Source organism: Schistocerca cancellata, chromosome 5 (genome assembly GCF_023864275.1).
Source record: "Schistocerca cancellata isolate TAMUIC-IGC-003103 chromosome 5, iqSchCanc2.1, whole genome shotgun sequence".
NCBI classification, from domain to species: domain Eukaryota; kingdom Metazoa; phylum Arthropoda; class Insecta; order Orthoptera; family Acrididae; genus Schistocerca; species Schistocerca cancellata.
In genome coordinates, this window is record NC_064630.1 from 809,991,456 (window position 1) to 810,063,544 (window position 72,089).

The 72,089-nt window shown below is 41.7% G+C and overlaps 1 protein-coding gene across 1 annotated transcript; it reads right to left on the reverse strand.

Annotated features, from left to right (window-relative positions):
- Nucleotides 1-2,766: 2,766 nt before the first annotated feature.
- LOC126187812 (proteasome subunit beta type-1) lies at nt 2,767-43,209 on the reverse strand. The gene is made up of 4 exons (XM_049929099.1): nt 43,024-43,209; nt 42,623-42,812; nt 23,592-23,828; nt 2,767-3,045 (listed from the first exon to the last, which is right to left on the reverse strand). The coding sequence occupies exons 1-4, from the start codon at nt 43,098-43,100 to the stop codon at nt 2,860-2,862; spliced, it is 690 nt and encodes a 229-aa protein (XP_049785056.1). The 5' UTR covers nt 43,101-43,209; the 3' UTR covers nt 2,767-2,859.
- Between the last annotated feature and the right edge of the window lie 28,880 nt (nt 43,210-72,089).

Sequence of the window (72,089 nt, forward strand, 5' to 3'; positions counted from 1 at the left end):
AGACACCCGGCCCTGTTTTTCAACTACTGTTCTACTACATGGACTTGCTTAGACTGTCACTAAAAGGTTTCTTCAGTTGAGAGTGTTATTTGCCCCAACTATATCACTTCTTTTCCACTTTTGCTGAACCACTGCTAGGCTATGCTCCCCGTGTAAAAGTACTCATCCCACCTGTTGTGTTGAGCTCTTGGATGGAGAGTGCAGCTCTTTATACATACATAGAATATTCCAAAATGTATAAACATAAGAAATTCTGAAGACATTCCAGAACTGATAAATACTAAATGGAAATTAGTTAAATGTTAGACATGTCCAGAAAATACATACCATTTTGCAAAAAAGGCATATAAAAATATTTTTCTAATCAAAAATTTATTTTTACAAGAAAGAGTATTTATTAAAACTATTTTTAGACATATTTCATAGCAGGAAACCAACTTTTCTAAGCTCTCTTAATAGAAAGATGCTGCCAATGAAGACATCCACTGCGAAACGATGTGCCCCCCCTTTTTGCGTCATCATCACTGTCAAAGTGGCTTCTTCCAGAAACATATTCAAGTTCAAGAACAAGTGATAATCATAAGGTTCGAGATTAGGGCTGTACAGCAAGTGATCTAATTACTCCCAACCAAATTGCTGAATAAGGTTTTGAGTGACACCAGCAGAATGGGGACGTGCGTTGTCATGGAGCAACACAATGCCTTGACCGAAGATTCCACAACTTTTGCTTTTTATGGGACACTGAAGTTTTCTCAAGGTTTCACTATATCACACCGCACTGACGGTTTCACCTCTGGGAAGGAACTTAACAAGCATAATGCCCTTCCTGTCTCAAAACACAATGCACATTTTTTTGTACTGAAAACACAGTTTTGAATTTTTTTGTTTTGGGTGATTGTGAGTGCCCCCTCCATCATCTGTTTTGATTCTGGAGCAACACAACATGTTTCATCACTCGTCACAATTCTTTTTAATACTTCATCTCCCTCGTCATTGTATCAAGTAAGAAATTTCAAAGATTGCGAAGTCACTTCATTTTGGGGATGTGTGTAAGTATTTTCAGAACCCAACATAAATACAATTTGTAACAATTTCATGCAAAACAGGTTTTGAAATTGTGGACCATCTGTTTCCAAAAATTCTCACTTTCTCAACAGTCCATAAGTCATTACATTTTGACCATAAAGTTCTACAAGCTGACAATGAATTTCAGCTGGCTTGACATTCTTCGCTTTCAAAAACAACATTAGAAAATGCACTTCACAGTTGGTAGGCTCAGTGACTCGTCTCAAACATTTTGAACAATGTAAACACAACACCGGGGTGGCATCAGTGAAAGGATAATGAATCACACAAGTGCACATATGTGGAACTATGAAATGTGACTTACTTTCCGGCCACACCTTGTAATTGCTGGTGGCCGGGTTTGAACCAGCGACCCACAGCACAACGGCCAGCAATGATAGCTGCTATCCCACAGACTACATGTGGCACACCTTGCAGCAATATTTACAATATGACAACAGAGCTTAACTGTGTGTTATTTGCCATTTAATGAGTGAAAGTGCATTTCCTGTAACAGTTAAAGGAACTCAATATAGACTACCATCCTCACTCATTCATTTCCAAAAAGTAGAGTAATATCTATTTCCATACTAATGGCATTTTATGAGCTCAGCAATAATAGGAATTATCAAGTAGTGTCAAAGTTTATTTTATGCAAAGTTTTTTTCCCCAACAGAATTAATTCAGTAACTATTTTCTCTACAATGTACACTTGTTGGATGTGCTCCATCAGACGAAACTTTTAGTTCTCAGTATGCTGACTTTCCTAAAAAGGTGTTGAGTTGAACACGCTATAAAATCTATCACATAGCACACTAGCGATTAACAGGCTTGTGTGGCAAGCAAGCCTGGCACTTGTACGAGATACAGTTCACAACAACCAACAAATGTTGAAAAGCCCTTCAAAGGAGAATCTTTATCTTTACATGTTGGTTACACACTCTGCAGTTTCTTGGTAATGGGCTGACAATACAAAACTGTAACAAGCAGAATCCATGCATCTGAAAACTCACTCTTGCCACAAAGCAAAAACTAATTGCTCGCACAAATGGCAAAGTCAAGAAGTAGGGGGCCATACAGCAATTAATTTCACCAATTATCATCTGAATTACAGTGAAGACCCTTGTTGAAGGACTAAATCTTGTACCTACAACAAAAATGCATCAACAGCAGTGTACATCGGCACCACAGAGCACATAGCAGCTGTGGTCCCAATGGAAGTAAACAAAGTGCCAGTACTTACATCCAACAACTGTAAGCAAGGACGAGCAGCACAGAGAAATCTGCAGGAGGACAAACAACCTAATTATGGAAAATGACAAGGCAATGCTACGGTCTTATTGTCACATGTGGACTACAATAAGATGTGGCATATATACATTTCTACTGTGTTACCTGATGAACCATAACTTGGCTAGGTAGGAGATATTTTTAATACAGAATTCGAAAAGCAATGTAAATTACTGAATTACTTCAGCAATTTATATGTCTGTGAAATACAGTTTCACGCCTTGGATTAATCCCTGAATAGTGCCTTGGAGCACATTTGTCTGGTTGATGTAAACTTTTAGTGAGAAGAAAATCAACACAGGGTAAATAGCAAGGGCATTCTTTAGCATTAATACTTTCACTACATCTTTTCTTCAAAAATGAGAAGTTGTTCATTCTTTAAATCATGCCTCAAAACATGCTGCACATTAATTCTGAAGTTTTTAATTTTCAGACATTGAAATAACAAAGTTTATCACTGTTACAATTAAAACATTAAAATATATATGAAAAAAAACTCAATGCTCAGTCTTGACGCAATTTAAATTTATCAACACTAACACCATCTTTAGTTATTACATTAATCAGAATGCTGTCTCCTGTGTATATGTCTCTCTCAGCAGCAGAAATAAACCCATCCTTAATTATTGCCAATGCCTTCTCTGCTGGAACAGGTTCTTTGGGTACATTTTCCATGTTTTTGTAACCAATCTGGAAAAAAGAATGTTTGGCGTTAAAAGCTACATTTTTATCACACTGTTTCATATTAAGTGTAGTAACATGGGCTATTCATATAATTACTACAAAGTTCCAGCTGATTACAAATAATGGGAGTACAAATAGCCACTCCCCTTACAGCTCAGATGTTGACAGGCACTAAACCAAGTATGAGGTCGTATCTCAGCCATTTGACAATGTACTTTCTCAAACTTGACTAATTATATCCACACACAAGCACGGCTACGTCATCCTGGCCAGCTACAATCTCTCAGTGCTGCAGCACAGTGAGAAAGTTATCATTTACTTGCCTGTGTGTTTTTGTTAGTAATCTCTGAGGAGGAGAAAAAAATGATCTGAAAACGTAGCAACAATTTAATCTTTTTTATGAGCCTCTCAAACACCCAATGACTTTACTATATAATAAGAATACTTATTCGTTCAACACCATCCAGTTTAAACAGCATTTCAGGTACCTTGCCAATGGTACACTGAATTTCTTAATTGGCAGTTACTTCCATGTCCAATGGATCTTAGCTATGGTCTCCTGTTATAATGTGGAATGAGTCGGTTAAAGCGTGCAAATTATGTCTCTCGCTGGCTTATGCAGAATTTATCACTATCACAATCAGTGATGGCAGCTCGCAACAAATGGAGTCAAAATTCACTAAACAACTTGCTACAATCACGTTTAATGCTCACATTAGCTGTGGCATTCACAGCAGAGCGCTCATTGGCTGTTGGAGAATAAGCGACGCAGGTGTGCAGAACAAGCATAAACACAACTGCCATCGTTCGTGACCCCCAACTATAGAAACATATTACGCCTCGTGCATTTTGCAATTTGCCTCCTAGCTCCATTTTATACTGCATTGTATACGATGATATACACTTTATGTGATAAACACAAACACACACACACACACACACACACACACACACACACACACACACACACACACACACACACACAATATTTATTACACAGTCAGAGATTCTTAAATGGAATACAGAAAACTGTCAAGCAGATATGATTTCAGTTTGTGTTTGAAGTTAATTTCAATATCTATTAGATTCTTCACATCACTAACAAAGAGCTCAAAGATTTTAAGGCTGAGTACCTCACACCCTTTTGTGTCACACTAAAGCCATCCTCAAAGTGGACATGTTTCTCAATGTGAAGCACAATGGATGAGATTCCCATTGTGGTTAGTCTACACTTCGAAACAAGCCGGTATATGACACGGAACATTCACCTCATTATGCCTTTGTTACTGCACCGCTCTCCACCAACAGCTGTCGACTATATATTACTCGCACCGATTTTTGTAAATGAGCTGTACGATCTGTGAGCCAAATTGCTGAGCTAGTTCTGTTAAAAAGCACTTTTGTCCCTTGCTCATTTACCAACAATGTTTCTGTGTCTATAGTATACATAAATAAGAACTTCTATAACTTCTATATTCATGAACATGATAAAACGCAAAAATAGTTACATGACCAGCCAGCAAGGATATAAGCTTTCAAACTGCCATTACAAATAATGCTGTACATATTTACAGTAGTCGTCTAACTGATAAAAATTATTTTATCTTTCCTATTTTTAGTACAACTTAAGATCATTGTTATTACATCATCCAAAGGTAGGTGTGTGTGTGTGTGTGTGTGTGTGTGTGTGTGTGTGTTTGCATAACATCATTCACGGTGGAGGAGGGCACACCAAGAGGTCGTGGAGGTGGGCAGGCATAGAGAGAGAGAGAGAGAGAGAGAGAGAGAGAGAGAGAGAGAGAGAGAGAGAGAGAGAGGGGGGGGGGGGGGGGGGAGGTAGGGGGGGGGACATTGGATAGAAATGAAATTTATTAGACGTAATGATACAGATTAAAGATTCACTTGATCCCAAAATCAAGACCAATAAACAAATACAATGAATAGAAGTAAACAAACACGGTGCAACATCAATAATGTGTTGGACGACATTCTGTTGCAATACACACTGCAACACAGTCCAGCATCGAGTTGATTAGATGCTTGAAGGTGATCTGAGCAGATTAGCCCATAAATCTTGAACAGCCACCTCCAGATCACAGAGTGTAACATGGTGGGATCTGGCGTTTCAGCTTGTCCCACAAATGCTCTAGACAGTCGGGGAGCAGGTCGGCCATGGAAGCGTCACAACATGACATAGGAAGTCTTTAACTCTTGCTGTAAGTTGACAAGCATTATCTTGGTCCTCACCATGTTGCTATGACAGATAAAAAGTAAAACGCGGTTGACAGCCCACACGTTGTTTGCTAAAACGGCTGATAAGTCAGATGGCAAACACAAACAAGAATCTAGGGGATTAAAAAAAGGACATTTCGTGAGGAAATGGTGGACTGTCAAAGGTTGAGTGCAGTGAGTACAAAGTGGTGGGGCAGCACCACTTAACAAATGGTGATGGCTAAAAAGACAGTGACTGATGTGCAACCTAGCCAAAAAGATCTCATGGCAAGTGGACAGAGAGGAGGTCATCCAAGCTGCTGGGAGAGGCTTAATAACCCGGAGCTTGTTCCTGTGAATGAAGGACCAGTGCTGATGCCAAAGAGAGACCATCTGCCGACAGATGGCAACACAGAGATCATCAGATGGAATGTAAGACTTAGCAGGCAGATGTATGAGGGCTGCAGCCTAGGCAGCAGCATCAGCTGCCTCATTTCCTGTCAGATCAACATGACCAGAAACCCACATCACAGTGGTTCCATCAAGAGTGAGCAAGTGACAGTGTTTCTGGACCTTTTGCACTAACAGATGGATGGTGTACAGCAAACACAGGCTTTGAAAGGCACTGAGAGAGGCAGAGTAGATGATGCAATTGAAAAGCCTGTGTCACCAGATGTACTGCGTGGCATGATACGGGCAAAGACTCTGCTCTAAATACTGAGCAGTGTTCGGCTTCTGCCGATACCAGAAAATGTTGGTGCCAATGATGAAGGCACACCTGACACCATGGTCAATGCAAGAGCCATCAGTGTACACGAAAGTACTACGGCGAAGATGAGTGTGAAGGTCATTAAACTGAACGTGATAGGGGAGGCTGGAGTAGTGTGCTTAGGAAGCAAATGAAGGCCAAGGTCGACACAGGCCGCCACTCGAAGCCAAGGTGGTGAAGGGTTCACACCCACCGAGAAAGTGGCAGGTAGCGTGAAATTCAGCTGTTGGAGCAAGAGCCGAAAGCGAGCTTCAATAGGTAACAGAAGAGGGATGAGCCCCATACCAGCGATCAAAGGATTCATCGAAAAAGGAGGCATAGGATGAGTAGCCACGCATAGCAGACAAATGGCATGCATATCTACTGAGGGGAAAGAGTAGGACAGCAGTAGTTTGGCAGCTTCTGCATACAGACTTTAAACCTTGCTAGTTAAATAGCGCCAGTGGCCAAACAGATAGCACAATGGTGGATAGTATTAAGTAGGCGTAAGAGGGACGGACGGACGTCCAGATGCGAACAAAACACCAATAGTCTAGTTTCGAAAGGACAAGGGACTAGTACGAACTGAGGAGGGTTACGAGATCTGCTCCCGAGGAAATACCACTCAAGACACGTAGGACATTGAGGGACCGCATACAGGGCTGCCAGACACGTGCGAGGACCAAGAAAGTTTCCTATGAAGCACGAGCTCCAGGAATTGGGTAGTTTCAACAAATGGAAGAGCAACATGCCCAGGATGTAAAGAAGATGCAAGAAACCATTGCGCTGTCAGAAGTTCATACACACAGTTTTGTCAGTGGAAAAACAAAAGCCATTGTCGATGCTTCATGAGTAAAGACAATGGAGACAACACTGAAGACGCCGCTCAGTGAGACAGGTGCATGGAGAACTACAATGGATGGCAAAATTGGCAACGAAAAAGGAGCAGGCGATGCCCGGTGGGAGACAGGGCATTATAGGGTTAATGGTGATAACAAAGAGGACAACACTCAGGACAGAATCCTGCGGCACACTGTTTTCCTGAATAAAGCTTCTGACAAGGCAGAATCCATACAAACCTTGCAAACTCGATCTTTTAAAAATTCCTTAAGGAAACGGGGCAGGCGGCCATGGAAGCCACACATGTAGAGAGTACGACAGATACTAGACCCCCAGCAGCTATCGTAGTATTTCTCCAAATCGAAAAACACTGCCATAGTCTGGGATTTCCACACAAAACCATTCATGACATGGGTAGATAAAGTGACGAGATGGTCAACTGCAGAATGGTGCACTTTAAATCCACTCTGTGCAGCAGTTAGTAAACTGCGAGACAAGAGACACTATACCAGCCCAGCATGAATCAGACGTTCCATCACATTGCGAACACAGCGGGTGAGAGAAATCGTGTGGTAGCTAGAAGTAAGGTGTTTGTCCTTACCGGCCTTAAGTATGCGCACGACAGTGGCTTCATGCCAGCATCTGGGACACGTGCCCTCTGCTCAGATGTGATAATACGAGGGTTGTTTTTTAAGTAAGGGCCATTTTTACTTTTAAAAAAAGATACAAATACTTTTGTAAAAAAAACTTTTATTTTCTGATTCTACACACTTTTACCTATTTTCTACATAGTTGCCTTGTTTATTTAAGCGCTTGTCATACCGTACAACTAAGTTTTTAATTCCCTCTTCAAAGAATTCGGCCGCCTGCTCCGAAAGCCAAGAGTTCACGGCCGCTTTCACTTCATCGTCGTCATTGAAGCGCTGCCCGCCAAGATGGTGTTTCAGGTACCGGAAAAGGTGAAAATCGCTAGGAGCAAGGTCGGGGCTGTATGGTGCATGGTCCAAAACTTCCCAGCCAAAAGAATCAATCAAATCCCGAGTCTTTTGAGAGGTGTGAGGCCTAGCGTTATTGTGCAAGAGCAAAACTCCTTTTGTCAGCATGCCGCGCCTTTTGTTTTGAATTGCTCTGCGGAGCTTCCTTAGAGTTGCACAGTAGGCATCTGAGTTGATTGTCGTTCCTCGTGGCATAAAGTCCACTAGCAAAACACCGCGCCGGTCCCAGAACACAGTTGCCATAATCTTGCGCTTTGACAGCGTCTGTTTGGCTTTGACCTTGACGGGTGAGGTTGTGTGTCGCCATTCCATCGATTGTCGCTTGCTTTCGGAAGTGATATGGGATACCCATGTTTCATCTCCAGTGACAATTTGACTCAACATGTCATCCCCTTCTTCCTCGTAACGAATAAAAAAGTCCAATGAAGTGTCAAATCTCTTCCCTTTGTGATCCTCTGTGAGGAGTCTGGGTACCCACCGAGAACACAGTTTCTTAAAGTTTAGGTTTTCAGACACAATTTTGTACAAAACCGATCTTTAAACTTGTGGAAATTCCAAAGAAAGAGTGGAAATTGTGAATCTTCTGTCCTCACGAATCTTTGTTTCGACTGCAGCCACCATATCATCAGTGATCACAGAGGGCCGGCCTGAGCGTTCTTCGTCATGGACGTTTTGACGGCCATTTTTAAACTCTCTAACCCATTGACGCACTTTACCTTCACTCATTGCATTCAAGCCATAAACTTCTGTTAACTGACGATAAATTTCTGCAGTTGATAGGCTTCTCGCGGTCAAAAAACGTATCACTGACCGTATCTCACACGTGGCAGGCGATTCAATAATCGTAAACATTATAAAGTAGCACAGCGATGCGTACACGTCAGCTACAGAGCTGCAACTTGCATCAGTGTGAATGGGCAGGATGCCGGCAAGTGGCGCAGTGGCTTGTTGCGGCGTCCGCGCGAACTACGGGACTATACACGCGAACGGCCCTAACTTAAAAAACAACCCTCGTACGTATGAACCAGGAAGTGTTTGCTCGCAAGAGAAAGGTGCTGCAACATCTGAATGTGAACACTGTCTGGCCCTGGGGCAGAGGTAGGTAGGTAGGTTGGTTTAAAAGGAAGGGAAGGGACCAAACTACAAGGTCATCGGTCCCTTGTTCCTAATAAAACAATGCCACAAGAGTGAGAATAAGACAGACGAGACATATAACACAAAACTGAAAGAAAGGAAAAACCGTAAGATCGAAGGAAAGGCAACGAACACTAAAAGGAACCAAAGAGGACAAGAAAACAACAGACACACTAGAAACAGAAGAGAGTAAAACAAGTAAGCAGATTCACCCTCAAGAACAAAGCATAAAACTAAGTCAGCCAATGAGGTGTTGTCAGATAAAATGAGTGGCAACGAGTCCAGTAAACCAAGATTTCATCACTGGACAGTCAAAGTGGGACAGTGCACCAGAATATGGGCCACTATCAACAGGGTACCGCACCAACACTGAGGCGGATCTTCACGGTGCAAGAGGTAACTGTGGGTCCCCCTAGCATGGCCAATGCGGAGCCAGCGGAGGACAACTGATTCCCTGCGATAGGCCCGCATGGAAGACTTCCACACATTCATAGTCTCCTTAATGACACACAGTTTGTTGTGCATACTGTTATGCCATTCTGTCTCCCAAAGCCTAAAAACCCTGCAGCTTAAGTCAGAACACAGGCAAGGTTCAGATATGCCCATCTCCAAAAGCGGTTTCTGCACAGCCTGTCGACAAGTACGTTACCGGGGGTGCTGACATGTCCTGTGGTCCACACAAATACCACTGAACGACGGGACCGTTCCAGGGCATAGATGGACGCCTGGATGGACACTACCAGAGGATGGTGAGGGTAGCACTGGTTGATAGCTTGTAGGCTGCTCAAGGAGTTAGTAAACAGAAGAAACAATTCCTTGGTACATGAATGGATATACTGAAGTGCACGAGATATGGCTACCAGCTCTGCAATGAATACACTGCAGTCATTGGGCAAGGAATGCTGTTCAATATGGCCTCTGTGGACAAAGGTGAAGCCAACATTACCATCAGCCATCGAGCTGTCGGTGTAAACCACTTCAGAGCCCCAGGACACTTCAAGAATTGAGAGGAAGTGAGAGCAGAAAGCCGAAGGGTTAACGGAGTTTTTATGGCCATGTGGAAGGTCCAGGTGAAGCTTCGGCCTACAGCTATACTACGGAGGTGTACGTGAATGGACCTCGAGGAGAGGTGCTACAGGCAAGGACTCCAGTTCAGACAGAAGTGATTTCACACGAACCGCTATCGTTAGCCCTGGCCTGGGCCTGTTGGAGGTGAATCGCCATGGTTGGGAAAAGAAGACGGCAATTAGGATGTTCAGGAGAGCTACTAATGTGTGCAACGTAACTGGCGAGCAGTTGTGCACGTCTGATCTGCAATGGAGGGACTCCACCCTCCACCAGTACGCTGGTCACCGGACTCTTCCCAAAAGCTCCTGTCACCAGTCGAAACCCACAGTGGTGCACAGGGTCGAGTAAATGCAACGCTGAGGGTGCTGCCGAACCATAAACCACACTCCCATAGTCGATTTGGGATTGGACAAGGGCTCTGTAGAGCCGCAGCAGCGTAGAGCGATCTGCACCCCAACTGGTGTTGCTCAGGCAACAGAGGGTATTGAGGTGCTGCCAGCACTTTTGCTTAAGCTGATGAAGATAAGGAAGCCAAGTCAATCGAGCATCGAAAACCAATCCTGGGAATTAATATGTCTCCACTACAGTGAGTGGATCATCATGAAGGTAAAGTTCTGGATCCGGATGAACAGTACGACGCTGGCAGAAGTGCATGAGACACGACTTTGCGGCTGAAAACTGGAAGCTGTGGGCGACAACCCACTGGATGGCTCCCTGTGGGAGACTCTCAGCAACACCAGTACTGGAGCAGCAGTATGAAATGCAGAAGTCATCCGCATGCAGAGAAGACGAGACTGAGGGCCCGACAGCTGCTGCTAGACCATTAATGGCCACTAAAAATAGAGAGAGACACTCAATACAAAGCCCTACAGGACTCCATTCTCCTGGATATGGATGGAACCTTGAGAGGCACCAACTTGGACACAGAAAGTATGGAGAGACAGGAAGTTTTGGATAAAAATCGGGAGCGGGCTGCGGAGACTCCACTCATACAATGTGGCAAGGATATGATGTCGCCAGGTTGTGTTGTACGCTTTACCTACGTCAAAAAAGATGGCAACCAGGTGTTGCCGTCGGGAAAAGGCTGTTTGGGTGGCAGACTTGAGGGACACAAGATTATCTATCAGTGGTAGAGCGCCCCTGGCGGAAGCCGCCCTGACATGGAGCCAGTAGGCCACGTGACTCCAGGACCTAACCCAACCGCTGACATACCATGCGTTCCAGCAGCTTACAAAGAACGTTGGTGAGGCCGATAGCTATCCACATCAATCAGGTTTTTACTAGGTTTGAGCACCGGAATGATGGTGCTTTCCCACGACTGCGATGGAAAGATGCCATCGCACCAGATCCGGTTGAAGACAAGAAGGAGATGTCGCTTGTAGTCAGATAAGAGATGTTTAATCATCTGGCTGTGGATCCAATCAGGCCCAGGAGGTGTGTCGGGGCAATGTGCAAGGGCACTGAGGAGCTCCCATTCTGTAAATGGGGCATTATAGTATTCACTGTGGTGTGTAGTGAATGAGAGGACTTTCCCTTCCAGAAGCCGTTTGAGAGTGCAAAAAGCTGGGGGAGGGGTGGGGGTAATTCTCCGATGCAGAGGCTGAAGCGAAGTGCTTGGCAATCGCGTTTGCATCGATAGATAACACACCATTTATGGTAACACCAGCAACACCTGTTGGGGTCTAGTACCCAAAAAGACATTTGATCTTTGCCCGAACTTGGGAAGGTGATGTATGACACCCAAAGGTTGAGACTTATCTCTCCCAACAATCCTGCTTCCATTGTCTGATAAGCGGGTGAATGCAGGCATGGAGCCGTTTATAGGCTATGAGGTGTTCCAGGGAAGGGTGGCGCTTATGCCGCTGTAGTGGTCGCCAACGTCCCTTAATAGCTTCAGCGACTTCCAGTGACCACCTAGGAACTGCCTTATGCCTCAGGCACCCTAAAGAGTGAGGGATCCCGTTTTCTGTGCAGAAACAATTGTTGTAGTCACTTGCTCAACCATCACATCAACGTTACCATGTGGAGGAGGTTCAATGGTGACAGCAGTGGTGAAAGTTTCCCAGTTCGCCTTGTTTAAAGCCCATCTGGGTAGGCGTCCGAGAGCCTGATGCTGGGACAGGGACAGTTGCCGTAGCTCAGCCAGGTGGTGGAGAAAACCGCTGCAATTCCACTGGAGGATGACACTGAGACAGCACAGGCATGGAACATTCAATGAGGCAGTTTATGCTTCAAACACCTGCTGCCACCGATTTATTGCCTGAGCAGTCTATATCCACTGTGTCTGAGGGTCTGGCGAGATCTAGGTCCTGAGTGGACACCAAAATCTCCACCCCATCCTCAGCCGCAGAGCTTGTAGGTAGCGGTGGTGTGGGTGCCACCGCAATTTCCTTGGTCTTAGGGGTTTTCTTTTTGGATTTCTCTCGCTGGTCCTTGGCCCTCCCTGGCTGGGAGAACTTCACTAGCTCAGTCTCCGGGACTGAGGATGAGTGCGAAGCCCGATGACCAGCTGCTTTTGGCTCTTCAGCTACTGGCGGGTGTCGTCTTTCCGAACAGAAGAAACCTGGGAAGGGAGTGACCCAAGGGACCCCTTCCTAGCGAGAGAAGCCGAAGACAACTTATGCTTCTCTGGCTTAAAAGTGGGGATGGATGTCCCGGATGGTACGGGAGGGGGGTGTTGCTCCTGAAGTAGGTGGTGCAGGAGCAACAGGGAGGGAAACGCCCCCCACCATCAAGGGGGCAAGTGTGGTCTTCCGGCTCTGAGAGGTGGCCTGGGTTGGCGGAGCTGATAGTGCCAGAACTGTTGTAGTGGCCGCGTAAGACGATGTCGTATGCACAGGATGCAGGTGTTCAAATTTTCTCCTAGCCTCAGTGTAGGTCAGTCTGTTCAGGGTCTTTTACTCCATGATTTTCCTTTCTTTCTGGAGAATCCTGCAGTCAGGTGAGAAAGGTGAATGGTGCTCTCTGCAGTTGACACAGATGGGAGGTGGGGCATGTTGAGTATTGGGATGTGATGGGCGTCCGCAATCTTGGCATGTGATGCTGGAAGTATAGCAGGAAGACATATGGCCGAACTTCCAGCACTTGAAGCATCGCATCGGGGGAGGGATGTAGGGCTTTACATCACAGAGGTAGACCATCATCTTGACCTTCTCGGGCAATGTATCATCCTCAAAGGCTAAGATGAAAGCACCGGTGGCAACCTGATTATCCTTCGGACCCCGGTGGACATGCCAGACGAAATGTACATCTCCCGCTCTAAATTGGCACAGAGCTCATCATCGGACTGCAAAAGAAGGTCTCTGTGAAATATGATACCCTGGACCATATTTACACTCTTATGGAGAGTGATGGTTACAGAAAAATCCCCCAGCTTGTCACAAGCGATTAACTCCTGTGACTGGGCAGAGGATGCTGTTTTGATCAAGACTGACCCAGATCTCATTTTGTCCCCTAAATAATCAACAAAAAACTGAGGCTTCATCGTCATGGAAGATTCCTAATCAGCTCTCGAACATACAAGGTACCGGGGCAAATAAGATCCGCTGCTATCCTTAGTCTGACGTTCTTTTCATGGCGTGGCCAGGGAGGGGAACGATTTGGGGTCATACGTCTGTGCGTTGAATTGAGCTCATGATCGCTTAGAGACTGCTGGTGTTTCACCACCAGCAAGAGATGATGGACTATGCTTCGTCGTGTGTCATCCACCCTGACGTCACCCACTCCGACTAGGGGCCCTCCCCATGGGTGCCACCCAGCTGCAGCAAAGTCCAATATTCATGACATCGATGTGTTTTAGAATCTTGGAACATATTCTGAGCTCAGACATAATGAGGTGTATCTAACAAAATGACCAGCATCATCACGAGTCCTGTATCAATCATGCGATATCCATCTCACACTTTCCTCATATGATATAATAAAAGCTCTGGATAAAGGCAGTCACGTAGATGTAGTATTTCTCAATTTCCAAGAAGCATTTGACTCAGTACATCTACACATATTGTCAAAAGTACAACCGTATGGGGTATTGAGCAAAATTTGTGACTGGAATGAGGATTTTTTGGTAGGGAGGATGCAGCATTTTATCTTAAATGGAGAGTCACAGTCAGACGCAAAAGTAACTTTCTGTGCCCCGGGGAAGTGTTTTGGTACCACTGCTGTTCATGTCCAACATTAATTATCTTGCATACAATATTGACAGTAACTTCAAACATTTTGCAGGCGACAGTTCTCTATAGTGAAGTAGTGCCTGGAAGAAACTGCATAATACCGGATCTTGGTATGATTTAAAAGTGGTGTGAAGATTGGTAATTTGCTTTAAACGTTTAAAAATGTGAAACTGTGCACTTCACAAAAAAGTAGTATCCTATGACTATAATATCAGTGACTCACAGCTGGAATCAGCTAACTCCTACAAATAACTGGGTGTAACACTTTTTAGGGACATTAAATGGAATGATCACATATGCTGTTGTGGGTAAAGCAGCTAGTAGACCTCTGTTTATTAGTAGAATACTGTGAAAATGCAGTCAGTCTACAAATGACATTTGTAAGCAACCACTTGTGCAACCCATTCTGGAATACTGATCAAGTGTGTGGAACCCATACCAAATAGCACTAACAGGGGACACTGACTGTATACAGAGAAGAGCAGCACAAATGGTCACAGATTTGTTTGGCACATGGGAGCGAGAGAGATGCTGAAGAAACTGAACTGGTGGACTTTTGAAGACAGACACAAATTATCCCAAGAAAGCCTACTTCCGAAGTATCAAGAACTAGCTTCAAATGGTGACTCCTGAAATATGCTACAACCCCCTAGTAATTGCTCAATTAGGGATCAAGATTAGCTTAACTAAAGAATCATTCTTCCCACACTTCATATGCGAATGGAACAGGAAGAAACCCTTTAATTGGGGCAACGAGATGTACCTTCTCTCTTGCACTTCACAGTGGTTTGCATCACGCCTAGGTAGATAGAGACGAATCAGCCAGCTGAGCTGTGTAACTATCATGCAAGCAAGGAAATCGAGGTTGTGAAGCAGCCACTAAAATCTCACATGTTGTATTCTGCTGCATATTGTGCCACTGGATGGTCTGCCTTGTTTTTGACATCAGTTTGGTGCTGACCATTCATTCTAGTTGACAGCTGGTGGGCGCCAGCCTCTGATGGGATAGGATAAGTCTGTGACGGGACTGAAGTAGGTGGGGCTTGGTGAGTGGATTGGACAGGACTTGCATCTGGGCCGTCCATTAGGGTATTATCCCTGTGGCAGGGGATTGGGGGTGGGTGTGGCATACGGATGGACTTTTATGTTTTGGAGGTTGGGTGGGCAGTGGAACACCACTTTGGGATGGGATGGAAGTACCTTGGGTAGGATGTCCCTCACTTCAGGACATGATGATAGATAATCAAGGCCCTGACAAAGGACGTGGTTCTTTGTTTCAGTCCTAGGTGATGTTGGGTGACATGTGAGCAGTTCTTTGTTGCTGGTTCTTGCGCTAGATGTGAGGATCAGGTGTGTGTGGGGCTTTGGCACAAGAGACCTGTTTCTGTATTAGCTATTAAAGGTATTGCCTGTCTGTGAAGGCCTTTGTGAAGCCTTCAGCATACTGGGCGAGGGAGTTCTCATCACTGCAGATTTGCCTACCACTGGTGGCAAGGCTGTATGTAGGAGGGAGGGGGGGGGGGGGATTTTTTGGTGTGGAAGGGATGGTGGGTGCGAAAGTGCAGGTACTGTTGGTGATTACTGTATCTGATGTGGACCAAGGTGTGGGTGGAGCCATCTGAGAGGAGGAGATAGACATCTAGGAAGGTGGCACGACAAGGTGGAGGAGGACAAGATAAAGGGGGTGGGAAAGAAGGTGCTGAGATTGTGGAGGAATAAGGATCAGGTGTTCTGACCTTGAGTCCAGATTATAAAGATTTCATCAATAAACCAGATCCAGAGTTTGGGGTTTTAGGATAATCTAGCACATATGGCGAGTGATGGTCATGGAGTGGGTATCCACATTCACCGCATAGAGAGTCCTCTGTACAGTGATAAGACATGTGCCCAAAATGTGAAAACACATCATCGATGGTGGAAAGTACGGCTTCACATCACACTGCCCTCCTCTGGGAAAGTGTCCCTATCCTAGTCAAAAGGCAGAATAAAGGTTGGTTGGTTTGGGGGGGATTAAAGGGACCAGACTGCGACGGTCATCGGTCCCTTTTCCAAAAAAAAGTAAAACCACCCAAAGAGAATAAAAAACGAACAACAGGAAAGACGTCAGACGACACAGGACAAGAAATACTCCTACAGAGATCAGACGAAACAAATTAAAATCACACAGAGTGTGACAGTGGTTGGCCGACCATAGAGATAAAAAGGAAAAGCCAACCACCGAGAACACATTAAAAACTCAGCGTAAAATCGTAGGCCAATGGCCAGAATCAACACAAAAGAACAGAACAAACACTCAGAGTAAATAATAAAAACCCCCTGCCCGAATAAAACGGAAAACTAAGTCAGCCATACCAGGGTCATCACATAAGAGGGCAGGGAGCGTATCAGGCAGCGCAAATGTCTGCCTGACCACAGCTAAAAGGGGGCAGGCCAACAAAATGTGGGCCACTGTCAAAGCCGCCCCGCAGCGACATACAGGAGGGTCCTCCCGGCGCAGTAAATAACTGTGTGTCAGGTGGGAGTGGCCAATGCGGAGCCGACAAAGGACAACAGAGTCCCTGCGGTTGGCTTGCAGGGATGACCGCCACACAGTCGTCGTCTCCTTGATGGCACGGAGTTTATTGGGCATGATCCGATGGCGCCATTCAGCGTCCCAAAGCGCAAAAACTTTTCGGCGGAGGACTGCCCGCAAATCAGCCTCTGGGAGGCCAACATCCAGAGATGGTTTACTCGTGGCCTCTTTCGCCAGGCGGTCAACATGTTCATTGCCCGAGATACCGACATGACCGGGGGTCCTCACAAAGACCACAGAGCGGCCGCAACGCGCAAGAGTATGCAGGGACTCATGGATAGCCATCACCAGACGAGAACGAGGAAAACACTGGTCGAGAGCTCGTAAACCGCTCAGGGAATCGCTACAGATAACGAAGGACTCACCTGAGCAGGAGCGGATATACTCTAGGGCACGAAAGATGGCGACTAGCTCAGCAGTGTAAACGCTGCAGCCAGCCGCCAAGGACCGTTGTTCGGAATGGTCCCCTAGAGTTAGCGCATACCCGACACGACCAGCAACCATCGAACCGTCGGTGTAAACAATTCCAGAGTCCTGATACGTGGCCAGGATGGAATAAAAGCGGCGGCGGAAGGCCTCTGGAGGGACCGAGTCCTTCGAGCCCTGTGCCAAGTCGAGCCGAAGGCAAGGGCGAGGAACACACCACGGGGGTGTACGCAGAGGCGCCCGGAAAGGAGGTGGAACTGGGAAAAACCCAAGCCCGCAGAGAAGCTCCTTGATGCGTACGGCGATCGGACAACCCGACCGGGGCCGATGGTCTGGCAGATGGACGACTGACTGCGGGAACAGGACACGATAATTTGGATGCCCAGGCAAGCTAAAAACATGGGCAGCATAAGCGGCCAGCAAACGTTGGCGTCGGAACCGCAGTGGAGGTACACCTGCCTCCACTAGGACGCTGTCCACAGGGCTGGTGCGGAAAGCACCAGTGGCAAGGCGTATCCCGCTGTGGAGAATTGGGTCCAGCACCCGCAACGCAGATGGGGATGCTGAGCCATAAGCTAGGCACCCATAATCCAGGCGAGACTGGATTAACGCCTGGTAGAGCCGCAACAGGGTAGAGCGGTCGGCGCCCCAGCAGGTGTGGCTCAAACAACGCAGGGCGTTGAGATGCCGCCAACACGCTTGTTTAAGCTGCCGGATATGAGGCAGCCAAGTCAACCGGGCATCAAAAAGGACACCCAAAAACCTGTGGGTCTCCACCACAGCAAGAAGTTCGTCGGCAAGATAAAGCCGCGGCTCAGGATGGACCGTTCGGCGCCGGCAGAAATGCATAACGCGGGTCTTGGCAGCCGAAAACTGAAAACCACGCGCTACAGCCCAAGACTGCGCCTTGCGGATTGCGCCCTGTAGCTGACGTTCAGCTGCTGCAATGCTAATAGAACTATAGTAAAGACAGAAGTCGTCAGCATACAGGGAAGCGGAGACAGAATTTCCTACTGCCGCAGCGAGACCGTTTATTGCAATTAAAAACAGGCAGACACTGAGGACAGAGCCCTGGGGTACCCCGTTCTCCTGGACGAGGGAGGAACTATACGAGGCCGCGACTTGCACGCGGAAGGTACGATACGACAGAAAATTTCTGATAAAGATCGGCAGAGGGCCCCGAAGACCCCATCCATGAAGCGTAGAAAGGATGTGATGACGCCATGTCGTATCGTACGCCTTCCGCATGTCGAAAAAGACAGCGACCAGGTGCTGACGGCGGGCAAAGGCTGTACGGATGGCCGACTCAAGGCTCACCAGATTGTCGGTGGCGGAGCGGCCTTTACGGAACCCACCCTGAGACGGAGCCAGAAGGCCCCGAGACTCCAGCACCCAATTTAAGCGCCGGCTCACCATGCGTTCAAGCAACTTGCAAAGAACGTTGGTGAGACTAATGGGACGGTAGCTGTCCACCTCCAGAGGGTTCTTTCCAGGTTTCAAAATGGGGATGACAATACTTTCCCGCCATTGCGACGGAAACTCACCCTCGACCCAGAGACGGTTGTAAAGGTCGAGGAGGCGTCGCTTGCAGTCCACTGAAAGGTGTTTCAGCATCTGACAGTGGATGCGATCTGGCCCGGGAGCGGTATCAGGGCAAGCGGCAAGGGCACTCTGAAATTCCCACTCACTGAATGGAGCGTTGTAGGGTACAGAAGCGTTGGTGCGAAAAGAAAGGCTCCGACGTTCCATCCACTCTTTAATGGAGCGGAAGGCCTGGGGGTAATTCGCAGAAGCGGAACTCATAGCAAAATGCTCTGCTAAGCGGTTTGCAATGACGTCGGAGTCAGTACAAACTGCTCCATTCAGCGAGAGCGCAGGGACGCTGGCAGGGGTCCGATAGCCGAAGACCCGTCGAATCTTGGCCCAGACCTGCGATGGAGTGACATGGAGTCCAATGGTGGACACATACCGCTCCCAGCACTCCTTCTTGCCTTGGCGGATAAGGAGGCGGGCCCGCGCACGCAGCCGTTTGAAGGCGATAAGGTGGTCCATGGAGGGATGTCGCTTGTGACGCTGGAGCGCCCGCCGGCGATCTTTAATCGCTTCAGCAATCTCAGGCGACCACCAAGGCACAGCCCTCCGCCGAGGGGACCCAGAAGAACGGGGAATGGCAGACTCGGCGGCAGTGACGATGCCGGCGGTGACCGATGTAACCACCGCATCAATGGCATCAGTTGAGAGAGGCTCAATAGCGGCAGTGGAGGAGAACAAGTCCCAGTCAGCCTTATTCATAGCCCATCTGCTAGGGCGCCCAGAAGAGTGACGCTGTGGTAGTGACAGAAAAATCGGAAAGTGGTCACTACCACACAGGTCGTCATGCACACTCCAGTGGACAGATGGTAAGAGGCTAGGGCTACAGATTGAAAGGTCAATGGCGGAGTAGGTGCCATGCGCCACACTGAAGTGTGTGGAGGCACCATCATTCAAAATCGAGAGATCGAGCTGCGACAATAAATGCTCAACGGTGGCGCCTCGACCTGTTGCCACTGACCCACCCCACAGAGGGTTATGGGCGTTAAAGTCGCCCAGTAATAAGAAAGGTGGCGGCAATTGGGCTATCAGCGCAGCCAGGACATGCTGCGCGACATCACCCTCCGGTGGAAGGTAAAGACTGCAGACGGTAAGAGCCTGCGGCGTCCACACCCTAACAGCGACAGCCTCTAAAGCTGTTTGTAGAGGGACAGACTCGCTGTGAAGAGAGTTAAGGACATAGATGCAGACGCCACCAGACACCCTTTCATAAGCTGCTCGGTTCTTATAATAACCCCGATAGCCACGGAGGGCGGGGGTGCGCATTGCTGGAAACCAAGTTTCCTGCAGAGCAATGCAGAGGAAAGGGTGAAGGCTGATAAGTTGGCGGAGCTCAGCTAGATGGTGGAAGAAACCGCTGCAGTTCCACTGGAGGATGGTTTTGTCCATGGCTGAGAAAGGCGTGCCGGGACTGGGACGGCAGATTACGCCGCTGGGTCACCTGCTGCCTCCGATTGAGCACCCGTGCTAGTGCTATTGCTATTCACGGCGTCTGAGGGACCGGCGAGATCGAGGTCCTCAGCGGACGCCAGAATCTCCACCTCGTCCTCAGACGCAAAGCTAGAAGGTAGCGATGGGGTGGCTACCACCGCGCGTTCCTTGGGCTTAGAGCTGCTCTTCTTTGATTTCTCACACTGCTCCTTGGGTTTAACTGGCTGGGAGGGCTTCACCGATTCAGTCTCCGGGACTGAGGAGGATCGGGAAGCCCTTCGACCTGCAGATTGTGGGCACTTACGCCACTGGCTATCGTCAGCCTTCCCGCCGGTGGAAACCTGGGAAGGGAGGGACCCAAGGGACCCCTTGCGAGCGTGAGAAGCCGAAGAAGTTGGACACTTCTCCGGCTTAGAAGCGGGGACTGACGTCCCCGATGGGGGGGGGGATGGTGTTGCTCCTGAGGTAGGTGGCACAGGAGCAACCCGGTGGGTAGAGCCCCCCACTGGCAAGGGGGCAGGAGGAGTTGTACCACTCGTCGATCCGGCCGGAAGGCGCGAAACTGATGGGGCTAGCACAGGTGTTGTAGCAGCGGCGTAGGAAGTTGTCATTCGCACTGGATGTAATCGGTCGTATTTCCGTTTGGCCTCAGTATAAGTCAGTCGGTCCACGGTCTTATATTCCATGATTTTGCGCTCTTTCTGGAATATTCTGCAGTCTGGCGAGCAAGGTGAATGGTGCTCCCCGCAGTTGACGCAGATGGGAGGCGGGGCACATGGAGTATCGGGATGAGATGGGCGTCCGCAATCTCGACATGTGAGGCTGGAAGTGCAGCGGGAAGACATATGGCCGAACTTCCAGCACTTGAAGCACCGCATCAGGGGAGGTATATAGGGCTTGACGTCACATCAGTAGACCATCACCTTGACCTTTTCCGGTAACGTATCACCCTCGAAGGCCAAGATGAAGGCACCGGTAGCAACCTGATTGTCCCTCGGACCCCGATGAACGCGCCGGACGAAATGAACACCTCTACGTTCTAAGTTGGCGCGCAGCTCGTCATCAGACTGCAAAAGGAGGTCCCTATGGAAAATAACACCCTGGACCATATTTAAACTCTTATGTGGAGTAATAGTAACGTTAACATCCCCCAACTTGTCACAAGCAAGTAACCTGCGTGACTGGGCGGAGGATGCCGTTTGTATCAGTACTGAGCCAGAGCGCATTTTAGACAAGCCCTCCACCTCCCCAAACTTGTCCTCTAAATGCTCGACGAAGAACTGAGGCTTTGTGGAGAGAAAAGACTCCCCATCAGCTCTCGTGCAAACTAAGAATCGGGGCGAATAACTGTTACCTCCATCCTGGGACTTACGCTCTTCCCACGGCGTGGCCAGGGAGGGGAACGTTTTCGGATCGTACTTCTGAGCATTAAATTGAGCCCGAGAACGCTTAGAGACTGCTGGCGGCTGGCCGCCAGCGAGAGATGATGTACCACGCTTCATTGCGGGTCATCCGCCCTGATGCCACCTACTCCGACCAAGGGCCCTCCCCACGGGCGCCACCCAGCCACAGCAAAGGCCACCTGGCAGGATGGCCGTTGCCGGGAGTCCTGATACCCCAGGAGGATAGGCATCTACTCCTTGGCATACGTGGGGAGTTAACGGCGCAGGCATCAGTAGAGCGATCCCTGTGTTGTCAGGGGGCTACAACCAAGAGGGTACATGGCGGCCCCACCACAACGGACTGGCTACCGTGCTGGATCTTAGGTGCAAAACTGTCCAAGGTCGTCGTCACAGTTAAAAGAAACACTGCAGAGGGCAGCGTGGTAATCGCACCCAGGGACGTATCCCCGCCCTAAAGATCGAAAACGAGCGGGACACCATTGCAACGACGTGAAAGCCGGCTAAAGGTCTAATTGCACGACGGATACAGTGCACCATGTAAGGCGCCCTTCCCCAATTGGCTCGCTCTTCAGAATAATTTAGAAAGATGGAGGTCAAACCCGAGAGGGGACCATCACATAAGGCCAAAACATGTGAGACTCCTTTTAGTCGCCTCTTACGACAGGCAGGAATACCGCGGGCCTATTCTAACCCCCGAACCCGCAGGGGGGGGAGGGGGCAGAATAAAGGTGTCAGTATCAATTAGATTATCCTTAAGGCCTTTCTGAACATGCTGAACAAAATGAATGCCTCACTATTCAAGACTGACTCCTTGAGCCATATTTGAAGACTGGTCAGGAGCAATGGACACGGGGATGTGGCCAAGATGGTCAAAGGCACGAAGGGCCACAGATTGAGCGGCAGAAGAGGTTCTGATCAACAGCAAACCTGACCACATCTTACTCTACGAGTCCACTTTGCCAAACTTGTCTCCCATGGTTTCTACAAAAAATAATCTGTTGGTGGCAGTGAAAGTGTCCCTGTTAGTCCACGTGCAGACCAGATAGCATGGAATGGGTTTCACTTTGAGCCGTCGCCTGGCCCTCCTCCCAGCGTGTAGCCAGAGGAGGGCCGCAGGGTTATAAGAAACAGCATTGAAGATTGATTGGCAACTAAAGAGACAGCCACAGAAGAATGGTCGGACTGAGCCTAATGCACTTCATTCGCAAAAGCACCCATTCTGATACCACCCCTCAGATCACGGGTGCTCCCTGTGGGTAGCACCCAGCCATAGCAAGGCTCGCCTGGCACTTTTAATGGCCATTTTTGGGAGTTTCGATGCTCCAGAATGACAAGCACCTACTCCTAAGCATACATGGGGAGGTATCAGCTCAGGTACCAGAAGTGTAATTTCTGTGTTGTCAGGGGGCCTCAGCTGAAAGGGTACATAACAACAGCACCACATGGACTGGATACTGTGCTGGCTGTCTAATGTTAAAGGACAATGGTGTCAAGGAATAGATGGAAGAGATGGTAAGGCCACATGTTGAAGATAGTGAGTACGTTGTTCGTACCGAAATCAAACCCCACTAGGACCAATAATGCTGAATAGGAAAGGTGGAAACAAACAAGAAAGAAAGGAAAAAACAAAAACTAGAACGAATACCAGAAACCCGGAGGATAGCTCGGGCAACTAAGCAAGGGCATAGAGAGGGGAAGGAGGGGGCAGAGGCGGGGACAGGGGAGGGCTACTGGGAAGGGAATGGGAAGAAAGTGTCACAATAGCTCAGGATCCTGTGAGCACCACGCACAAACTCATGAAAGAGCTGTTCTCTGAATTTAAATCATAACTCTATGCAGTGGCTCAAACAAAATTACTACTATGCCGGACAAGTTGCCCAGTCATAGAAACTTAGCGCTACCCATACTAAGTTAGGGCAGTTTGCTAGTTGCATATACAAATTTGGGAAAAAGTTAACAGACCTGATTGTCCAACAGAGGTTGCAGAAGAGCACCAGCCGATCCACCAGCACGATAATTAGATCTTTCACAATGACCAATAGGGTCGTAACTGAACACACAACCACGTCCATCTGCATCCAGTCCCGCTAAGATGTTGGAGACATAATATGGGAAGAACCTTTTATAGTACAGCATAGTGGATAGCATCTGTGCCACTGCTGGTGTTGCCATTGGTTTTTGGTGTTCGTGCAGGTACATCTGAAAGAAGAAAAGAAGAAATTGTATGACAGTCTCCTCCATTTTTAAGCTAAATTCAGCACACAGTAGTCAAACGTTATATTTAATAACAAGGTCAACAATAGTACAGAAGAGTGCAGCATCAATGTTTTTCATTATGAAAGGCTACAAGGTGATAAATTGTAGAAGGAATTATGGTTGGAGATTACTGTGTCACTTTACTTATTAGAAGCAAAGCACTGACACTGCTGAAGATGGGGACAGAGGATTAAATTTACATGACCCACTTCAGTATGCCACAGAATATCTACACTACTGACGATTAAAACTGCAACAGCATGAAGGCAGTATGCTATGAACACCAAATTGGCATGAAGTGTACTTCATGTGTTCGTATTAAAATGATTAGAATTTCAGTAAAGCAGGTAAGATTAATTCCCACTACATTACATACACACAAAAAGATTATGCAGCAATTTTGTCATTCAGAAACTGCATTTGCACAGTGGTTGTCTGTGATAAGATTGCGTTATGCCTTGTGAGGGAAGGAGAAACAATCTTGAAATTTGACAACAAAACACTGTTCCCTATTGACACTGATTTCTCTTTCCTTCTGCATTTTATTATTTGTTTACTGATGTCAAATGTCTTCAGTTCTCATCTACTTTTTCGCTCTTGTACAGTAAGCTACAGCCCATCACATTTCTAGGGTATATCTTTTCTGCACTTTTTATTCATCTGACATCTCGTTGCATTGGTGTCCAGTATTCATTTCCATAGGATAATTTTGCCACTGCCGTTACTTTTTTTGACTTTGGAAGTGTGTCCCATCTGCTATTCCAAAAATTTCACTTGATTATTCCACACAAAATCTGAAACTTTTTTTTGACGTGATGCACAGGTAACGTCGCTGCTCAGGTGTAAGAACTTTTTGACCTACTCTGTTTTATCATTGAGAAATACACTGGCCCGAAGTGGCTAACTTCCTCTGAATGCCATCACTTTTGTCTTTGTTGTAGAGATGTTCAAACGATATTCCTGTGCTATTTTTATTAGTACATGCAACTTTTACGGAGATCACCATCTGAGTCGGCTAAAATTGCTATCAACTGGAAAGATCCTTGTGTTTAGAATGATGTTAATTTGAAAATATGTAGGTATTTTCTTCTGTCATTCATTAATGAGATCGGAGTAGAAACGAAGTAGTGCGAATAACAAGTGGACCCCCTTGTCTAAAGCTGTGGGTTACCTCATCTAGAATTCTGTTATGTATTTGTTTTCTCTACACCTTGTAATGGTTCTTTGTTTACGTGACCATTACGGCACTCCAATCCCAGTTCTCGATACCAGTAATATTGTACTACTTTTCTGCTAAGTAACAGACACATTTTGTGATAATATTCACATTTGGTTTTATTAATGTATAGGTACTCCAATGTATCAATATATTACAGTGATATGGTTCTTGTGTGTATTCATTTCTGTGAGGCTGTCATAATATTTGACTTACTTGTAACCATTGTGGCGCGAATGCTCACAGAGCAGTCTTTGTTTCACTTTGCAGAAGTTAAGTTGTTATTTCGCTTTGTAAAAACATCGAAGAATGGAGGATGACAAACGCCGGAGACGTAAACTCCTCCAGGCTCAGCCACGCCTCCACCTTCCATCAGCTGTAATGTCTGTGGCCGCCTGTTCCACGCTAGGATTGGATTGCTAAGCCATCAACGACACTTCCACGCCTGAACTGTGACAAAGGAAATCTCAGGAGAGAAATGAAAACTCTGATACGAGTATCAGCTGACGACGACGACGACGAAAAACAGTCAAGTCTTTCGTTTGGTTAAAGTGGAAATTAAATATATGAAGATTGATACAAAACTGTTTTCTTAATGATGTGACAATTAAGAAGAAGTATATGTGAATTTACAAGAAGTTTAATAAAAATGTGGATCGTGAACACCAAGTCAAAAATTATTTCTACCATACCATTATTCTGATCTGGGATTGTTTGATCATTAAGAATTTCTTGAAAAACGCATTTGTTAGGTCTTCAAATATTCCTAAAATACAGATCTGGACCTTCTAGCAGTCAAAGTGGAATCACCCTAGAACCAACAAGATGAGCTGTAACAACTTTGACAAAATCTACGTGGAAATACATTCAAGATAAGTGCCTAAATTAATGACTTTTTTTACAGTGACTTCATTATTTCCATTCTGATGATACCATCCACAGTCAATAACTTTGTTGTTGCCCAATAAAGCGAACATATGCTGCGTGAGCAACATTATTAATCTGATTTCTAACTTACTTTGCTAGTGGTAGTATTGTCAGAACCTTTCTATTACTCTTATTAGACATGGCAGGCTCTTCATCAGTAAGACTTGAAGTAAGTTTACTGTTTACTCTCAATCAATAAAACCTATGTATTTGGTAAATGGTATTCTCTGTTTTTCTATTAACTTTGCCAATATTGAATAAACAACCTGTGCATACACTGCCTTTGCAGAAGCCATTTTGAGCATCAAGTTTGAGTGCTTTGAATTACTTGAATGTGAAACAACAATAATTGAAAGATTTAACTTTAGTCTTACTATATATATATATATATATATATATATATATATATATATATATATATATATATATATATATATATATATATATATATATATGCTGACTCTTCCTCAACAATAAATCATTTTCTATATTACTTAGATGCCCTTTTTTAACACATTTGTATTCTTTCTCTGCAAAGCTAGCTATTTTCGCCTTTGCACCAAGTTCTCAACTAGCTCTTTCTCCCTCACACAGCAGCACAACATGACACAGTACAGCCTCCAGGTACAAACTTCACTTGGTCAAGCTTTAATCCTACTTGCACTTACATAAGTTACCTGATTGAACATCACCTGTGACATGGTTGTTTCTTCACCAGGAGATGGAAACAGATGATAGCCTTTCCATAACATCTCGCTCTCACTGCAACCTTATGCGGTGAGAAACCCATGAAGATTTTATTAATTTTAGTATTTCTCAACAAAGCAATCTGTGGAATGGGCACAGCCACTTTCCTGTTGAAAGCCATGTGAATTGTTACCTTGCTGTGCTAACAAGGATCTCCTTGTGGACAGGCACAACAACATGCTGTTAATGTTAAATTTATAGATAAGGAGATGAGAGCTCAATTGCTGACAGGCAAGACTACGAGAAGTGGAAGCAAAAGTCTGTATCCAAGTAAGTCTATTTACTTCCCTCCATTGCTGAGAAGTATCACACACAGGTGTGTACAATTTGGAACATAAGCATTAATCGTGATCGCAAGAATGTAAAGGTATCAATTTAGGGCGAGGAAATTTCTTGCAGAAATCTAACACCCACATTTTGTTACAGAATTGTTATCGACATAAAAAAAGAAAATCTTTACCGTCATTGCAGAGTGGTGAATAGCATCACTTACAGTTGATGCTACAATGAATTTAACAGATGAACAGTCCTTGATAGATTATGCACAGCTCATGCAACACCTACATTGCATACAAGTAACTGCCTGCACATCCTGTTTGACCACATAGAGCACTCATTCTCAAGGTGATGAGCACAAATCCAAAGTCCCCAACTCAGCAGCCATTGCAAAAGCACCTGCTCCCTCTTGTATGAATACTGGAGTCAGAGTGTATTCTGTGACTTGTGCTGTAACTATCTCCCCCCCCCCCCTCTCTCTCTCTAGTGAACACAACGTTGCTGCCCACCTGTAAAGTTTGTTTTGTTACTTAATTTTCACCATTATTACCTATACATAACTGGTCCCTGTGCTGGCATCATATTTCAATGCTGGCCTGCCCGACTCCTTGTCAGACTATGTGCATCCACCCAGGTACACAATTCAATGTCCTCATTTCAACTGGGCATTTATTTTTTGGTGGCAGATAATCCAAGTCCTTTGCAAATTAATCTTCTATTCAAGCAAAAATATGTTAATGATGTAAAAAATTCCAATTTGCATTTACAATAAAGACTGTATTTCAAACAGCAGAAAAATATGTTAAGCTCTTATCTGTTCCCACCTTCTACATGCTTCCTAAAGTCCATAAATCCAACCACCCAGGACACCCCACTGTAGCTGGTTCCTGTGCCCCCAGTGAGAGAATCTCTGCTTTCGCAGACCAGTACTTTCAACCTATTACCCGGAACCTATCCTCCTATAGAAAAAATACCAACCATTTCCTCAACCGACCCTCCACAGTTCCTGTCCCTTTACCACACGATGCCCTGCTCGTCACTATTGATGCCACCTCCCTGTACGCTAACATTCCTAATGCCCATGGCCTTACTGCTGTTGAACACTACCTTTCCAGACGCCCTATGGATTCCAAACCAACAATCTCCTTCCTAGTCTCCATGACCAACTATATCCTCACCCACAATTACTTGTCCTTTGAAGGCATTACCTACAAACAAATCTGTGGTACGGCTATGAGCACCCGCATGGCACCATCCTATGCTAACCTATTCATGGGCCATCTAGAGGAATCCTTCCTAAACACCCAGAATCCTAAACCCCTCATCTGGTTCAGATTCATTGATGACATCTTTGCTATCTGGATGGAAGGTGAGGACACCTTATTCACATTCCTCCAGAACCTCAACTTCTCCCCCATTTGCTTCACCTGGTCCTACTCAACCCAACAAGCCACCTTCCTAGATGTTTACCTTCACCTCAGAGATGGCTACATCAATACCTCCATCCATATCAAACCTACTAACCACCAGCAATACCTCCATTTCGACAGCTGCCACCCATTCCATATCAAGAAGTCCCTTCCGTACAGCCTAGCCACCCATGGTTGTCGCATCTGCAGTGACGAGCAGTCCCTCTCAAAATATACCAAGGTTCTCACTGAAGCCTTCACTGACTAATTATCCTCCCATCCTTGTACAGAAATCTCCCGTGCCTTATCTGTCCAGTCTCCCACCACCTCCCAAAGTCCCACAGTCCAGCCACAGAGGAGCATTCCCCTCGTAACTCAGTACCATCCGGGATTGGAGCAACTGAATTACATTCTCTGCCAGGGTTTCGATTACCTCTCATGATGCCCTGAAATGAGAAATGTCCTGCCCACTCCTACCGTGGTATTCCACCGTCCACCGAACCTACACAATATACTCTTCCATCCTTACACAACCCCTGCTACCAATCCCTTACCTCATGGCTCATACCCCTGTAATAGACCTAGATGCAAGACCTGCCCCATACATCCTCCTACCACCATCCCAGTCAGGTCACTAACATCACCTATCCCATCAAAGGCAGGGCTACCTGTGAAACCAGTCATGAGATTTACAAGCCAAACTGCAACGTCTGTGCTGCATCCTATGTAGGCATGACAACCAACAAGCTCTCTGTCTGCATGAATGGCCACCGACAAACTGTGGCCAAGAAACAAGTGGACCACCCGTTACCGAACACTCTGCGAAACATGATATCCCTCATCTTAACGACTGCTTCACAGCCTGTGCCATATGGATCCTTCCCACCACCACTAGCTTTTCTGAATTGCGCAGATGGGAAATTTCCCTGCAATACATCCTACGTTCCTGTAACCCTCCTGGTCTCAACCTTCGTTAGTCACTGTCCTCACCCATCCAGCCCCCTCCCTGTTCCCATTCCAGCACTACACAGCTGTCATTTCACCGCCACACCCAGTCTTTCAATTTCTTTTACTTCTCTCCTTTCCGCTACTTACCCCCTCCCCCCTCCGCACCTTCTCTCCTGCCCTCTGTCTAAACTGCAACACTTGACTGTCCGCCACTCCCACCATACTATCCCCCCCCCTCCCCGCCCCAGCCTCCTCCTTCCACCCCCCCCCCCCCCGCCCCAGTCGCCACTCCCATCATGCACTGGTGCTGCTGTTTGCAGTATGGTCTCAGCTTTCTGAGACTGCAGACGTGTGTGCAAGTTGCGTTTACGTAAGTGTGTGTATGTGTGTATATGTGTCTACTGCTGACAAAGGCCTTAATGGCCGAAAGCTTTAATTGTGTGAATCTTTTTATTGTGCCTATCGCGACTCAGCATCTCCGCTATATGGTGAGTAGCAACTTTCCTGCTCTGGAATTGTTACATTCCATGCTGGATTTTCCATTGTTTGACTCCTGAGCAAATAGATATACTAATCCCAGATTTCATGATATTTACTATTTTGTAAAGTTTCACTAACAACTGTTCCAATTTTAGGCATAATCTGCATTACTTCAGGCAAAGGGGTTACCTTCATAATTCAATATTGAATTTAGCATATGTTAAAATTCAGGAGTAGGTAACATGTATTTTTTGTTTTCTCAAAAAAAAAAAAAATCCTGTTGTGAGATACAGGCCTCCAAAGATGACACTGCAAACACCATTTTGAAGATGTGAATTTCAGAAAGTTTTTTAAAATGCTGTATGTGTGTAACTGTTCTAGATACTTTGTTATAATTTTTTTATTTGAAAGATAATTGCTTTATGATTACAATGGTATTCGATTGGACATATCTGCCAAAGTTCTTTTACTGCTGCCTTTTGGTTTTTTAAAAATAATTTACAGCTTTTTTTCAAAAATTCCAATCCATAAAATTTTGTATTAATTTCTGTTGATTAGTACCATATAGTTCTACATTTCCTGAAAAGGAGAACAATCATATTTTTAATTTTCAAGGGTAATGTATGTCTACATTGAAGCTGTTTCTTACTAATTTTTTGTTACAATGTTTATTTCTATTGTCTTTGTTGCAGTTATTTCTGACCACTTTCTTTGTTGCAGTTATTTCTTTTTACTTTCATTGTTGCATGTATTTCTTACACTTCGTTGTTGTTTCTTGACAGTTTCTTTTTCGCAGTTTTTTATTACAGGTTTCTGTATTGTAGTTGTTCAGTGCTAATTGTTTCCTGAAGAGGCTTCTAAGAAATCTGAGACCATCCAGTGAGTTCTGTGTTTGCGTGAGGAATTTGCCAGTTGACACAGTTGCAGTGTGTTTTGTGACACGGACTGCTTGAAATGTCTTCTGACTGGGGCCGCAGGAGAGTGAAGTGTGCTGATTATTTGCATATCCATACAAGAGTGATATATAAGAAAAACAAAAAACTTCATCTTCAGAAGAAAATGAACCAAAGCACTCTCCTGTAGAAGCAGCTCAAGTTCAAATACTGCAGCCATTTTATCTGTAAGATAAGTGGGACCGTTCTTGCCAGAGTGCCAACAAAGAAGACACTATAACTGTAACAGTTGAAGGTCAAAAAGTTCTTAAAGTGAAGAGGTACATGACTCACAGTATTAAAGAAACTTTTGCAAATTATAAGAGCAACTATACAACTTCACATACTGGAAGATCAAAATTTTATGCACTACGACCTAAGGGGGTAGTTCCACACCCACCTAGAGATGTCTGTTTATATGCGTACTGTGCCTTTAAATCAGCCGCAGTCCGTTAGTATATGTCTGACACGCGTGTCACCACTATCAGTGATTGCAGACTGAGTGCCGCCACACGGCAGGTCTAGAGAGACTCCCTAGCACTCGCCCCAGTTGTACAGCCGACTTTGCTAGCGATGGTTCACTGACTACATTACATACGCTCTCATTTGCAGAGACGACAGTTTATCATAGCCTTCAGCTACGTCATTTGCTACGACCTAGCAAGGCACCATATTCAGTTACTATGTCTTCTGAACAGATAATATTGTGACTCATGTACCATCAAGAGTGACGTTCATCATTAATGGATTAAAGTTAAGTATCAAACTAGCTATGTCCGCTTTCTGAAATCTAATTCCTTGTCATGTTCCAAACCTCACGTCAGTATAGTCCTTCCCTCCTCACGCCAGCCTGCGTGAGCTAAATCGCGCACATTTTGGCCTCCTCTAGTAATGTGGTGACTGCCCTGGAAAGTGAGGACTGTCTTCACAGACACTTGGCCTGGAAGACCTAGCAGATAACTCTGCAGAAATTACATATGCGATATGGGAGGAAAATAAACTAATTCAGAAAACTGTCGACTTTGGCAGTTTCATTGATGAACTTGGTAAATGGTAAATGAAAGCAGTAACACACCAGCATCTGAAGAAATTGCAACAACAAAACATTGCAGAAGTGTAACACTGTGTACAGGATGAAGAATTATGTTTAGTACTTCACTGTGATTTTTCTGAGAACTGGTCTGTATTTCTCCCACAAGTACAAGGGTATCATTGGCGTTATGACCAGGTCTCAATTTTTACTGAAGTGTCATATTTTCAAAGCAAGACCACAAGTGTTGCAGTTAACTGATTTTTTATTTATGTTAATTACACTTCAAGTTTTGTTGGACCAAATTGAGTAGCAAATCACCAAGGTCATGGAACGTGTTGGTAAATGAAATTACAACATAAAAGTAATAACCGATAAAAATAAAATGTTTATGAACCAGAAAAAAAGTCACTACATAAGTTTAAGTAAACACAATCAACAATACAACAAGAATCAGCTTAATTTTTCAGGGAACTCCTCGACAGACCAGAAGGATTGACCCATGAGGAAACTCTTCAGTTTCAGTTTGAAAGCATGTGAATTACTGCTAAGATTTTTGAATTCGAGTGGTAGCTTATTGAAAATGGATGCAGCAATATCCTGCACACTTCTCTGCACAAGAGTTAAGGAAATCCGATCCAAATGCAGGTTTGATTTCTGCCAAGTATTAACTGAGAGAAAGCTGCTTATTCTTGGGGATAAGGTAATATTGTTAACAAGAATTGACAGTGCCAACGTCAAAATACCCAGACTCTTGAACAGGGGTCGACAAGAGGTTCGTGAACTTACACCACTTATTTCCCAAAGTGCCCATTTCTGAGCTAAAAATATCCTTTTAGAAGGGAAGAGGTAACCCCAAAATATAATACCATATGATGTAAGTGAATGAAAATAAGAAAAGTACACTTTTTCATGTCGAACGAACACTCACTTCAGATACTGTTCGCAGCATTAAACCTTTGAACAGGTTCCTGAACATGGGCTTTCCATGACAGCTCACTATCTATCTGAAGACCTAGGAACTTCAACTGTTCCATTTCACTAATTATATACCCAATCTGTGAAATAAAAACTTCGGGTTTTGTTAAATTGTATGTCAGAAACTGTAAAAACTGAGTCTTACTGTGATTTAGCATTAGTTTGTTTTCTAGAAGCCATGAACTTAGGTCATGAAGTGCACTATTTGAAACCGAGCCAATGTTGCACAAAACATGCTTTACTACCAAGCTAGTGTCATCAGCAAATAGAAATATTTTAGAGTTACTTGTAATAGTAGGGGGCATATCATTAATATAAATAAGGAACATGAGTGGCCCCAACAATGATCCTTGGGGGACCACCCACTTCACAGTACCCCTCTCAGACCCAACATCACAGCTGTTATCAACATTGTGAATAATGACCTTTTGCTGCCTGTTGCTAAAGTAAGAGGTGAACCAATTGTAGCTACTCCACGTATTCCGTAATGGTCCAACTTCTGGAGCAATATTTTGTGATCAACACAATCAAATGCTTTAGTTAAATCAAAAAATATGCCAAGTCTCCGAAACCTTTTGTTTAATCCATCCAGTACCTCTCAGAGAAAAGACAATATAGCATTTTCAGTTGTTAAATGACTTCTAAAGCATTTGATAGCAAATCGTGTGATATAAATGATCAATTATCCTTACATACACAGCCTTTTCAATAACTTTTGCAAACACTGATGGCATAGAAATAGGTCTAAAATTGTGCACATTATCCCTTTCTCCAGGACACTGACCATTCCTAAAGCAAAAGTTACAAGTATGGCTAAATGCAGGCTAACGTGTGCAGCACACTACTTTCATATTTTGTTAGGCAGTCCGTCATAACCATGGGAATCCTTAGTCTTCAGTGATTTAATTATTGATTCAATCCCCCCATGTCTGTATCACAGAGGAGTATTTCAGACTTCAGTCTCGCAAAGGCATTTTCTAAGGGAGAGAGACGATTCCCTGCAGAAACTAAACTTTTATTTAATTCAGCGGCAATGGTCAAAAAATTATTGTTTAATATTGTACATATATCGGATTTATCAGTAACGGAAATATTTTTACTAGGAACTGACCAGACACTTCCTTCACAACTGACCATATTCTTTTAATTTTATCCTGTGAATTAGCTATTCTATTTACATACCACATACTCTTTGCCTTCCTAATAACATTTTAAGCACCTTACAATACAGTTTGTAATGGGCTACTGTAGCTTGATTGTGACTACTTCTAACATTTTGATATAATTCCCGCTTTGTTCTACAAGATATCCTTATCCCACTAGTCAGCCACCCACACTCCCTACTACTGCTAGTACCCTGCTTAGAATATTCTAATGCGAAGCAACTCTCAAAGAGTATGAGAAATGTGTTAAGGAAAGCATCATATTTATCATCTATGTTATCGGCACTATAAACATCCTACCACTATTGTTAGAAACCACTCTGTTGCTGTTGAATTATCTTTCCTACATGGCTTGTAGTTATGTGTGACATTTGTTTTAGTACAAAAGCCTTTTAGTGTTAAAAATTGTGCATCATGACCTGAAAGGCCATTCACCCTTTTATAACAGAATGCCCATCCAGTAATGAAGAATGAATAAAAATATTGTCTATGGCTGTGCTGCTGCTCCCCTGCACCCCAGTTGGAAAAAACACAGTCTGCATCAGATCATATTAATTTAGGAGATCTACCAACATCCTTTTCCTTGCACCATCACATACAAAATTTATACTGAAGTCACCACATAGAACTAATTTCTGGTATTATCTAAAAAGTGAATCAAGAACCCTCACTTACCTGAGCAAAAATGCTCTGAAGTCAGAGTTAGGGGACCTATAAACAACAACAATTAGAAGTTTAGTTTCACTAAATTCAACTGCCCCTGCACAACATTCAAATATATGTTCGGTGCAGTGGCATGATATGTCTGAACTCAAATGGAATACTTTTTTACGTACATAGCCCCTCCCACACCGCACAAGGAAATTCTTGGAAAACAGCCAGCTAATCTGTATCCTAGTAAAGGAAGCCTCTGAATTGTCAAATTATTTAAGTGGTGCTCCGACCTATAAGAAGTTCACTAACTTTATCTCTAATACCTCTTTTATTTTGATGAAATATGCTAATTCCTTCCCTACTTGGAAACATGTCGTCCTATGAAGGTGATTTCTAAGAGGGACTTCCTTTAAGCAGGTATACCTATCAGCCAACTTAAGTCTAAAAAAAGTGCAGCTCTAACACCAACTACTACAGGAATTTTTCCCAGAGTGATCCCACCACCACCCACTACACTGTCACCTGTAAGCTTTGATAGCCTCCCCCTCCCATACCTATTGAGATGCAGGCCAAGCCTAGTGAAACCTGGCCTACTGACAGATCCAACTGGCACCACTGAAATGCCTTCTGCCATCAGCGCCCTCCCCAGCCCCACGTTAACGCACCTAACAGCTCCATTAAGATGAAGCCGATCATGGTGGTGAAACAGTTACACGAAATGCACATTGGTGCCACCAGTTTGAGTAGCTATCTTTACCAGGTCACCACCACATCACATTCCCTGCTCCACCCACTACCACTACCTGACAATGCTGGTGACCTGGTACTCACTCCCCAACACTTCCTGCAACTGCTGGCCGACACCACCACCATGCGAACTGCCTAGCAGCAGAACCTCCTCCTTTCTGTTAGACTTCGCAACTGACCTAGGCCTCCTAACTGCTGAGGACTGCTGCAAGTTCCCTACATCTACAAGAGGCTCGTCTCCACTCAACTCTTGACAGTTGGTCAAATCTATTGCACACATACATAAAGTATAACTCCTCCTCCTGCTAGCTGCCTTCTTGCCAACTGCCAGTTCCCATTCCCCACCACCCTTCACCCTCCTCAACCTATCTACTTCCTCATTTGCACATTGTAACTGCAGCTGAAGGGCACAGAGCTTACGCTGCTGCTCCTCTATCAACTTATTTCTACTACAGATCCTGCATTTCCAGGAGAGGATCTCACTAGGATGCGCACTGACTTCCCCACTGCATTCCCCAAATGAAAATACTTTAAACAAATCCCACACCGTAATCCACTACTCACAAACCTACGACAGAGCCAACACTTCTCACTCATGGTAAAATTCTACAGTTACTGGGGGGGGGGGGGGGGGGGGGGGGGGGGAACACACAGAAATACAGAAGCGTCCGATCCCGCCCGTCTGCTTTGACCCATGACGTCAAACATATGGCGGAAAACGACCATAAACCACGATTCCAATATGGCGGATATAAAGTCGGTACATACACATTATGAGTACGAAAATACATCGAAAAACAAACACACACACTTTCCACAAAAAGCCTAATGACAATAACGGAACAAGCACGGGAAATATGGCGTTTTTGGGTGAGGGCAAACTAAATATAAACAAATTTAGACACTCACCTCCATACAAAACCACACAAGAGATTGGAGGAGGAGGGGGGAAAAAAAACCCATACACATCACAAAACTCACCAAATGCCACTAAACACATTATCATCTGGAATCGGACACATCCCTTGACCTATATAGCTCAACAGCAGCTCCCGATCCCATAAATTAGGATCAAACACTTCCCTTGGCCTATATAGCTCAAAAACATCTGATACCAATATCAACTGTTCTACCGACGTGTGGGATCGGACGCTTCAGTCGACCCGGGTCAAGTGTCTGCGCCTGTCAACAGTACACAGCCACACATTGGGATCGAACACTACACTTGACCTGCGCACTGTCAATTTTATCCGTCATATCCACTCCTGAACAAAATCAACAACCGATTAATTTTACTAAAATTACCACACGATGTACAGCGAACAACACTAAATTAACCTTCACACAAAATTGTTAACTCACTGAAAAGAATTCCACTACAAACACAGTCGACACTCTAACAATTCTGAATAATGAGCAAAAGCAAACTGAGCCCATTACACCACACAAACAAAAACCCTGAACATACCACCAGAGAGCACAACAAACCACAACACGACGACATCTACAAACACGCGACACTCACAAACCAAACTCCGCACCGTCATGACGTCACACACAACACCCTTACGTCACGGGTCAAAGGCGACGCGTGGGATCTGACGCTTCTGTCGACCCAAAAAAACTATACATCTACATTACCGAAGTTCAGTTACACCAGTAGAACTATTTATAGAACTAACAATAGCGGTCTTGAAATTCTTTGTCTACTAAGAAAGCAACTACTTGTATTAATACTACATCACGGCTATAATAATAATACCAACAAAACTTCACAAAGTTATTAGCTAAAACCAAAAATTCAAGCAGCCACTGTTACACTCAATGAAGTTGAAACACTGAAAAAAAATTTTACCGAAATATTTCACTAGAAACAATAAGAAATGTCAGCTGAAAATTAAAGCACGAAATTTACTAGATGACTTAAATGCACAGAAAACTCTAAAAAACACAGCGAGTGAACATTTCCAAAAGTTTATTAAATCGCTATTTCACCACAAACAGCATGAAACACTGCTGAAAACTATTAAATTTCATAACTGTAAAACAGTGCACAAATAACTGCAAGTACTGAGTCATGTGATGACACAGGACATGATTCAGCACAAGCTTTGCCAGCAATGCACAAAATTCTTCAACTGCGAACAGGGGCAGAGAAGATCATCATTATTTCTAATGGTGCTCACAGTCATTTTAAAAATTGTTAACAGCTATTTGAATTGAGTAAGTCATTTGTGCCAACTGACTAGGTATACAGCACTACTGGTCACGGGAAGGGGCCTTGTGATGCTGTAGGAGGCCTGCTGAAGCACCATGCTACAAAAACATCATCATTCCAGACCAAATACAGCTGCTATTCAGAATGCTGAGGATTTTACGAGAGTCATGAAATCTTACACATCCACAGCCCTCATTCTTCTGTCCCAAGAGGAAATCGAAGAATTCTGTGAGCAGAAAAAAGAAGAATGGTCCAAATAAACTATTCCTGTGAAAGGAATTCAGAAGACATTTTTTGACTCAAAGTGATGGACGAACTCGTATTGCACGCACTTTAAAGAGCAAGAAAGAAGAAATTTTGTTCATTCAGTCAACACCTTAGAAACAGAAGGATAATATTCAGATTCACAACCTGAGAAGGGGGATGTGTGTGTGTGTGTGTGTGTGTGTGTGTGTGTGTGTGTGCGCGTGCGTGCGCTTTTTTTGCCTAGATTATACACACCAGTTATGAGTTAAATTAAATTGTAGTAACCTTTATGCTACCACATGGACCAGCTGCTGGATATAGGTTTCCGGCTTAAGGACAGCAACAATGTCATCAGTGCTCACTTCCTGTTCACAATGTTTTGAAGATTGTAAGTGCTCCAGTTCCTGCTGGTTCAACAGGAAGATACTGAAGCAGTGGAACACATTTTTAGTTCATGGACTGGCTAATTTCAGTACAAAACAGAGTGCACAGAAGTTGTATAAATTGAAACCTTTATGTCTTTGGACCTTTCACATACATTTTGGAACCATTTAAAATGCTTGAAAAAAATGAGTCTCTTACTCATCTTTCAAAATTTAAATTATGTTAAATAAGGTTAGGTTTTGATTTTTATGAGTGTTTTATGTGATAATAAAACAAGTTTTATGTATGTCAAAAGTTTTAGTTGTTTATAAAACCTGTTCAATCTAAAAGTGGAAGCTCTGCTTTTCAGGGAATGTAGAACTATAGGGTACTAATGGGGACAGAAAATTTATGTATTGGCATTTTTGAAAAAAAAAAAAAAAAAAAAAAAAAAATCCATAAATTATAAAAAGGTTCAGAATGCTGTAGTAAAAGAACTTTGCCATAAGCCAAAATGGAGGATTTCTTTGCAATAATAAGACAATTATCTTTCAAATAAAAAAACCCCAACAAAATATCTAGAACTGTTCCAGAGATACGGCATTTTAATTTTTTTTCCCCAAAATTTGCATCTTCAAAATGGGGAAATACAGAAGCATCCGATCCTACCCGTCTGCTTTGACCCATGACGTCACAAATATGGCGGAAACGACCATAAACAACAATTCCAATATGGCGGATATAAAAACGTCGCATACGTATCATAAAGACGAAAATACATAGAAAAACAACACACACACACAGGTTTCACAAAAAGCCTAATGACTCTAACGGGACAAGCGTGGGAAACTGGGGGTTTTTTGGGTGGGGAGAAACTAAATATACACAAATTTAGCCACCCACCGCCATACAAAACCATGCAAGACGACGAAAAAAATAGACATCACAAAACTAACCAAATCCCACAAAACACATTCTTATCCGTAATCGGACACTTCCCTTGACCTATATAGATCTACAGTAGCTCCCGATCCCATAAATTAGGATCGAACACTTCCCTTGACCTATATAGCTCAACAGCATCTCCTGATCCCATCCCCCAATACAAAAATCAAAATACACCGCAAAACATTGCGAACAAACACTTCCCTTCACCTACATATATCTACAGCAGCTCCCGACCCCATAAATTGGGATCGAACACTTCCCTTGACCTATATAGCTCAACAGCAACTCCCGATCCCATCTCCCATTACAAAAATCAACATACTCCACCAAACATTGAGATTGAACACTTCCCTCCAACTATATAGCTCAACAGCAGCTACCAATCCCATAACTTAGGATCGACCACTACCCTTGACCTATGTAACTCAAAAACATCTCCCAATACGAATACCAAATATGGCGGATATAAAAACGTCGCATACGTATCATAAAGACGAAAATAGCCCTCAACCAAGAACTATTAATCCGGTCTTTCATATCCATTCCTGAACAAAAAACCACAACCGAATACACTTAATAACAAACTCAGCCGACGTACAGCAATCATCATTACATTAACCATGACACAAAACCGTTAACTCACTAATACAAATTCCGCTTCAAAAAGACGCACGCAGCACTCACCACTGACCAACAGCAAACTGAGCCCAACACACCAAACAAACGAAAACCATGATCATACCACCAGAGGGCACAACAAACAACAACACGACATCTACAAACACGCCGCACTCACAAACCAAACTCCGCGCCGTAATGACGTCACACACCACAACACCCTTACGTCACGGGTCAAAGCCGACGCGTGAGATCGGATGTTTCTGTTGACCCCAAAATGGTATGCGCAGCATCATATTTGGAGGGTTGTATCATGGAGCAAAATTTTTTTTTTGGAAAAAAAAAGTGTGGTCCTTACTGAGTCCTTCATTTTAACATATGCTAAATTCAATCACATCTGAGACTATGAAGGTAAGATTTTTTCCTAACCTGCCTGAACTGATATGGACTATGCCTTTAAAACAGTTGCAATCAGAAATTGAAGATTATGAACACAAATTACGACAACTTTACCATTGCACAGAAAGGGGTAACTTGCAGTGATATAAATAGTGCATTTCTGACAGAGCTGGGAGGATTGAGGTTCACTCTCTGGGCATCCCAATTTTGATTTCTGTAGTCTGAATAAATAATTTCAAAGAAATGCTAGGATGGTTCATTCAACAAAGTCAAAGCTGTCCACCTATTCTATTCTTATTAAACATGCCCTTATATATTTCTCTTCATAGATGACATCTCTTTTCCTAACAACCAACTGGATGTGCATAGGTGTTTTGAGCAAACTTTCGTTGTTGGTATGTTGGGCGGGTAGGACCATCCGACAAACAACTCCCCACCACTCCACCCAACAAACTGTGCCACGTGTAGCATTGTCTCTGGGAAGATTTAATGCCTGTAGATGTATGTGGGACAAAATGTATTAGTATTGCATTAACAGCCATTAGTTTGATATTGTTTTATTGGGCAACCAGTTTCGACATTCCAATTAACTTCAGGCCTGTCATATATGCATGAGTTGTACTTTGTGTAATTCATGTGACCGACCTGAAGATAACATGTTTGTTACATCGAAACTAATTGCCTATTAAAGCAATATCAAAATAAAGGCTTTTGGTAGAGTACTATTACAGTTCATCGACCTGCCACTGTCCCATGCTTTTGAGCCCAAGATGGAGTTATGTTTGTGGGACACATCTTGCAAGGAGTATAGCAATATAGATGCATGAAATGAAGCACTCACTCACTCTCTTTCTCATGAATCGATAATGATTTTGAGTGGCATAGAGTGAATAAAAGTGTTATTCTTCTGTATTTCTGTTTTTGGGCTTTATTTTTGATACTTATCAGAAGTGAAATCTATGAATCAAAATATTAACAAGGGACATTAATTCATATAACACATTTGCTTCATTGTCATATATGTAAAAATTCCAGCCTATATCAAATTGCTCCGCTACGAAGAGCAATTTTAAGGCAATTTTTACAGTTATAACTGTTGCTAAAAGATTCATTTCTTATGTATCTGTTGTACTTATTAGCTACAGGGCACCACTGCCATTTGTAGTCTTTCTTCCTTGAATTTGAAACAAGTTTCTCGAACTTACAAGTCATCTTTTAGGCTACATACATAAATACACTACTATTTACATAAACATCTTTGTTTTATTCAATTTGCTTTACCCTGATGTGCTTCCTCAGTCAAGTATAAATCATGACGCACATTCAGGAATCATTTTAACTAATAACCGTGGGGATATGATAGTACTAAATCTGAGGTCCTCTTAACTTCTACCATTAGCTATAAATCTTAATGTAGCAAACAACCTCTCTTGTGAATGCACTACTTTTCTTTATGAATGGTTTTATGATCTGCAGCTCAGAAAGGCAGGATTCGTCCATTTTTATATAGGGCCAAACCATGAAATGCCTTTGCTTCCTACTGCTTAAATTAGAGAACTTGGGTGAATTTCTTTCCTGGCTTTTGGCACTTCTTAGCCTACATGTTTCTCTCCACTATTTTTGGCCCTGTTACCTATGAAATAGCCTATGCAAACCACCATTCTTGTTTCTGTTTAAAACCGAACAGTATCTTGTAGAACATAAACACAATGGAAACTTAAGATAAAGAAAACGACAGGATGGTGTTCTAGTCACTGCTTGCAGTCTGTCGGGATGTGTCTAGGCTGCCACGAAATTGGTCAGCCCATCAGTGGCGATAAATTGGTGTGCATGAAGGACCTTTAATATTAAACTACTAGGTCCTGCTTCACTGTAAATGTTATCTAAGGATAAATAAATTTTAATATTATACAAAACAGCTTGGCTTGGTGGCTTAGTGGATAAATGTCAGACTACAAATCCAAAGCTTTATATCATCATATTTCTTTTACATAGCTACAACTTCATGTAACTTGCAGGATAGTGTGGTCACACAAACGTTAATCCTTGCAGTAACATGGAAATTAAATTTATAAAACTTGATACAAATTTAATACAGATGTCATGAAAATCACTTCTTATTCACTGTATTTATATTTTTAAATGAATATAAATAAAGTTACAATGACTTTACATATGTATAGATATGACTCCTTCCTTCATCTATGCCAAGACTGGATTCTATAAGTGACTGGGCAATACTGTACAATATGGTAGCATAAATCCCAGCAGTGTATAGCTACTTATTCTACAGATCCTGATACGCAAGAAAACATATGCAGAGTCAAAATGCATTACGTGATCATTTTTAATTACAAACCGTTCTTGCGTGTACTAATACTACTTCGTATCTCTACAAGACGCTGTTTTATCCTTGTACAAAGGAATACATATATTACCTGCATCCTAGCTTCCAGGATTCTCGTGAGGGTCAATGTATCGCACCAACAACCTGTACAACCGAGCACTGTTGTGTTTGACAGGCGGAAGAGCTTAGATTGTTCCCGAGTATAAATCGAGAATCCAGCACTGAGTCTCGTGTCAGCAGCAATAATGGCATAATCTTCGCCAGCAACTGCAACCACGCTCCTAAAATAAACAGTAATTAACTTCTCCACAACTCCAATTCTATATACTGTCACAGAACTCAAAACAATATTTTCTCTTTGCTGATTAACAAATAAGTATTTTACAACGAAACGAAGAAAATATTCCACTCTACGCGAATGCATACTCAACTTACAACTTGACATCCCTAGGACTTAAACAACTAGATAGCTTTTCTTCCGTTTCACCTTACCCGCCATTATCCGAATACGGGTTGAAATTCACTGACTTCGGAACAGATTGTGAATAATATCCCTCAACAACAGCCATTGTGTTTTACTTGTACCGAATTAGCACTGTATTTTCAGACATACACACAGTGACTTCAACTTTTCGTGTAATCACAGCAGAGATGTTAGCAACAACATCAGTGAGGCACCGGAAGATACTACACTTGAATAGAATTAACACATTGAATGCGATAAAACCGATAGCGATACCAAGGAAACGAAAACTTGCACATAAATCGCCCACCGTTGCCTTCGGTGGCCCGTAAAGACCCATCGCAGGATAAACTCATAAAATGTGAATAGACAATCTACGATATTACTATATTAATATAGTACGCAGCAAAAGAATTCTTGAACTACAAAACACAAATTTGGTGGTTTGAATCTGTAAGTATGGATAATTTCACCCATTTAAATTATGTTGTATGTTGAAGCCGATTTACACTTACCGTCACGCCAAAACATACCACAATGCATTTCAAACGGCGACATTTACAAACTGTCAACGGATTCCCATCTCACGTCACCGTCAAGGTTTCTCGAGAAGGAAGTTTATACGGTATCGTCGTCTGCTAACATCAGAAATTAACCAGTTTTCACCACGCTCACTAGTGTTATAGTGTGGATTTCGTTCTTTATTGTTTTCTTAATTTTTATTTTATTATTTTGCTTCATTTTCGTGCCAAACTGCAGATGCTCCATGACGGCTTCGATATATTTTCCACTTAATGTTCTTCCCTACACAAGGTCACTTACCTGAAGGAGAAAAATTATTTAGGTTTCGCTTTACCAGAACAGAGTCGATTCTTACTATGTATATAAATAAGAACATTAATTCATGAAGTAATTTTTCATTAAATATAATATTTAAGTGAAAAAGTCAGCTCCAATGAAGGAGGAAAAAGTAGTTGTTTATGACGTTATAAGTTATGTAATAAAAAAGCGTAATGTGTACGGAAACAGTCTATATTTATTTCCTTATAAATATTGTTTGATGTGCTGGAATGTATATACTTTCTCTAGCAAATAAATGTCGTTGTATTGAAATATTCTTTCATTTCTCATCAATTCATTACACAAAACTGATTAAGAACATACGTTGTGAAGTTTTCTTAGACTATTGATGAAATTTATTGTTGTTGATTCCTCAATTCTGACACTATATCCTGACTTTTGTACCACGAATGGTATTTCATAATCTAACTTTACCGTTCTCTGGTTGGCTTAATGAAGTGGCATGACGCCCATTGTGAATGTACCCTGACATGATAGCGATATGATGAGACGTGAAAGCTTGTTGACATGTCATTGCATGAAGTATTTTACGGCGCCGATTTCCATAACCGCGTAGTGTTTTGTGAGTGGCCATGTCAACAAACACAAATGACTCCCACGTTCTTTACCAATATACTCTTTTCTGATGAGTCCACATTGACAAACAATGGTAGCGTTAACCAGCATAACGTGTATTATTGAAGTGTAGACAATCCCCACTGGTTACGGCAGCCTTGGTTCGTTAACATATGGTCTGCCATAATGGGGAAGAAACGTATTGGCCTGTATTTTATCCTTGGCATGTTGAACGGACGCAAATATCGAACGTCGTTGGGAGAGGAACTACCGGTAGTACTGCAGGATTTTTCCCTGGACGGTCGATAACGCATGACTGTTGCCTAGAGTGTTACACAACTGAAGCACGGGAGCTATTAGCCCGTGTTTACAGTGGTCGGTGGATCGGCAGAGGTAGCCCCCATTAATTGGCGCGCTAGGTCGCCGGATTTGAAGTCGCCGGATTTCTTTTGTGTGGATATTTAAAAGACGAGGGGTACCAGCAACTGCAAACAAGCCATGAAGACATGGTCGACAACAACAGAAACGCCTGTGCTGACATTCCTGTAGATATCCTTCCGTCTTGTGAACGGACATTTGAAAAGCAGACCACTAGGTGTATTGAAGTTGGTGGTACTGTGTTTGGACACTTGCTCTAGATAGAAAAGTAGAGTAGCGTTCGCCTCGAGCCACAGCCACAGTGGTGCGTTGAGTAGCCCACTTTTCGATATTTTGGGAAATGCAACGTTGCCAATGGGTTTCCAATTAGAAGTGATGAAATACTGGCGTTCCTACCCTCGGAAGTTAGGTCCCACATGCCATTGGATATTCAAGGTCCATTGAGTAGCACGTCGTAAATTACGATTGTGTACTTATTTCTTTTTGGCCGATTACAGGGCCATCTGTGGCAAAACTAAGAAAATGCTTTAGACAAAATGTATGTAGATTTTGCTGTAGAATCGTAATCTGCAATAAAAAGTGGGGTTCCCACTGAAGAGTTCAAAGTTGTGAGGTGGGGTGGTCCCCCTCTGAGACAAAAAATTGGAATTATTGCTTTTTTGATCTGGTGTATAGTTTTCCACATATTTCAATGTCTTCAATTAAAATGAACCCCCTGTATATATACAGGGTGAGTCACTGAACAACCCTTTTATTTCGTTAATGGTTATACATATCGAAACACGGTTTTTGGGAAATATTAGGAAGTCGAGGGACACCTTTTTTTGTTTGGTTAATGTTTTTAGCGCTGGTGTCAATGGAGATATTGGAGCAAGTAAGTTTATGTAAATGGAACAGTATACTTTTTGTAACTTCATTCGATAGCTCTTGAGAAGACAATTAGAGTGATAGAGCATTTGTTAATGTTGATGTTGAAACCTGTCGTAAAAAAATTCCAGAAATGTCCTAGAATTTGAGAGGCAGAATCTACATTAGCGGTGCATCACACAGCAGAGCTCTCGTGCTACTCTGTGTGAGAATGGCAATATATTTGCCTGTCTACATATCTGCACTGCAGGCCGCTCGTTTCTGCTTCAACATTAGTTGCTTGCAGACATGTACACCAATGAGGAGAAGTTGGATATAGCACTTTTATGTGGTGAAATTCCATAAGAACATTACAGCCATATAGGGCTATCTATCTGGATCGCCAGTACCCAACATGCCAGGCAATTGTACTAATTATTAAGAGGCTACTGTGGACAGGCTGCTTGAACGTCAAAAAGAGAACAAGAAAGAGGACTCCAACTGACAGAGAACACTAAGAAACAATTGTACGAGATAAATTGCCAAGGAATGTATAATCAGCTAGATGCATGTCATTCGCACCCTCTATCGACATAATTTCCATCCCTATTATCTATCATTACATCAAGCACTTGATGACCGTGATTACAAACAACGTACAAAATTTTATGGGTTTGCTCTTCAGCAACTGAGAGACGACACTACCTTTCTCCAGTAAAATGCAGTAAAATGCTGTAAATGAAGCAGGCAAAAGGAATACAAACGTCTCGAAAAAGAAGTACAAAATAGTTAAACAGGAATGGCTAGAGGACAAATGTAAGGATTTAGAGGTATATAGCACTAGGGGTAAGGAAAAAGAGCTCAGATGGAAAACCAGTTCTAAGGAAAGAAGGAAAAGCAGAAAGGTGGAAGGAGTATATAGGGGGTCTATACAAGGGCACAGTACTTGAGGGCAATATTATGAAGTAGAAGTGGACATAGATGAAGATGAAACGGGAGCTATGATACTGCGTGAAGAATTTGATAGAAGTCTGAAAGACCTAAGTCGACACAAGGCCTCAGGAGTAGACAACATTCCATTAGAACTACTGATAGCTTCAGGAGAGCCAGCCCTGACAAAACTCTACCATCTGGTGAGCAACATGTATGAGACAGGTGAAATACCTTCAGACTTAAAGAAGAATATAATAATTCCAATCCGATAAAAGCAGGTGTTGACAGGTGTGAAAATTACCGAACTGTCAGTTTAATAAGTCACGACTGCATAATACTTAAACGAATTCCTTACACTCACGTAGAAAAACTGGTAGAAGCCGACCTTGGAAGATCAGTTTGGATTTCGTAGAAATGTTGGAACACATGAGGCCATACTGACCCTACGAATTATCTTAGAAGGAAAGGCAAACCTATGTTTCTAGCATCTGAAGACTTAGAGAAAGCTTTTGACAATGTTAACTGGAATACTCTCTTTCAAATTCTGAAGGTGGCAGGGGTAAAATACAGGGAGCGAAAGGCTATTTACAATTTGTACAGAAACCAGATGGCAATTATAAGAGTCGAGGGGCATGAAAGGGAAGCAGTTGTTGGGAAGGAAGTGAGACAGGGTGGTAGCCTATCCCTGATGTTATTCAACCTGTATATTGAGCAAGCAGTTAAGAAAACAAAAGAAAAATTTGGAGTAGGAATTAAAGTCCATGGAGAAGAAATAAAAACTCTGAGGTTTGCCAATAATGTTGTAATTCTGTCAGAGACAGCAAGCGACCTGGAAGAGCAGTTGAACAGAATGGACTGTGTCTTCAAAGGAGGATATAAGATGAACATCAACAGAAGCAAAACGAGGATAATCGAATGTAGTCAAATTAAAACAGGTGATGCCGAGGGAATTAGATAAGGAAATGAGACACTTAAAGTAGTAAATGAATTTTGCTATTTGGGAAGCAAAATAACTTATTATTGTTGAAGTAGAGACGATATAAAATGTCGACTGGCAATGGCAAGGAAAGCGTTTCTGAAGAAGAGAAATTTGTTAACATCGAGTGTAGATTTAAGTGTCAGGAAATCTTTTCTGAAAGTATTTGTATGGAGTGTAGCCATGTATGGAAGTGAAAAATGGATGATAAATAGTTAAGACAAAAAGAGAATAGAAGCTTTCGAAATGTGGTGCTACAGAAGAATGCTGAAGATTAGATTGGTAGATCATGTAAGTAATGAGGAGGTATTGAACAGAATAGGAGAGAAGAGGAATTTGTGGCACAACTTGACTAGAAGAAGGGATCAGATTGTAGCACATGTTCTGAGGCATCAAGGGATCACCAATCTAGTATTGGAGGGCAGCATGGAGGGAGTTAAATGACGTTCGGAAATCGAGAAATTCTGTATCCACCTGTCTGACTGTATCCATGGCTTTCAGTATGTCACATAGAAATGATGGGTAGATCATGTAAGTCATGAGGAGGTACTGAACAGAATCGGAGAGAAGAGGAATTTATGGCACAACTTGACTAGAAGAAGGGATCAGATTGTGGCACATGTTCTGAGGCATCAAGGGCTCACCAATTTAGTATTGGAGGGCAGCGTTGTGGGAGTCAAATGTCTTTCGGAAATCGAGAAATTCTGTAGCTACCTGTCTGCCTGTATCCATGGCTTTCAGTATGTCACATAGAAAAAGGATATTGGATGGTACTTTCGTGAATTGCTTCGTTTATTTTTCTTGTAGGTGGGTGTGCCTTGTACTTTCTTCAGTCTACTGGGCACAGTGTTTCGTTTGAGCGATCTACAGAGGGGTGCCTGCAGGGAAGGGGAATGAGAGGGGGCAGTTAGTGTGGGTAGTCGTCCTTAGTGAGAATTCATTTAGTTTATGAACATAAGAAGGGACCTGTAACAAAAAGGCTCCGATTTTTGTGACCTAAAATACCACTAAATTCACCTGAAAATATCCATAACATCACGTAAAAACGACAAGAAACATATGAATAATGAATTATAAAACGAACTGGAGAAGTCAGAAACTTCATAGAAGGTTGGAAATGAAATTACAAAAAGAATAATTGAAAATCGCTATGTTTTTCTTTAAGAAAATCCATCTTAGCGCTATTACAGTTTATGATAAGGGTTAGCACATGACAGTCTACAAAAAAGAGGAGATTTCTATATCCATTCAAAACTATGCAAAAATGTTGTAGGTTACACGACTTTTACCTAAGTGGTAGTAAGATAAATTATAATTTTTACGACTACACCCATTTATCATGAAAATATTTATACTACATACACTGCACTGTATGATTTGCAACTGAAATGTATATAATTGATAAATTTCACATAACTTTATTTAACCATACAATGTTACAATAGTATGTGGCAGAACATAAAACGAGCTTTAAAAATTATTATTAATAAACTAATTGTCTTCATCTACACCATTTCCTCTGAAGTACTCAGATATTCACTTGCTGACCCAATTTCTGAAAGTAATTTCCTGTTCTGCAACAAGTTATCACAATCCCTATAAATATATTGCAAAATTCTAATTCGCTAAACAGAAATGCTATGTTTGTTTCTATTTTTGGTCCACTGATTGTTTACTAGTGAAAATCAATTTTAATCAATATTGAAATTTCATTCTGAGAAATGAAATATTAGTCTTGTAACACGAGGGAAAAGAGACAGCCATCCTGTCCTAGAATATCTCAGTAGTTGTCTGTGTCATACATCTACAAATTCATAAAAGTCCTGAAGATATTAAGTCCTCAAGACTTTCAATGCATACTGTATAATGAGAAATATAATTAAATATTTTTAATACTGTGAAACCAACATGTAATATGAGTCCTGCATCATCATCATGCTGAGTACAGTTCTGTAAAACGTAAGCAGAGCAGCCTGCTTGTACTAATCTATCGTTTAAATTGCTTTTCAGGTGAGTTAAAACGTTATTTCCTGACCTCTTACCAATTCTACTAATTCAACCAAAATTTGTATTGGTTCAACATCATAGTATTGAACTAGAATTGGATATAGTTTCACAGAACCATTGTTTCTGCCACCTGCTACAACATCAGGACATGAAACACCTTTAAAACTAAAAATAGACACATTAACAGAGTGAGATGACAATACAAAATTTGTTTTAGCGTTGAGCACATGAAAATTGTTTAGCTATATTTGAGTCTTTGAATAAATCTTTCTACACTGATGCTGTACAGTCCGTTGATTAAAACTTTGATGATGTTTTACTGTGTGAAGAGATAGGATGCCTTCAGCTGCAGGAAATCAGATCAATAAGGTTGGAATTTTTTTTGCAAAAAGAGTCGTCAGCTTTTGACGAAGATGCAGCCTTACAAATAGTTTCGTGTTTATCAGTGTTTTGGTGATCTTCTAATTACAACCCTCCTGCAAAACAATAATTGTATACTGTACTGTATAACAAAAGCTGAATTATTATAAACGAATTCCCAGGCGTAATACGGTGTTTATGTACAAACAGCTGAAAAATAATAAATTTTATAGAATGAAATTTTCACTCTACAGCGGAGTGTGCGCTGATATGAAACGTCCTGGCAGATTAAAACCGTGTGCTGGACCGAGACTCGAATTCGGGACCTTTGCCTTTCGTGGTCATATCAGCGCACACTCCGCTGTAGAGCGAAAATTTCATTCTAGAAACATCCCCTAGGCTGTGGCTAAGCCATGTCTCCACAATATCCTTTCTTCCAGGAGTGCTAGTTCTGCCAGGTTCGCAGGAGAGCTTCTGTGAAGTTTGGAAGGTAGGAGACGAGGTACTGGCGGAATTAAAGCTGTGAGGATGGGGCGTGAGTCATGCTCGGGTAGCTCAGTTGGTGGAGTATTTGCCCACGAAAGGCAAAGGTCCCGAGTTCGAGTCTCGGTCCGGCACACAGTTTTAATTTGCCAGGACGTTTCAATCTTTACTAGCAACTGAAACGAATGTACAAGTTGAACACATAAGATATGCGTCCCGGCATGAAGTCACTAAATAGTCTGTGTAATTCGTCACTAAAGACACTTTTGCAGTTTGGTATGATTTCAATTAAACATTAACACTGCTTCACTTCGCAGCAACCAATAAACAACTAAAGGTACAGCAGCTGGAAATAATCATCCTAATTTGAAATTATTAGAAGCCAAGGTATCTTGCACTGTTGCATACGTAATTCTTTTAACTGGCCGCTTCGCAGTTCGTATTTTACGATAGTCGCCATTCCAGTTATTTCATTTGCTCTAAAATTGAAGCCTGACGTCGGCGGGAGGGCGACATAGGGAAGTAAAAACCCCAGAAAGATCACCACATTCGTGGAAGAAAGATTGAATTCCTTATAGTTTGTGACTGTGATAGTTCACATAGTAGAAGGTCCGCACTTTCAAGTTGAAGCAGTCGTAAAAAGAAAAAAAATAAAATAAATAGAGACATTTCCCCGATTTTCCGAAAAATCGACCTGGACCATTTTTAGGGTCCAAAAATCAGGAGACGTCCAGGTAAAAGAGGATGTCTGCTAACCCTATGTAAGACAATAGGCACAGGAGATGAAATGTGTACTGTCGTATAAGTGCTTCTAGTTAGAAAGTCTTTTAAAATTTGTTGGACTAAGTGGAGCATGCACTTTGATATTTTCCTTTAGTTTCAAAAACGAATGAAAAAATCGTCACACAGTATTTCAGAAATGTAGCTACAGTACATTTGGTATAATATCGACACAAAATATCTACACTGGTGTCCAAAATTAAAGCAACAACCTGTTATTTCCCCATCCTGTGTCTCACTCACCATATAATCATACAGAATGTCAACAGACGTCCGTACGATCATGTTCTGCTCTGAAGCTCGGAAGATTGCATTCCAGGCAACGGACAACCACGCCAACGATGACGTCAGGGTAGTTAGTCCCATATCCACGATCGCTGTGCACACCGTCACAGACTGTGCAGCGTGTCACAGAGAAGACGCCTACCAGACTCTCTGTGGTGGAGGACCTGGGAAGAATCGAAAAAGGACAGTTACAAACTGATGTGGCCCGGTGGTTTAATGTGAATCGTTCGGTTGTTTCTCGGGTGTGGCGACAGTTTATAGAGACGAGACTGTACCCAGAAAAGAGGGGCAGTTTTGACCACGTGTGGCATCAGAAGGGGAGGGCCGTTATTTGGTTGTAAAGGCGGGACGCTACCCCCTTAGCACTGCACGGCAACTGGCATCTGACCTCGCAGCACCCACTGGACGTGTTTGTATCGAGGCATCGGTGTACAGAAGGCTTCAGCAGAGTGGCTTTATGTGAACATCTGAAGCGTCTTCACAGAAGGAAACGTCTAGAGTGGTGTCGTCAACATCCCACCTGGACGGTCGAGGCATTTGGTGGCCGAGCGGTTCTAGGCGCTTCAGTCTGGAACCGCGCGACCGCTACGGTCGCAGGTTCGAATCCTGCCTCGGGCATGGATGTGTGTGATGTCCTTAGGTTAGTTACGTTTAAGTAGATCTAAGTTCTATGGGACTGATGACCTGAGATGTTAAGTCCCATAGGGCTCAGAGCCATTTGAACCATTTGGACGGTCAAACAATGGGCCAATGTTCTTTTTGCAAACAAGTTCCAGTTTCGTGTGGAGAGCGATTCTCGGCGGATCAGAATCTGGAAGGGACGTGAACACGATTTTGGGATCCAAATGTTATGGAAGGTGTTGTGTCTCACTGTTTAGAGGCACAAAACGCGTGGGTCATTTCAGTTCGTTACTAAATGCAAATAAGTAGGAGGCCGAGTTGATAGGAGCTGAAGGAGTCCACGTTGCAATAATATGCGGTACAGCTCACTGTTACAGAGAAGGATTATTATTCAAGAAACACATAGTACAATGAAATTACTTATCTTCAGTAGTTTGTAGGACTGCAGCGCGGCTATGAACTGACAATCTCGTAATATGGAATACCATAAACTAATACAACATATTCTCAGGCACTAAGCCTGATGGGCCCTCCTCAGAGAATCAATGCAAACATTTCAGAACTGGCTGAAGGCAGATTATGAAAGTGCGTCTGCCTAGGTTGAAATCTTGCAAAGAAGTGAACGAGGCACACTCCAGTTCCGTCGAGCTGCACAGCCTGCTAGAGTGCGCTGTGCTCGGCAGACGACGGACTGCCAAACTTGTGTTGGCGTGGCGTAGTAGTAGTATCTGTGGCAATGATACTACAGAAAGAAACCAACATCGAGGAGGATCCCTAATGGGGTGGGCAGGGATTATGTTGGCCACTCAAAGATATCTTCTTGAAATTGTATGGATGAATTGACAAGTTTAACTGCTGATATCTCGACGAGATCTTGGGACCTCATGTCCGGTTATTGCGAGGTGCTGTCAGCCCAAACTTCATACTGATGGACGATAATGCTCGACATCATAGAGCACATGTTTTCTTATAGATGAAAGATATTGCATGGAAGGCGTGCCCTGCTCGCTCTTTCGACTTGAATCTTATCGAGGATTTTAGGTTGCATTAGGGTGATGGGTGGCAAAACGTCAGCCTCCACCAACCACTCTCCAAGACTTGCAAGCAGCGCTGGAGGAGGAATTTATTTATGTACACGCCAAGTTCCGTAGGACCAAATTGAGGAACAAATCTTTAAGGTCATGGAACGTGTCAGTACATGAAATTACAACATAAAAGTAATAACAGATAAAAATAAATGATGATGAAACCGAAAAAAGTCAGTCCATAAATTTAAGGAAACGCAATCAACAATACAACAAGAATCAGCTTAATTTTTCAATGAAATCCTCGACAGAATAGAAGAAGTGACCTATGAGGAAAGTCTTCAGTTTCGATTTGAAAGCACGTTGGTTACAGCTAAGGTTTTTGAATTCGAGTGGTAGCTTATTGAAAATGTAGTATATTGCACACCTTTCTGCACAAGAGTTAAGGAAGTCCGATCCAAATGCAGGTTTTATTTCTGTCGAGTATTAACCGAGTGAAAGCTGCTTATTCTTGGGAATAAGCTAATATTGTTAACGAGAAATGAATATATATATATATATTCAGAGGCCAATGTCATTATACCCAGACACGTGAACAGGGGTCGACAAGAGGTTCGTGAACTTACACCACTTACTGCACGAACCGCCCATTTCAGAGCCAAAAATATTCTCTTATAATGGAAAGAGTTACCCAAAATATAATACCATACGACATAAGCAAATGAAAATAAGCAAAGTAGACTAATTTTCGTGTCAAACGATCACTCACTTCAGATACCGCTCGAATAGTAAAAATGGCAGAATTAAATCTTTGAGCAAGTTCCTGAACATGGGCTTTTCATGACAGCTTACTATCTATCTGAAGACCTAGGAACTTTAACTGTTCAGTTTCACTAATCATATGCCTGTTCTGTGAAATTAAAACGCCAGGTTTCATTGAATTGTGTGTTAGAAACTGTAAAAATTGGGTCTTAATGGGACTTAGCGTTAGTTTCTTTTCTACAAGCCATGAACTTTGGTGATATACTGCACTATTCGAACCAGAGCCAGTGTTGCACACAACATCCTTTACTACCAAGCTAGTGTCATCAGCGAACAGAAATATTTTAGAGTTATCTGTAATACTAGATGAAATATCATTTATATAAATAAGGAACAGGAGTGGCCCCAACAATGATCCTTGGGGGAGTCCCAACTTCACAGTACCCTACTCAGACCCCACATCACAGCCATTATCAACATTGTGAATAATGACCTTTTGCTACCTGTTGCTGAAGTAAGAGGTGAACCAATTGTGAGCTACTCCCCGTATTCCGTAATGGTCCAACTTCTGGGGCAATATTTTGTGATCAACACAATCAAATACTTTAGTTAAATAAAAAAAGCCAAGTATTCGAAACCTTTTGTTTAACCCATCCAGTACCTGTCAGAGAAAAGAGAATATAGCATTTTCAGTTGTTAAACGACTTCTAAAGCATTTGATAGCAAATCGTGTGATATAAAATAATCAATTATCCCTACATACACAGCCTTTTCAATAACTTTTGCAAACACTGATGGCATAGAAATAGGTCTAAAATTATCTACATTATCTCTTTCTCCCTTTTTATAAAGTGGCTTTACTAAGGAGTACTTTAATCGCTCAGGAAACTGAACATTCCTAAAGGAAAAATTACAATTATGGCTAAATACAGGGCTAACATGTGCAGTGTAGTACTTTAATATTCTGCTAGACATAACCATGAGAGTCTTTAGTCTTCAGTGATTTAATTATTGACTCAATCTCCCTCTTGTCTGTATCACAGTGGAGTATTTCAGATATCAATCTCAGAAAGGTATTTTCCAAGAAAGTTATATGATTCCCTGTAGAAACTAAAGTTTTATTTAATTCACCAACAATGCTCAGAAAATGATTGTTAAATATTGTACATATGTCTCATTTATCAGTAACAGAAATATTTTTCTCTAAACTGACCTTATATCATTGACCTTATGCTGCTGACTAGACACTTCCTTCACAACTGAAAATTAGGTTTTAATTTTATCCTGTGAATTAACTATTCTATTTGCATACTACATACTCTTTGCCTTCCTAATAACATTTTAAGCACCTTACAATACTGTTTGTATGAGCTACTGTAGCTTGATTATGACTACTTCTAACATTTTGATTTAATTCCCACTTTGTTCTACAAGATATCCTTATCCTACTAGTCAGCCACCCAGGGTGCCTATTACTGCTAGAACCCTGCTTAGAACATTCTAATGGAATGCATCTCTCAAAGAGCATGTGAAATGTGTTAAGGAAAGCATTGTATTTATCATCAGTGTTATTGGCACTATAAACATCTTGTCACTCTTGTTCCTTGCTGTTGAGTTAACTTTCCCAAGTTGTTTGTAATTAAATATGACATTTGTATGAGTACAAAAGCCTTTCAGTGTTAAAAATTGAGCATCATTGTGTGAAAGTTCATTCACACTTTTGCTAACAGAATGCCTATCCAGTAATGAAGAATGAATAAAAATATGTCTATGGCTGTGTTACCGTTACCCTACACCCTAGTTGGAAAAAACACAGTTTGCATCAGATCATATAAAGTTAGGAGATCTACCAACATCCTTTTTCTTGCACCACCGTATACAAAATTAATATTGAAGTCACCACATATAACTAATTTCTGGTACTTCCTACAAAGTGAATCAAGAACCCTCTCTAACTTGAGCAGAAATGCTCTGAGGTCCGAGTTAGGGGATCTATAAACAACAACAATTAGAAGTTTAATTTCACTAAATTCAGCTTCCCCTGCACAACATTCAAATATCTGTTCAGTTCAGTGTTGTGCTAATAGTACATTCTTGCTTTCTCCTGGAGGCATGTGTATTGTTCGTTCTTGCCAATGGCAAATCAATGAAGTGTAATGTCACCAAAAATGAAGTAAAATCTTTAAAATTACAACACCTTCGACAAATTAAATGAAGTGCAGTAGCTGCAAAATAAAATTTACATTAGTTGGTGAATGACACAAGCAATCACAGATACTTTTTAAATGTTTTATTTTAGTGCCAAAACGAGTTTTGGGCTACCATGTCCATCTTCAGATGGCTAACATTTTCAGTTAAGTAGATTTTTTGATCAACAGCATGTCGTTCAGTCTTACACTGCACAAGAATATTTGAGTATTGAGTGCAACTTTTAAGTCGTTTAATTAATAAAAAAACGATAAGCACCTGCATTTATTTAGATATAGTGTGGAATAGCTTTGTTCACTTACATAAGTTCTGTTAGATGGCAATTTATTTTGTTGTGGTCTGTGTGGTTTTCCAAGTCTATGTATATGTTATTGAATAGCACACATCCTGTAAACAAAGTACTGTAGCACACTTCATAATATTAATAATGTTAATGTTGAGCATCACACATGTGCTATATACTTGATAGTTTTATTTACAATGGAAAGATTATCATTAAACAAAGATAAAAAGCTTTCATTTGTTTCCTATTGACCAAGGATGTAAACAGAGCAAAGATGATGTGTGGGATGTGCAAAATGCAACATGTTAACAACAGTGGCGTGTGACAGCAGAAGCTTGCATAGCGCATAGTTTCACATTATGATATATTCAAGAGAAGAGCTTCACTGACCAAATCAATAACGCAATGGTCCTCCCCTGGTCCTTATGCAAACAGTTATTCGGCTTGCCTTTTATTGTTTTATTGACACAGTTGTTGTATGTCTTCCTGAGGGACATCTTGCAAAATTCTGTCCAACTGGTCAAAATACAGAGGTGGTTGAAGGGCCCTGAACATAATGCTATAAACTTAACAGTTGAGGAGAGACTCAGCAAACTTGCTGGTGAAGGTAGGATTTGGCAAATATGAAGACAAGCAGTAGAAACTGACGCGATGTGCAGGCAGGCATTATCTTGCTGTCATGTAAGCCAGGATATGTTGCCATGAAGTGCAACAAAACGAGGTGCAGAATATCACCAGGATATAATCTCACTGACTGGAGTAAAGTTAACTTCACTGAGTCCTTCTTCGAGCTGAGCCCCGATGACCAGCGACGACGTCTCTGGAGATGCTTTGGGCAGCAGAAGGACACCAACCTGTCTGTCACCCTCCGTATGGCCCGACAGCTGGAAGTGATGGTCTGGGTTGCCATTTCTTTCTATAACAGGACCCAGTTTGTTGTCATCCACGGCACCCTTAGAGCACAGCACTTCATCGACTGTACTCTACACCCCGTTTCATTGTCCTTCATGACAAGCCATCCTCGGCTTACATTCCAGCAAGAGAACACCCGCCCACTTACGGCCCACTGCTTGCTTTTGAGGTCACCAAACTCTACTTTGGCCAGCAAGGTCGCTGGATTTCTCCCTAACTGAGAAATATTGGTTTGTTATGGGCAGGGCTCTACAACCATATCTGAATTTTGACGATATAACGCACCAATTCGACAAAATTTGGCACGAAAACTCTGAGGAAGGCATCAACAACTCTGTTATTCAATGTCAAGCCAAATAACTGTTCTCATACGGCCCATTGGTGGACCAAGCGTTAACGATTTGCTCAATTTGTGACGCTCTTTCTCTTCAATAAATAATTCAGTTTATCTGAAATTATAATAATTTGTGTGGCTCTACAAGTACGTCAACTCTACCGACTTCCGTCCCATTCGGAAATTTCCTCGTGGTGCTCCGAATAACTGCACTCATACGGCCCAGTGGTGGACCAAGCGTTAATGATTTGCTCAGTTTGTGACGCTCTTTCTCTTCAATAAATAATCATGTTTTTCTGAAACTATAGTATTTTCTTTGTCTCTACAAGTACGTCAACTCTACCGACTTCCGTCCCATTCGGAAATTTCCTTCGTGGTGCGACGTTTTCTTTTTTTTTTCTTGGAGTGTAATAGTTTAGATTGCTGAAGGGTGTAATCTATTTTATTTCAGCGTAACTTACGTTTGGGATGTGTTTCGGGATCTCTTATTTCGAATGTTTCATTTCATTTTGTGCGTGAGGCTAACTGAATGTTTACTACTTCGTTCGAAAGTGAGCTGTCATCCCATGTGCGCAGATTGGGGTGCCTTAAGCACTGTGAGCTCGTCTTCACAACATTTTGTTTGCTTAGCAATTCGTTTATGATGTGGAGAATTTTGTGTGGAGTTTGGTACCATTTTAATGGATCATCCTTCGTGTCTAATATAGAGATTTTTGTCCGTTAGACGCCCCCACCCCCTCCCCCACCCAACCATGATCAAGATGTCGTAGGTTTTGGGCAACATTTCTATGTAGTTTCTTGTGCATCAAGTTCTGTCCTGAACGAAACCTGGTATCCATGGTGAATTATTGTCCGTGGACTGTTTTTTTCTGATTTTTAACAGATTTCTTGCAACTATGTGTCTATTAATTAAAAACACACACACACACACACACACACACACACACACACACACACATATATATATATATATATATATATATATATATATATATATATATATATACAGGGTGGTACATTGAGTGTGACATGAAAAACTACAAAGAATGAGACTTGTCTAGCTTAAAGGGGGAAACCAGATGGCGCTATGGTTGGCCCGCTAGATGGCGCTGTCATGGGTCAAACGGATATCAACTGCGTTTTTTAAAATAGGAACTCCCATTTTTTAATACATATTCGTGTAGTACGTAAAGAAATATGAATGTTTTAGTTGGACAACTTTTCTGCTTTGTGATAGATAGCGCTATAATAGTCACAAACGTATGGCTCACAATTTTAGATGAACAGTTTGTAGCAGGTAGGGTTTCTAAATCAAAATACAGAACGTAGGTATGTTTGTACATTTTATTTCGGTTGTTCCACTGTGATACATGTACCTTTGTGAACTTATCATTTCTGAGGACGCATGCTGTTACAGCGTGATTACCTGTAAATACCACATTAATGCAATAAATGCTCAAAATGATGTCCGTCAACCTGAATGCATTTGGCAATACGTGTAACGACATTCCTCTCAACAGCGAGTAATTCACCTTCCGTAATGTTCACACATGCAATTGACAATGCACTGACGCATGTTGTCAGGCGTTGTCGGTGGATCACGATGGCAAATATCCTTCAACTTTCCCCACAGAAAGAAATTCGCGGACGTCAGATGCGGTGAATGTGCGGGCCATGGTATGGTGCTTCGACGATCAATCCACCTGTCATGTAATATGCTATTCAATACTGCTTCAACCACACGTGAGCTATGTGCCGGACACCCATCATGTTGGATGGACATCGCCATTCTGTCATGTAGCGACACATCTTGTAGTAACATCGGTGGAACATTACGTAGGAAATCAGCATACATTGCACCATTTAGATTGCCATCGATAAAATGGGGGCCAATTAACCTTCCTCCCATAATGCCGCACCATACATTAACCCGTCAAGTCGCAGCCATCGTGGATTTTCCGTTGCCCAGTAGTGCATATTATGCTGATTACGTTACCGCTGTTGGTGAATGACGCTTCGTCGCTAAATAGAAAGCGTGCAAAAAATCTGTCATTGTCCCGTAATTTCTCTTGTGCCCAGTGACAGAACTGTACATGACGTTCAAAATCGTCGCTATGCAATTCCTGGTGCATAGAAATATGGTACGGGTGCAATCGATGTTGATGTAGCATTCTCAACACCGACGTTTTTGAGATTCCCGATTCTCGCGCAAATTGTCTGCTCCTGATGTGCGGATTAGCCGCGACAGCAGCTGAAACACCTACTTGGGCATCATCAGTTGTTGCAGGTCGTGGTTGACGTTTCACATGTGGCTGAACACTTCCTGTTTCCTTAAATAACGTAACTATCCGGCGAACGGTCCGGACACTTGGATAATGTCGTGCAGGAACCGAGCAGCATACGTAGCACACGTCCATTGGGCATTTTGATCACAATAGCCATACGTCAACACGATATAGACCTTTTCCGCAATTGGTAAACGGTCCACTTTGACACAGGTAATGTATCACAGAGCAAATACCGTCCGGACTGGCGGAATGTTGCGTGATACCACGTACTTATACGTTTGCGACTATTACAGCGCCATTTATCACAAAGCGAAAAAAGTGTTCGAACTAAAACATTCATATTTCCTTAAGTACTACACGAATATGTAATTAAAAATGGGAGTTCCTATTTAAAAAAAAACGCAGTTGATATCCGTTTGACCTATGGCAGCGCCATCTAGCGGGCCAGCCATAACGCCATCTGGTTTCCCCCTTCAAGCTAGATGAATTTCGTTCTTTGTAGTTTTTTTGTTTGATGCTTATTTCGTGAGATATTTGGCCCGGTCACTATCAATGGACCACCCTGTATATATATGTGTGTGTGTGTCTCGATGTTCCACATCTCCTCCGAAACCGCTGGACCGATATCACTGTCTGGAAATGACCACTGTTGGGGTAAGAGCCAGCTACCTATCTGAGGGGTGGGTGTGAGAAAACAGTGTATCCCATAATGCGTGAATCCCCGTGTTTTAGTCATCCAGTATTTGAGAATGAGTGCTCTGAGTGACTTGCAACAAACTTTACATACGATTTCAAACCTTCGCGAAAGTTTTTCTCGTTAATGACCCTCACAAATAGTGGAAAAAGGAAAAATTTTATCACTTGTTACTCACAACACACCTCACAGATAGTACTCATGTATACCACTGAATATACCAGAAAAATGCTTCGTAGTTGGACATATAGTTCGGAAGATAAGACGTCATGAACACGGAGATGCATGAAAAAAACTACCGGATAATGCTAGACGTTTAAACTTTTACGTATATGGGCTGAATATAGCTAAAATAATATGTCGTTGTACAACAAACATTTCAGGAGGTACGACGTCATAAACATGAGATGCGTGAAAAATGAATCTGCGGGACAAAATTAGCTAGAGATACAGGTGAATCATGTATACAAATACGTGCGAAAATGTGTGTGATATACCACTCATTTGTATGTACGCTCGCAAAGCCACGGGTAAGAAGCTCATTCTAAACCCCTGGAACGAATTCAGCCAAATTTGGTTTGAATCTGGAAAGAAATACTGAGGGTGTCAGAATCACCAGCCTCGTACTGGGGTGAAACTGAGAACGTGGAGACTGAAGGGGGGGGAGGGGGAGATGGAGTAATAAAGACTGAATAGAGACACACCCTGTCAACGCCAGGTAATCGGCCATAAGCATTATGTCAAGGGATCCATATTCGGTAATCTTTTATGGCTATGAGTTCCTTTTTGCACTATGCAATCTGTTTGATAAATATACAGTCCTATGTTCTTCTCTAAATAAACCGTCAGCATTCGCACTGAAGGAGAAAGGTGCTCATGGTCTTGTGGCTAGCGTTGCTGATTCTCCATCCTGGGCTCCCGGGTTCGATTGCCGGCTAGGGCAGGGATTTTTTCCCACTCGGGGCGGTGTGTGTGTGTATGTGTGTGTGTGTGTGTGTGTGTGTGTCTGTTGTCCTCATCATCACCAATGCGTAAGTCGCCGAAGTTACGGCAAATAAAACTAGCTGTTAACCGCTGCTTCGCACACACATCACCAGTTGAGTGATAACAGAGCTAGTAATTTTACGCGATGTGTGTGCATACACTAGTGCGCCCGCTCGGTTAGTTGCGCGGTCTAACGCACTGCTTCCCGAACAGGAAGGCGTGCTGATCCCCAGCACGAATCTGCCCTGCGGATTCGTGTCGAGGTACGTTGTGCCGGCCCGCATGTGAATGGTTTTTTAAGCGGTTTTCCATCTACCTCGGCGAATGCGGGCTGGTTCCCCTTATCCTGCCTGTTACAATGTGTCGGCGATTTCTGCGCAAACATCGTTTCCACATACGCGTAGACCATAATTATTTTCCTCATGATGGTTTCTTGATGATTGATGTATACTACTTGTTCGCACCTTATATTTGCACGGCATTTTAATTATTAAGTAACGGCAGTTTCGTACTGTTATTATTTTTTATATATTTGACTCCTTGGTATTAACGTTATTATTTTTTATATATTTGACTCCTTGGTATTAACGTTTGTTACATAAATTACGAACGTTGTACTTCTGACTTCCCACGCCAGATGGTGGGTATTATGTTTTTTAAAAAACCTGTGTTACGCCTCTTTTTATGTTATTCATTTATTATTCTTTTGCATTATCTTTTGCTTTTCATATGTTCTGCACTCTAACAACTTATCATCGATCTATTTTATGTTTTATAGTTAAAAAAAAACAATACGCCAATGTATTTTAGATATTCCCCTGCGTCTGCTATGTATTGTACGTACATTTTAAATTTGTATTACTACACCATTCACAAAAGTACAAGAGTTATTTAGTGTTAATAATTCGCAAAAACAGTAATACTATGTCTTCACGTGACACATGTCACATAGAGGGCGTGTCAAGCCCCGTCACACCGAGGCCTGCTGAACAAGTGCAGGTAAACAGCGACCTCAGTCTACGTGATTGCCGTAAGCTTAGTGACAACAGTGCATCCTAATTTAAGTTATACAATATAGGTTTGTTTCTAACAAGTGTTATGTTCATATGCAGATGTAATTGTGATTTTCTATGTTGTACTCTCTGATCGTAATGTGAAAAATTTTTTAACTTCTAGCACTGAAGATGGTCACTCAGTGACAGAAAATCGATTTTGCGATAGTAAAAAATATACGAACAATGCTGTCTCTTTTTTCAAGTATACCTGTTATCTGGTCGTAGTGCACAAGACAACATGGAGTCGCCAATCATAATTATTTTACCACACAACTATTTGGGGCACACTCATGTGGTATGAGAATTCCCGCGGGGGGGGGGGGGGAGGGGGGTGTCCATTGGGGGCCAAACCGCACAATAACCCTGGGTTCAGTGTAAGGCGGCGTTGGGGTTGATGGACTGCTGAGGCCTGTTGTGGGGTTGTAAACCACTGAGGGCTACGGTGGGACGAAGCCCCTCTGTCGTTTCTAGATCCCCAGTTTAATACATGCATACATAGTGATAAAGAGAGGTATGTACACAGAATATATATTGAGAACTGACATGTAGGTACATAATGAATATGTTTCTGTTATTATCTACATGTCGAATCTGAAAGCATGCATTATGTTTTCTAATTAGATTTTTAAAAATGACTCGATTCATTACATTCGTGCAGAAGTAGTTTTTAGGGATTTCTCTGGCTCACCTAGTACTGGATGTGACATTTCGCCACCAGAGCAACACAAAGCAACCGTTCCTCCCTTCCACTTTAATGTGTTGCAGTACCTACATTTTTGACCTGTCCCCCTAGGACGGCTAATTCATGATTAACGTAGTAAGTTAATTAACGTAGTAAGTTAATACACCATAACCAAATACAGCCTCACCAAAAGCCGTATAAAGGTACGCTGTGTCTCTGCCGTTCAGCCTTTAAATGAGGCAGTCATTGGGAGTCTTCAAGCGCCTTGGGAGCTGTGAGCAGCTCAGCAACTGAAACGCGACGGGCTTGTGACTGTTCTAGTATCTCTGTAGCTGTTAAGGCCGCCTGACGTTCATGTTCTAGCGGACGTGAGATTGCTCTCAGGTTTGTTGGATTCGAGTAAATTTCTTAGCTTGAGCTCTCTTACAACTATGCACTAAATCAGACTTACATTTGCGTTGCTTGTAGTAAGTTTTAAATATGGTTCTCCGGCTCGCATCTCCAGAAAACTCCCCAGCTATGACAGGTTATGATAGGGATTCATTATCATAAACCACGCTATTATATTGGATACACACAGCCACAAAATAATGTATAAACACTATGGGTCCCAGACATCGCGCCAGCTTCTTCTGCAGGCCACTCACGTACACTATATTTAAAAATTTTAGTGACTTTCTAAAGTAGCCTATGGTTTTCCTAAGGGTTCAAGCTATCTCCATACCACATTTTATCAAAATCGGTTCAGTAGTTTAATAGTGAAAGCGTAACAGACAGAATTACTGTCGCATTTGTAATATTAGTACGGACTGCACTAAAAATGCCATACACACGTTTCATTTCACGATTAAAGACCTCCACCGACTTCGTAAATAATTACGCTACCACCTATGCTGCTTTCCATCCACCCACACGCACCTTTCCCAAGAGGTCAATGCATGTGCCGTATTAACACAGACTTAAAGAAAGAAATAGGCGCAATAAGACATGTTCAAAGCGACACAGCTTAGAGCAATTTCCTCTGCGTCACCTTTCCTGACACGCTTGTTTAGACTCGTGTTATCCGTTGTCCAAAATCGTGACTTATTTGTTGGGCAATATCCGTTTCGTTATGAATCTCTCAGTAATGAAAATCACATTACTTCACTTGTGAAGACTTCACGTACCGTGTGTGACTTTGAGCTATGTCTTTCGATGATGGCCACTTTAACAATATACATTTAATCCGAATACCTGTGGAAATCTGTGCTATTATTTTCAACTCGGTGCGATACGGGGCCAAGCACAAAAATTTCTGTCTTCTGGTTTACTTTTTCTGAAAACACAAACAGTGTTGTATACGACTTTTACATCCTCACAGTGTGGCGAGGCTGACGCCGGCCCCCGCAGGCTCGTGCACTCTAGTTCCTCATTACTGGCGCGCCATCTCTTTGCCGCATGGTGAACTCGGTAGGCTGAGTTGGGTCAATGAGGTACTGGTTGTTGGCATAACAGGCCTCTGTATTACCGACCTGCAGGATATCGCGCTGGCCCCTTCTGTCACTTACTTGCCGTTCTGCAGACTTCTTAGACACGTCTATTATGCGAACGCCACCCTGACAGTGAGGCGACTCTCTGGCAGATACTGCCACCTTGGGGCTCGAGTCCGTACTTGGGTCTCTTGTGGCCAGTTGGGGGTGCAAAGATTGGAAAAAGTAATTATGCTTGAATGAAATCAATATAAAAGCAGTTACTTCACATTGAATATAACTACTTTAGTTATAATACAGGGTGATTCAAAAAGAATACCACAACTTTAAAAACGTGTATTTAATGAAAGAAACACAATATAACCTTCTGTTATACATCATTACAAAGGGTATTTAAAAAGGTTTTTTTTCACTCAAAAACAAGTTCAGAGATGTTCAATATGGCCCCCTCCAGACACTCGAGCAATATCAACCCGATACTCCAACTCGTTCCACACTCTCTCTAGCATATCAGGCGTAACAGTTTGGATAGCTGCTGTTATTTCTCGTTTCAAATCATCAGTGGTGGCTGGGAGAGGTGGCTGAAACACCATATCCTTAACATACCCACATAAGAAGGATAAAATCACAGAAATCGATTCTTTTAATCTTATCAGCTGCAGACAGTACTTGAACCAATTTCAGACGATAAGGTTTCATAACTAACCTTTTTCGTACGACTCTCCATACAGTTGATTGTGGAATTTGCAGCTCTCTGCTAGCTCTGCGAGTCGATTTTCCTGGGCTGCGAACAAATGCTTGCTGGATGCGTGCTACATTTTCATCACTCGTTCTCGGCCGTCCAGAACTTTTCCCTTTGCACAAACACTCATTCTCTGTAAACTGTTTAGACCAACGTTTAATACACCACCTATCAGGAGGTTCAACACCATACTTCTGTCGAAATGCATGCTGAACAACTGTCGTCGATTCACTTCTGCCGTACTCAATAACACAAAAAGCTTTCTGTTGAGCGGTCGCCATCTTAGCATCAACTGACGCTGACGCCTAGTCAACAGCGCCTCAAGCGAACAAATGTACAACTAAATGAAACTTTATAGCTCCCTTAATTCGCCGACAGACAGTGCTTAGCTCTGCCTTTTGTCGTTGCAGAGTTTTAAATTCCTAAAGTTGTGGTATTCTTTTTGAATCACCCTGTATAATCCATGCTCTAAAAAAATTGCTGCATTAAACTTGTCTGCTGCTAGAAGAAAGTAAGTGTTATTACACATACAGAGAACTATGACTACTAGGCGAGAGAGTATATTGTTCTACGCATCTTTACGTATTCCCTCTGTGCTGAGAACTGAAAAGTGCGACATGACGCGATCAATGAGACACAAGACACAACCGCGCAAAATTTCACCGTATTTTGACTGTAGTTTTAATTTCGCAACCGATTGGAGGTTGAAAAAATAGTCCTCTTAATAAAGGATGATACTAGAGATTCTGTGGAGGTTTCGGGGGTAAAGAAGTATCAAGGAGCCAGCACCCCATGCCTTATTACAGCCACTGTGCTAGTCACAATGTAAAGATAGTCCTCAAAGACACTGTATAGGCTAATCAAGGAACATCCCTGTGTTTCTAAACACTTGAGAAGGTTTACAGTTTTTTATTTAGCAGTAGCATGTTGTGATAACAGAATCTGAGTACCTCCAAGATAAAGTTAAAGCATCAAACCCAAAATATTGCAGTCGAATGTATGAGGGCATCTATGCACTTACAATTCGTTAGCATTCTTAAGGTTGTGAGGAACATAATTCAAGTGAGTAAGACGTGTAATGACCTGAATGGAGATTCACTATCATCAGGAGTTGGACCTTACTAGGATGTTTTGGTAGGTTCTAGCTCAGTTCTAGCTCACTAGCTCACTCGTACCTCATGAGATACCTCGCTGGGACTTACCTAGAACCTACCAAAATATCTTACTATAATCCTCTTTTCAGGTCTAACTCAATTTCATTTAAATTACTGAGGAAAATTAACAAAAATGAATAGTTTTCGTGTCACATTCACCAATTTTCAAAATAATTATTTTTTTCATGCAAAAGGTGAATGTAAGGAAATAAAATGTAATATTTTTTAAATAAAAGTTGAACATAAGAAAATAAAATTTGATATTATTTTATAAAAAGCGAATGTAAGAAAATAAATAAAATGAACTATGGTGAATGTAAAAAAAAGTAAATAAATAAATAAATTCACTATCAGAAAATCCAAAATTTTCACATTGTGAATTCTGTGTCATGAAATTCATTATTTATATTTTTAAGTTTCTTCATACCTTTATATTTCATTTTCATCTGTTCATTTTCAGTTAATTGAAAATACCAGTCAGCAATTAATTTAGAATATCTATCTGGTAAACTAATATTAAACTCATTATTAAGCTCAGTACAAATTTTTTCTTCATGTCTAGTATATAAATATTCACATCCAGTAACATTACATAAAACGTATATCTCTAACTCAGTTAATTTTTGATCTCTTTCGATATACTTATGCTATGGAGCTTCCATTTATAAAGAAAAATTTTTATTAGATTTTTTTTATAATTTGTAATGTCAATATGATAGGTAATGTATCCATTTTATTTCCCAAAACATATCTTTTGTCATCATGAGAGCTCAATACTTTCTTGTTTATTCAACTGTATATATTTGGTGTTTTCACTTTGAATCATATTAATTCTTCTGTACTGTGCCCAGTTGATAAACACACCATCTTTATAATCTTCTAAGCTTATTCTATTTTGACAATACATTTCTTAATTCATTTAGATTTTTTCTCTATTTTATCTTCAACTTCACAAGCATACATTTTTGCTCTCAAGCCATAAAATTCTGCTATTTTTTTCCATTGCATTCAACCTTCGTTTTTCCTACAATTTTCTTATTAACTTATGGTATACCATACAAATTATTTTCAGAATAATAACTAGTCTCAAATTTATTAATAATCGATTTCATATCATCATAAAAATCTTCAGTTTGTATATTATAGATGTAACTATCCAAATTTTGATAGCACAACTCAATATTTTCTCCATATTTCTGTTTCATTATCCTATAGTGAAAATCGTACATCAGTTTTTTAGATAAATCAAGTATGCTCATACCAACATCGAATGGTTTATTAAATGTAATTTTTGTCGTACTCATATGAATAGCAGCAAGATTTTCATGAAGTTTAGTTCTTGCTTTAAAGTTTAGATTTGCTAATTAATTTATCGCATTCTTCTCCATCAGACACTAATTTTATATCCCCTCTATATCTAATATTTTCCATTGTCTTGCCAAGGATTGAACCATTCATCAATTTATAGAAATCGTTTTTAAAATTGGTTTTGGTTTTAGTTCTCATTTGAGTATCTACATCTATATACTTTCAAACCAATGTGATCGTTTAAATTTTAAAACTCCGTGTATGTTTGTTAATTTCATTCCTGATGAAAAATACTGCTTAAGATATCTATAATGAACTGTATATTTATTTGTATCATTCAGAGTAGTCAACAACTTGCTCCTTTAGTTTCAGGCACAATTTTATTTTCAGGAGCGAGCAGGAAATCTTTATGTAAATCATGCAGTTCTTTTGGATATTCGAAATCTACTTTGAAAATATATGCAATTTTAGCAATATCTGATATTTCACTTATGTTTGTTCAATCAAAATTCGCTGGTTCTTTCTATTCTAATCCACTATATCGTAAATATTGACTAACAGCATAACCATATAAATTATTTGCCTCTGAATAGTCTAGATGATTTAATATCTCCTTATCTCTTTACTATCTAATGCTTCATAAATCTATTGTTCACTTTAACATATCATATCATAATCATGTAATAAATCCAGAGATTGCTTAGTAATTTTTAACATTGCATCCCAAGATAATCCTGGTGCATTAAAATTAACAGTACTTCAATTTTAAGATATAGATCACTATATTCTCCTAGATTTTTCATATTAAATTTTTTCCAAATTATTTTTGCATGTTCATAATCTTCATCACTTATTTCACAGTGATAGAGTTCATTATGGAACTCTTCTTTTGCTGGCAAATGTGTCTCTTCAAATTTCTTCCAAGAATCCATGTAATCAAATGGATATACACCTTTTCTGACCACAGAATTGAATAACTCTTCTGGGAAAAATTCTTTGTTTTTTATCTGATGTCTCTTCAAATCTGACAAAAGTTCATCAAGTGAAGGAGCCATAAATTTAAAGGTGTCAGTAAATCTCATTTTCAAACTTTCTGTCTTCTTACGAAAACTGATGTATCTGTCTTCATTGTTTGGTTAAATCCATTTCTTCCCTATCATAACCAAGTTCTTTAACAAACAGACGCAAATCATATCCTGATAAATTATGTAAATAAATTGGTACAAAAGTCAAATGTCTTAATTGAAAATTATTTAATGGAATTATATAGTTTTCAGTCAAATGATCATGATGATGAACCTTTTTATTATTTGGTGAATAATTACAGTTACACAATTTCACTTTTTGGATCTTGTACATCTGATTGTTCTTCAGGAGTTAATGGTTTCATTTCTTCAATTTCAGAATAAATTGTTCCAATTTCTTCGACCTCTTTTTTATATTCAATAAATTTTTTGACAATTTTGCTCTCTATAAACAACAGGATCTTCATAGTGTCAATTTACATGTTTAATGTAATAAAAGAAACCACTTTGTTCATGTTTTTGTTATTTCATTGTATATGAATTTTTTGATTTGATTGACAGTTGTCCATCGTCAACAATGAACTTTCAAAATCAGCATAAATAACGAATGGAGCTTGCTGTATATGTTCATAATTTTTAAAATTTACATAGGAACCTGTCTCTGGCATTTCTACTTCTAATGGTTTGTTAACTAAACAGCTTGATGGTTGATTATCTAATGTTTCTTTACTAGTTAGATGGAGTAATCACATTTCAAAACTAAATGTTACTTCTTCTTGTTTATTAATTTGACTCGAGACAAGCCTAGATAAATATTTTTACGATAGTGCACTTTATTGTCATCCTTTAAATAATGGAGATTTACATATTTCTCTTTCTTACTTTTCATAATTTTTAGTGGATACACATGACATTTTCATCAAATGATTAGACATTAATAGATACATTTATTTTATTTTCAATTTTTGGTATGTCATCAAGCACTACAGGACACTGAAATTTTTCAAGTTTCTGTTCAAGATTAAGACCAAAATTTATATGTTTCGTAAATCTTTATGATTTTTCCTACAGCGCACAAAGCAGTTCTTATAGCCCAAAGAACACATTTTTATGCTTTTTTCACATTAATACACATTATTCAATTTTCTATTTTATCGCATAATTCAATGTAAGACGTTCCTCTCAGTGGAACATATCTGTTAATTACTAGTTGTAAACCAATGATTCTATTTAATGTCCATTCTGATCCATGTGCTTCAGAGTCACCCATTCTTGATAAAATATTTTATTTACCAATCAAAAATTTCTAATTATCTTTCTTTCATTTGTGAGCTTACAGTGTTGTGTTTAGAATGGAAATTCCAAATTTCTGCTAGTACGCATTTGGTACCCCCAAAAAGTCTTAAAGTTATTTTCAGTCCATAATGTATTCTTAGATTATGTTCAGCAATTATTATAATTTTCAGTTTTACCTCATTTAAGAAATGATTAGGTTCTGTTGAGTTTATATTATTTTCAAAATTTATTGTTTGTATAATCTCTTGCTGGTCATATGTCTCTTGGTTTGTCAAATACATTAGTATAAAAAGGAAATAATATTTCTTTATTATTTCTAGTTTTTTGTTTCACAAATACATTGGTAGAAAATGGAAATATTTCTTTCAATGGTTTATTTTCGTCATTAGTTCCAGATTTTTGTTTCTCAAAGATATTATTAGGAAATGGAAATATTTTTTCAATGGTTGATCTTTAATTTTACGATGTAATTGTTTCCAAAGGCATTCTCTTTGCAAATTTAAATTTGTGACTTGACGTCTTCTAATACATCTAATTACACGAGCTTTATTTAATGTAATATATCCTCTTAAATTATTTATTTTACAATGATCATATCGTTTAACAACTGTGAATCTAGTGAGCACCTGGATGAGCAGATGAATCTAAATTCGCTATTCCACATTTTAAATTTTTTATTTCATTAGGTAATGAATCAATCATAAAAATGTTAAAAAATATTTAATTTATAATTGTTTAACTAACTGTTGTATGTCAAATTATGATAATGGTCCATTTACTCTCTAATTATTTTTTGGAATTTTTTCCCCCTTTACCTTATTTTAATTGCTTCATTGTCTTTTCTGTTCTTCCAATTCTACATTGGCTTTTTTCTTGTTTATTACCTCGTTTGCACATGCAACGTAACTACCAGGAAGTGATCCTGTAGTTGGTAGGAACGGTAATGTAGCTAATAGTAATGGAAATATTCGATAATCTTTATCACATCAGGAATATCTGATGTAACAAGTAAATTTCCACCAGTGTTTTGTCTACCTTTCTTCTTTGTACATCAGTTAAGGATTGTTCAATACTATGTAATTGTTGATTATTTAATTTAATTTTAATTCATTTTGGTTTAGTTTTGCCACTGGGTAGCAAAGTATAATCAACTGAAAATTTATTCATTTACATAGATAAAAAATATATAACAATTAATATTTTTACAATGAACAACCATTCTGATCAAGCCACAGACTAAGTTGGTGAAGACTGCCAGTCTTGCTAGCAAGATGAAGGCAGATCTCACCATCTGTACCATCATCGACAGCACCGATTTTGGACCTTTGGTACAGAGCTGAGTGGAGGGTCTGAATCATAGGCTCAGATGCTTCTGTAACTGTGTAGGCTGCAGATTCCTCAAATTGCGCCATAGGGTGGTGGGGTTTCGGGTTCCGCTAAATAGATCAGGTGTCTACCACACACAGGAGCTGGCTACACAGGTAGCAGGGGCTCTGTGGTGTGGACTGGGCGGTTTCTTAGGTTACACAGTCCCGGGAAAGATCAAAAAGGGCTCCATTCTCAAAGAGTACAGGGCAAAGCAACGGCGAAAATCGACCATGCAACAGTCGGTATTGTAGTTGTAAACTGTCATAGCTGTGCTGGAAAAGTACCAGAGCTTCAAGCGCTGATAGAAAGGACTGCAGCTGAAATCGTTATAGGAACAGAAAGCTGGAGATAAATTCTGCCGAAATTTTCCAGAAGCACAAACCTTGTTCAGAAAGGATAGATTAAATAAAGTAGATGGTGG

Excerpts from the sequence above, each read along its gene's own strand:
- LOC126187812 (XM_049929099.1), bottom strand. The coding sequence starts at position 43,100 with ATGGCTGTTGTTGAGGGATATTATTCACAATCTGTTCCGAAGTCAGTG. Across the intron at positions 42,813-43,023 it reads CCGTATTCGGATAATGGCGG|GAGCGTGGTTGCAGTTGCTG; the intron begins GTAAGGTGAAAC and ends TGTTTATTTTAG. Across the intron at positions 23,829-42,622 it reads TCCTGGAAGCTAGGATGCAG|ATGTACCTGCACGAACACCA; the intron begins GTAATATATGTA and ends TTCTTCTTTCAG.